This window comes from Pinus tabuliformis, chromosome 7, assembly GCF_031772625.1.
Source record: "Pinus tabuliformis cultivar Carrire ecotype Pingquan chromosome 7, CPIR1, whole genome shotgun sequence".
Lineage (NCBI taxonomy): Eukaryota > Viridiplantae > Streptophyta > Pinopsida > Pinales > Pinaceae > Pinus > Pinus tabuliformis.
In genome coordinates this window covers 307,505,075-307,577,163 of record NC_142293.1, presented here as the reverse complement: position 1 = coordinate 307,577,163, position 72,089 = coordinate 307,505,075, and the positions used below count along the sequence as shown (strand labels likewise).

Sequence of the window (72,089 nt, the reverse complement as noted above, 5' to 3'; positions counted from 1 at the left end):
GCTTCTCTTTTCTTTTATATCAATATGATTTTAGTTTCTTTACTTTTGAAAATGAGATTTTCTTTTGATTATAGTTTCTTTACCTTTCAAAACGAGATTTTCTTTTCGCAGAAATTTAAGTATCTATTAAATTTGGATCTCTTATTACATACATGTGACCCACTAAAAAAAATAATTTCACATTTGGCAATTATCATTGAATAATAATAACATGGGTTTTGTAAGAACATCACGGTGCGTCCAATTTCAAAAAACTATTATCGATTTCATAATAATGCACTTGTTGTTTGAGAGTGTATTGGTTGGTTAAGGTTTTTTGGTATGGTACTGATGTTATAAAACATTCTAATGTAATAATATTATCTTCGCTCGGAATTAGTATTAATTAATATTTTGTATAGTTAGAAGTAGTTTCAATGTTTACACGTTGCATCTATGCACATATAGTGTCGTCTTATGGATATATTTTCTTTATTTTAGACTTATGTAACACTATTTATCTTATCATTTGTATTTCCTGGTTTATGTAAGGTACTAATGATGTTAATTCAAATTCTTGCCGATGTTAATTTAAATTCTTCCATGTTCAACAAAACATTTGCAATAAAATAAAATTATTGCCTTATAAAAACTTGCGAAAAAAAAATAGTTATTAATGTAACTATTATGTTTAAGATGACGACATAAAATTTGACGAAGGAGTGAGTTTTGGACGCGGGATCGCTCGAAGAACAAAATGTTTTCGGTGTGGGTAAGCGGCTACAGCGAGAAACCTCTGAAAGCAGAGGCGGTTCTGGGCGCTTGCCCTTCCTGCGGGGGCGCAGTCAGGGCAGCCTATCTGCAGAGGGTATGGAGGTACTGCTTCGAGCCTGTCCTTTTCCAGAAACAGCAGGGTCTGTTGGCGCATGTAAGGGCCATAGCTTACGCCGATCGTCCGCCTCTGCAACCCCCTGTTCAAATGAGCCCAGATCTGATCGAACCCCCTGTCTGCCATGATCTGACAAGAACGGGTTACACCCAGAAGACGAAGATTGCCGTCAACCCTAGGCTTGGCACAAGCGGTTTGATCGACCATTCGTCAGGCTGCCACCAGGACATAGTTGACATCGAGAAAAAACTTGGCGGGGGAGCGGTCTACAGCAATAATGGAGCCCTCAGGGTGGAAAATCGCAGACTTTGTTTAAGGTATGAAGGAAAAACCCTATTCATTGAATATCAGTATGCTGATCTGTTTATTTATGGTGTAGATCTGGTTACCCACATACCATGGGGCTCTGATTGGGAGCCATATCCATCGCTCCGTGGCACCCAGAACAGATCGAGCACCGGGCTTACAGATCCAGACCTTTTTATGGTAAATCGACCCTTTTTTATCCCGATCCTGGAGAACATGCACAGATCTAGACTTGGGACCTCCGAACTAGATCTCCGCATGGCAGATCGGACCAATCTCATGTCAGATCTGGACGCCCAACCACTGATATGGGGCATGCAAAAGCCACAGATCAAAATTTCTGCATTTGATCCAGCGAATACAAGAGTTGGAACTCCGGCAAGAGGATTCCAAGTATTTATAAATCTACCTGAAGGAAAATCGAAAATTATCTGGGTAAAAGAATCTGATACTGTTAAACAAATGCAGGAAATGATCATGGAACAATTAGGATTCCCCATCAGATCACAAAATCTGATATACGAGGGCAGAGCTCTTCAAGATACAAAATATCTCTGGGAATACCAGATTGAACCCCAGTCAACAATCATACTCAATCTGAGATTGAGAGGGGGAGCACCCGTCAATGGCAGGAATAATAACAGTGCTGAAGGGAGTGGTACAGGTGCAAGGAAAAAACCAAGCAACATATCCTTCAAAGACATCCTACAAGGGAAAAACAAAGAAGGAACAGCATCAAATCAAACAGGTATGGATGCCAGGCCATATATTGTGGAACAGCTGGATCATACCCCAGAATATAACATAGACATACCAGAAATAGAGGAGTATTGTTCTTCATATGAAAGGCATGCAATAATATGCAGATTTAACAGCTTTTGGCCCAAACCAGTGGATTTATTCCGTTGGATCTTCACTAACTGGACCATGCAATGCGAAATACACCTCTGCTCCAAAGGATTTTTTATAGTAAATTTCTTATCAGCAACTGACAGGGACATAGTGTTACAGGATGGACCGTGGTTCTGGGGATCCACAGGACTTTTCATCACACCTTGGTTCCCAGAATTTGACGCAAATACAATGGTTGTTACCAAAATGCCAGTTTGGGTTCGACTACACAACCTCCCAATCCATCTCTGGACTGATCAAGTACTAGCTGGAATTGGAAATACCATTGGAAGCTACATCAAATGGGACACTCAGCGAGTGGAGGAACGAATTTACACATATGCTCGGATATGTGTGGAAGTAGACCTCAGCAAAGGTCTGCCAGACCAGATTCAGTTGAAGCATGGACAGAGGAGCTGGACACAGGGTCTAGATTTCGAAAATACTGCTTTTAGATGTCGAATATGTAGACAAACAGGACACCTACAAAGCACATGTCCAGCAGCCAAAAAAGACAATCGAAGAAAGAAGAAAACAGAAAAACAAGCGAAGGGATGGCAATTTCCTCCACCTGCTTCAGACGACGAGGAGGAAGAAGAGATGGTGTATACAAATCCCAACCAGCCTACCCAGATGAAGATGGTGATGGTGATGTAAAACAACCCTAGGATAAAATGAAACCAGAATCCTTTAGAGGTGCAATGGGAAAGCTCTAAATGTTTTCCAACATTTTAACCCCATTTCTATGAAGTTGTAGCAATTTGGTCAATTCTAACTCGCAATTAATTTTTTGATATAGGTTCAATTACTTCAACAGATAAACCATTAGGAGGAAGTGAACCATTTGAGATACATGCCTCAAAAGCCCACAATCATTGCAACAAATACTGTGAATACAAATGTTTATGTCCTCGATTACAATAACCACCAATCCAGGCCTCCCCACGAAGGGTGTTGCAATCTAGAATTGTAGCTTCAAGGGCACGAGGCTAAAGGATATGGCTTGTCTGGGATTAATATCAAGGAAGACCACCTATTGAGTGCTTTAGATGATACACAAATTTTCCTCTGGGACATCATTGCTACTGCCAAAACCCCCAAGGTGACGGAATCCAGCCAAATATTTCATGTATGCATTTGGCTTCCTTTCTTCTCTAATGCAAATATATGTTATGTGTGCATGTACTACATAAAATATTGTGTACCCAACATAGACAATGGAACTTATGTCACAAGGTCCTCCACTCTTATTTCTAGCAATTTTGATGGTTTCCATGTCATGGGTTGTCATCTATATTATGCAATGAGAAATATTACTATAGTAGCATATCACTATCCTATTTCATATAGCCAGCTATCTATCTTAGAGAGGCATATCATTATCACATGTCATATAGCCAATTATGTATCTTACTACAGGGGCATATTTCTATCCCTATGTTATGTGGCACGACATCTTATCTTAAGCAATTGCATATCCCTATATTGGATTTGGTTCCAAACATGACTACATCATGCTCTTAAAATTACATTAGTAACAAAGATATCCACGTGTATATATGTGCTTGCATATACCTACACATTAGAGGAAATTTCAGCCGAAAAGTGTCCTCCTAAGGAAAAATAATAAAATAAGGGTTAAAATAATAAAATAAGAGTTATGAATTCTAAAGGGAAAAGAAGAAAACTACTTTTTTGAATTGTATTTTTGGCTTATGTCCTTATAGGTTTACTCAAATTCAAGTGTAGACACTCATTGGATGCAGAATTAAATTCCACATCCAACAAGTACCTATTATGCATACTTTTGAGAAGACTCACATTGATAAAAAATTGAAGATACATTAAAAAGCATACTCTAATGCATACTTATATTGTATGTCCACATATGTACCTATGAGTAAATGGGCTTGCATGTGTGTATCTTCATAACTAGATGATTCTATAGGATTTATAACTTTTTCACATCATTACAGAGCATTATGCATTACCTCTGTTAAAACATTGCTTATGTTAAGAAAAAAGGAAGAAAAAAAATTCATTCAAGATTCAAGCAACACATCCCTACGCTTTGATACAACTTGATAAAAACAAAATCAAGGGTATGCTTATTTTGATCCCCTAGTGGCTTCATTTTGGAAGCATATGGGTTATGGGCCCATGATCTTCATTCTTCCCCCATAAATTGCAGCAACAAATTCATAAATCCTTTGTGCAGTGTAGGAGTTCTTAAACCACATCTCTATCTAATCCCTAAATCCCATCATTTCATCTTTAACCATCCTTGAATAGAAGGCCAAAATAGACATCAGAACTCCATGCCCAAACTCATGACCACCTTAAAGTCAAGGTCGAGGTTTTAATCATAGTTGGGCATTAGTGCTTTTTTTTCAATGTTTTGTTGACCCTGTCAAGGCCCGACCATATGTCAGGGCCGCACCTAAGGTCAAGGTCAACTAACTAAATCTAATGCAAATCACAAGAGGGTAAGAATATGGGTTGGGGCTGATCTTTCATGCAAAGAAGTTGGGTTCAGGTTGTGTGTGAGTTCAACATTTCTTCAACATTTACAAATCCGAGGACAATTCCCCCTCCTCTAGTGAGGTTCAGACTTTGTTCTTGGAGCATTTGAATGTTGCTACTAAAATTTTTCTCTAACCAATAATTTGGGTCATCCTTCCTCCTTCATCTCCATCCTTCCCGGTCTCCATGGAACCTAAAGGCCTGATTGTCGAGGTTCTTCTCTCCTCCCAACACTTTCCTAGTTGATATGTATTAACCACAATCAGCGTATATAGACTTAAACTTGAACTTGCAATCAAATCCAAACCGTAACCTCGAACCCTTAATAAACTCTTGTGGCTCTCAATAAAAGCATGATAACCATACACATTATGAATACTCAATAGGGATTACATAAAAGAGAGCACACATAGATTCAAAACTATACTTGGCATTTGTTTTAAAGTAAAAAGATTAATTTCATGGTGCAACATCTTGGCCCTTACCACCATCTTAATTTGTATTGGGCCCTTCCTTGACTTGGTTTTACATTGAATTTGGTCGCTCCCCTAACAATTTGCAAGAAGATTATAAACTAAGAAAAAAAAAACCCTAAGGGGAAAGGAATCTCATCATCTGCCAGCTCATGCCTTCTAGAGGCTTTAGATATATTTTCTGTCTTTAGATATTTTACAGAAAAAATGTTTCCTCTCGCTTGAGTTCCATGAGCTCCTTTTGGAAGCTTCATAAAATCATATTTTATTGGGGGTGGGGCCCGGGCCCTTTCATCACTCATCGAATTTCTCTTTTGTTGTATATCGTATCTTATTAGAAATGTATATGAATAATTGAAAATAATTAAAGTGGATTTTTTTTTTAATATTAACAAAGACATTTTAAATTAACATAAATATATATAAATTTCAAAGTAAATTTATTTTCATTAGAGTTTTCAAAATTATTAAGGTGATTTCTTAAAAAAATTAAAATTTTTATTTTAAAATATCATTATTTTCATAAATTTGAATTAAAATGAATTTAAACACACATACTCTCTCTCTCTCTCTCTCTCTCTCTCTAATAAGAAATTGTTATATAATTTAAAAAAAATATATTTTTATTATTTTTTTTGAAGTTACTACAAATTCATTATAATAATTATTTTTATATTTTCAATCTTTAATTACAATAGTCACTCATATGTCACAATCTTCCCTATCTTTTTATTTAATTAATTAAATTTCTTATTTTGTATTTTTTTCTAACATATTATATTAATTATTTTTATCTTTTTAAGAGCAAGAAGGTGACAATGTGGAAAAAAAGAAAAGCAATGACATTGCCACCAAGTGACTCTTGTTTCATTTGATCTAATAACTAAATATTATATTAATTTTATTCAATTATTAAATGGAAAACAATAAAACAATAAGTTGATCATTGACATCATGAAATACTTGTTGAGAATATTTTTTGGCGAAATCACATCATGATATATTTTTCAACGCGTTTCGAACCAACAAGTGTGGTTCATCATCAGGACAAGTTGAAGAATCAGATAAAGGCAATAAATTAAATAGAAAGAGTAGATCATCCAACGGCTATATTGGACTAGCAACAACTATATTTGACCATGAAACGGCTAAGCTTGAGTAGGAAACTATACTTGGACCGAGGGATAGGGATAGGGAAAGTTAGCTTGGTTAATTTTATTATTAAATTTAATAGTTTATAATAAATCAAGAAGGTTCGAAAATTCAATAAATTTGGAGGGAGAGAGAGCTCTGCGCGGTGGATGCGAACTAGGGTTAGGTGAAGAAACCCTAACGGAGCCATCGGCTCTGTACAGCAGATGCATCAAGCCGGCAAGCACAGCGTTGCAGCGTGACAGAGATGCAGGAACCTAGCGAAGACAATGGATCAGCCCCAGGGGGAGTGTCAGAGCCCTCCCCCACACAACGCCCACCTGAATCGACAGTCATCTTTGGTTCAGTGAGTCAGGAAATACTGGACAGAGGAAAACAGCAGTACAAGGAGGACAGTGAGAAGGATCACCAGACAAACAAGGACAGTCACGAGCCAGAAGGAAATGATAATCTGGATCAACGGCAAAGAGTTTTCTCTTCTACGTGCCGACCTGTCGCCAAGGAAAGGCCGAGAATCGAGTTGCCAGGAAATATAATAGATGAAAGAATAGAGTATATGACCGAACATGCCCTCATTGGGAAGTTCATTGGCTTTTGGCCGACTGAAAGAGCCTTATACGGATGGATAGCGGCGAAGTGGAAACCCAAAGGGGACGTTACCCTTCAGCTGGGGCCAAAGGGTTTCTTCACCGCAATCTTTGTTTGTCTAGAGGATAAATACAGAATCCTGGAAGGAGGGCCTTACTTTTTCAATGCAGCAGGACTCTATCTTAGGGAATGGATCCCCAGATTCAACCCAGACAAAGAAGATCTGACTCGGGCCCCTGTCTGGATCAGACTCTATTCCCTTCCAGATGAATACTGGGACGAAAGAATACTCAAGGGCATTGGAGATAGGGTGGGAGAATACATCAGAACAGCCGAAGAAACTAAAATGCGTAAGTACATATCATACGCACGAATCTGTGTTTTTATCCGCTTGAATGAAGCTCTACCAGAGTCAATCACTCTTTCCCATAGAGATGAAGAATGGACCCAGCCGCTGGATTATGAGCACGTTCCCTTTAGATGCAGAAGATGCCATGCTTTAGGACATCTCTTCAGGGATTGCCCTCTCAATGTCAATGGCTATACCCCTGCTCCTTCTGAGAATCAAACTCAGGATGGTTTCACCAAGGTTACTCACAGAAAACGCTCGCATAAGAAGCCTCAAAATGGTCCTAAACCCCAGCCCAACAAGCCCTCCAATGTTGCATCCAAGAACAGCTTTGATATACTCGCCCAAACCTCTGAAGACCAGCCCCTTACCTCGGATCCCTTCCCCTCGCGCCCATCTTCTTCATCCCACCCACCCCCCATCGATCCATCCTCCAAATCCTCTGCTCCTTCCGCTCCCTCATCCATCCTCAGCACAGACCCCGAGCAGCCTAACAAGAACATGGAAGTTGATGGAAAGGAGGACGCTTACCAAGACTCAGAATACTACAAGGATGAAAGCGAACAAGTGCAGCAAATGGACGAAGGAACGGAGAGCGTCGATCTCAACGGTCTAGACATTCTGGAGCTAGAAACAGCATGCAGAAAAAGGGCTTACGAATCCATCTCAGAGCTACAACTCGATAAGCTCGAAATGGTTATCTCCAGGGCCTATCATCAACACCAACTTGGGATACAACCAGGCAGTCACTGGGATAGCCACCTATGGCCAAAAGACTCCAAGAAGAGAGGACGGAAGACAGATCTTCAGCGAACTATCGAAGTAGGAAAAATCCTGGTTGACTCAGGTAGATATGCAAAGTTAATGAAGTACTACAGTCCCTCCACCAGTAGTTGATCAATGAAGCTCGCATCCTGGAATCTAAGAGGGCTTAACAGCCCTGGAAAACTACGAATGTTGAAGAATATGATAAAAATGGAAAAGCCTCAGATGTGCTTTCTCCAGGAAACAAAATGTAACAGTTCTACCCTAGAAGAGATACTTTCCAAGGCCTGGCCAGGTTGTCGATCTGTAGCTGTAGACGCCATGGGAGCTTCAGGGGGGCTAGCTATTGTATGGAACTCCCAAGCGGTTACTCTCAAGGATTTTCATGCCTCTCATCACTTCATTCAAGCAGTCTTCCACATCCTGGGTACCAACATTCATGGCAACCTAACCAACGTCTACTTTCCGCAAGACACAGGCAGCAAAATCAGGCTCCTTGATACTATTGAAGTCCTTAGCAACAACAGAAGTCACCCACTATGGATAATGGCAGGGGATTTCAATATGATTACCAATAGCGAGGAAAAGATTGGCGGAAGATATAGATTGGAGCCGGACGCTGCACGCTTCAAGGACTTCATCCAAGCAACTTCCCTCATCGACATGCCATTCTGCAATGGAACCTTCACTTGGAGCAATCGCAGAGCTGGTAACTCCCGTATTGCCTCCAAATTGGACCGATTTCTTATTTCTGATAACTCAGTGCACCTCGGCGGAGACCTCTCAGCGGAAATTCTTGCCCATTCGGGGTCGGATCACTGGCCCATAGCACTGCAATGGAGAAGACCCGGAGATCAGACAAAAAGACCATTCCGATTCGAAAGTTTCTGGCTATCTCATCCCGCATTCAAGGACTTCGTCAAAACGACCTGGGCCTCTTTCCTCCCACCGGAAGGAGCACGGATGTATCAATTTCAACAGAAGCTCAGGTTCCTAAAAAATCAACTAAAAATATGGAACCGGGAGACTTTTGGAAATATATTCAAGGTGCAACAAGATCTGCAACAAGAACTGGTGAATCTCCAACAAAAAGTAATTACAGAGGGACACTCGGAGACCACCCTGAACCAAGAAAGACTCATCAACAGTCAGATGGAAGCCAGAAGGAAACAGGAGGAAATTTACTAGAGACAAAAATCAAGAGTCAGGTGGCTGAAAGAAGGGGAGCGCAACACAAAGTTTTTTCACAGAACTACAGTGTAGAGAAGGATACACAACTCCATCCCCTTCATCCAAAAACAGACAGGGGAAAGAGTCGAATCGCATGCAGAAATTGAAGAAGCACTCCTGGACCATTTCCAACTTGTCCATAAGGAACCAGCAAATGATAGGCAACCGGCAATTGAAAAAATAATCAGCAATGTGCCAAAAATCATAACGGAGGATCACAATCAGCTTCTTATGAGTCCCATTCTTCCCCAGGAGGTAGACGAAGCAATGAAGCAGCTCAAAGAAGGTAAAGCCCCAGGCCCGGACGGATTTACCACCACATTCTTCCATGCTTTCTGGGACTTGATAAAATTGGAGGTGTGGCAAATTGTTGAGGAATCCAGAACCACACGCTGGCTCCTCCCCTCCCTCAACTCCACTTTTATCACTCTCATCCCCAAAGAGGAGAACTCCATCACACCCGACAAGTTCAGGCCCATTGCCCTATGCAATGTCATCTACAAAGTCATAACCAAAGTCATCGCCAACAGATTGAAGCCCCTCCTACCTATGCTTATATCACCGGAACAGTCAGGGTACGTGGAAGGACGACAAATAATGGATGGTATACTCCTCACGCATGAGATTATCCATTCCCTAAAGCACTCTAAGCAGGCAGGTATGATTCTCAAACTGGATCTCTCAAAAGCCTTTGATAAGCTTAGTTGGTCCTACATTCAACAGATGTTAAAAGCTTTTGGATTTGATTCCATGTGGATCCGCTGGATCATGAACCTTATAACCTCCTCTCACTTTTCCATCCTGATAAATGGCATCCCCTCCCGCCCTTTCAAGCCCTCGCGTGGTATAAGGCAAGGTGATCCCTTATCCCCCTTCCTCTTTGTTCTGATGGCGGAGGGTCTTGGTAGACACATAAAACATGCCCTCCACTCTCGTCAGCTTAAGGGCATCTCGATTCACCACACCCCTGCCACTTCTCATCAACAATTTGTTGATGATACTATGCTCTATGGTTATCCCTCTGCCCAGGAAGCAGCTCAATTCAAATCCCTCCTCAACGACTTCGCTGAGGCCTCTGGAACCCAGGTCAATACCTCCAAGTCGCAGATTTTTTTCTTTCACACCCCACCTCAGGTCAAATCTGCTATTACTCGCATTCTGGGCATCCCTGCAGCGACGCTGCCCTCCAAATATCTAGGCGCTCCCCTCACTGCCTCTGCCTTAAAACAGCCAGCTTGGAGCACCCTTCTCGAAAAGCTTGAGTCCCGCCTCAACCTCTGGACCTACAGATCTCTCAACCTTGCCAGCCGGGTAGTGCTTATTAAATCCGTCCTTCAATCCATGCCACTCTATCTTTTTTCAGTTCTTGCAGCACCTAAGTGGGTCATAAAAAGAATCAGAAACCTACAGCGCGATTTTCTATGGGGTAGCTCAGCCACAAATCGCAAATGGGCTCTGGTTAAGTGGTCCACTGTTTGCATGCCAAAAGGCAATGGCGGCATTGGCCTTCGGGATCCAGAGCACAGTAACGCTATCATGAATGCCAAGATCTGGTGGCAATGGATCACAAACCCGGAAAAGCCTTGGGTCAAAATCTGGACAGCCAAGTATGCCAACCACAGACCTCCAGAAGAACTCATTAGGTTCACGCCCACTGAGAAAGGGTCTTTAATTTGGAACGCTGCCAAGCAGCACTATCACTTAATCCAACAGCACAGCTTTTGGGAGATTAGGAATGGAAAACTAGCAAGATTTTGGTCTGACGCCTGGAATCAAATGCCCAGGCTAACCAGCACCCTCCCTCCAACTCTTTTACCAATCAGACAGGAGCAGCTACGGGACAAGGTCCATCTTTTCTGGACACAGGAAGGGGAGCAGGGATACAGGAAATGGAAACGAAGTAATCAAATTCTCACCAATGCCAACAGCAAGGAAGTGGAAGACCTTGGGGAAGAATTAAGGAAGCGAAGAATTCGGTATCATGAAGGCCATGACATTCTCAGATGGGGGTATCGACCCAAAGGAACCTACACCACAGCCGAAGCCTACAAGCTGGTTAGTAATCCTCCTCCTTCTACCGATTCATTATGGAGTAATCTATGGGATCTAGGAGCTTGGCCCAAAATTTCCCACTTCCTCTGGCTAGTAGGGCACAAAAAGATCCTCACCTGGGATCGACTCAGAAGAAGAGGCTTTCAAGGCCCTTCCTTGTGCCATAACTGCTTTCAACACGAAGAAACCCTCCAGCACCTTCTAGCTTCTTGCCCTCTAGCCAACCAGATATGGGAAAAAATAAGTTTCAGATGCCAAAAACGATGCAGAGCAGATGACGACATCATCAGCAATCTTAGGCTATGGCCAAAAAGCCCCTACAACTGTGAGCTCCTCAACCACTTATGGAGAATCATCCCAGGCATAGCCTTATGGAACATCTGGAAGGAGAGGAATAAGCGCATCTTCAAAAACGCAAGCTCCCGCTTTGAGGAAATTTGGCACAGAATTCAGGGAAATCTTCATGAAACCATGATGCTCAGAACTTGGCCGAAGGAAGATTACCCCTCAACTGACAATGAGCGAAACATCCTCAACAATTGGCAGCTGCAACTGCCACAGGCAGACAACAAGCAGCGATCTTCCAACAGCTCCAGCACAGCAGATAGCTGCTGGAAACCTCCCCCCAACAATTCCTTCAAACTCAACTTTGATGGGGCGTCCAAGGGAAATCCCGGAGCTGCGGGATTTGGAGGAATTCTAAGGAACCATGCTGGCACTCCCTTGCAAGTCTACTTTGGAAATATGGGGTGGGACACTAACAATTCGGCCGAGCTAGAGGGCCTATGGCAAGGTCTCCTACTAGCGGATCAGCTCAATCTCCAACCCCTGATTGTGGAAGGGGACTCCCAATTGCTCATCAACATTGCTACACACTTACAGAATGGATCCCAAGCCAGGAAAATCGCCCCAAGTTGGAGACTAGAAGCCAGGCTAAATATCATGGAGCAATTTCTCAGAAATAACAAAGCCATTTCCTTCAATCACACAAGAAGAGAAGGCAACAAGATTGCGGACCTATTAGCCAATGTTGGGGTTGAAAACAACCAGGTTATCCACTCAGGATCCATGGCTATCATTCAAAACCAGCAACAAGCACAGGAACTCAATTGCCTCATCCAAAAAGATGCAGGCCACCCGGATGCGGGTGATGGTACAGGTGTTATGGCAAGGCCACATGGCCAGCGAGAGCTGCCACGAGCCAGCCCGTGGAGGGATGAAATACATTACGAAGGAGAAATAAATGAAGGAGCTCTCGCTCCATTCCGTAACGACATTTATGGTGGTAGGCGGTGAGAGCAGAGCGCATTCATGGCGCTCAAGTTTCAAGAGAATGCCATGGGAATTAAGGTGGGAGCAAGGTTGGTGCTGCGACATTCTCAGCAAGACCAGCTCGCTGTGCAGAAGTGCTGGAACATTCTCTGCCTTCTGGCAGACTCTGGGGACTCTAAACCACCCGCATTGCAAGGGAGAGATAGCTCTGCTGGGAATTGGAACCGTGAGGTGGAAGCTCTGTTTCGAGCAGCCAGTTCCTTCGTCAATATGGCCAGAACAAGAGAACGGCAACCATGTCGAAGAGGATCTGGTCGTGGGAGATCTTCTCGCCCTCCAGCAGCAGAAGCACACCACCATTGTTGCTGCTGTTACTGTTTTCGCCGAGTTGGAGCTCCCCACCTGCAAGCATCTCAGTTCTTGGACTCCTGCAATCCGAATGAGGGACCGCCAGGACCGCCAGCGCTTCCAGCATTTGGCACCGCCGTTTTCAATTTGGGAAATCTTAATGCCCATATTTCAGTCCTCTTCGTCAGGGACGCAGAGGAGGACCATGCTGGGGCAAGCAGCAGAGAATTGCCCTCTGCGAACCAGTCGGACAAGGCTGAGGGACAAGCAACCGATGCAAAAGGAAAGGCGCCCGTCCAAACTCAGACGCAGGAGGCGTCAACGTCCAGAGTTCAGGCAGACCCCCAGGATGGCTATGGGTGGGTCCCGATCGTGGAGATGGCGCCGGAGGAGATGGAACCAGAGGAGTAGCTCCACCATCCATCTTCGATTCAGGTCCTGTTTTGTGGTCTTCTGTCTCGGTCGCTTACTATGTATGGGATAAAATGTATGCTTTTGAATGGGTCTGGTAATTTGTCTGTAGGTCTTTCTCTGTTTTTGATTCAGTCACTTAGTACTTTCTGGGAGTTTGCAAATGTCCAAGGTTGCCCCTGCGAGGGTAGTTTTTTGAGTCACAGCCCCTGCGAGGGCAATGTCAAAGTTAAATGATGAATTTTGATGAGGTTTTGAGGCAGCTTGAGCACAAATGCAAGCAAATGCCAGCTGCAAACCCACAGTGCCATCGCTGGCCATGGGAAACTAGTTTCACTGCATGTAATTTCACTTTGTACATAATATAATTTCCTAGAGTAGTCTTACTGAGAAAAAAAAAAAATCAAGAAGGTTCACTTAATTGGTTAGTTAGAGTAAATTTTTTTTTTTTTTTTTTTTTGTGAGATCCTAATATATTTATATTCAAGAGACTACCATTCTTTGACTTTTTCTATTAAGTTTGAAGCCTATTTAATTATATTATATTACTAATTAACTAAATCTTAGTTTTAACTTCATATAATTAAGGAGTATAAAATAATATATATATATTATTAATGTTAGAGTTGTATAAAGTTAAATTAATCTTATTAGTATTAAAGGAATTAACAAGAAATATTAAAAATTTAACCTAATAAGGGTCTAACTTAGAAGAGAGGGGAATACCTTAAAAAATATATTAATTTAAGGTTATTAAGGTTATTAGGGATATATTCAATTAAATTTTTAATTGTTAATGTTTAATGAGAGTAAACTAAATATTATTACAGTTAAGTATTAATTAAATTAAGATTAATTAAATTAAGATAGTTGTGGGTAGTATCATTGTACCCCATAAGTATCTCCAACTCTGCTGTGGGCTGTAGCTTCTTTCAAGCATCCTTGATCACATGGCAATAAACCGATGAGCCAAATATCCTGAAGTGACCCACATCTAGTCTCTTCCCGGAGAAAGCTTCCTTTGGTGTCTTCATCCCAATTATGCAATGCGGGCTTTTATTCTACAAGTAAACGACTGTGATGCATACCTCAGCCCACAAATGAAGTCATAGGCCTTGGCCATGTAGCATTTCCCAAGCTACTCCCACAACCATTCTATTCTTCCTCTCGGCCACCACATTCTGCTATGGGTTATGAGGTGTCTTCAACTCTTGTTTAATTCTTTCTGCAGCACAAAAGTCCTTAAACTCTTGAGAGACATACTCTCCACCATTGTCGCTTCACAAGGCCCTGATCTTCTTTCCTGATTCTTTCTCAACCAAGGCTTTGATCTCACAAAACCTTGAGAGGGTTTGATCCTTCTTCTGCATGACATAGAACGAGCATTTATGATAAAAAAACATCAATGGAAATCACATAATACTTTTGTTTATTGGTGGAGGCTATCAAGAATGGTCCACACACATTTGTATTAACTCACTCCAAGATTGCTTTAGCTCAGCTGTCTCGATCATGAAAGGAAGATTTTGCATACTTACTCATGCATGTGTCTACTTGCTCAAGTTTACCATTGGGAAGTCCGGTAGAAATCTGTTGCATTATCTTCAAGGCCCCATGATGCAAATGGCCCAACCTTCTATGCCATAACTCACCAATATCTTGGCTTTGCAGCAATTCTGCTTTGGAACTCAATGCAACCCAGTCATTTACCTGCAGCTTGTAGAGATTCTTCACTCGAATCCCAATCCTCTTGGTCTGACCAGTGGCTATGTATCTTAGGAATGCCTTTCCTTTACTGAAGACTACATCATAGCCTTCATCTTCCAACATCGCAACTGATACCAAGTTTTTCTTCAGTGCAGGAACATACTTTACATCAGTCACGGTGAGAGGAGCTCAATGATCCCTTTGAAACACAACCATACCTTCACCTGAAACATGATACTTTCCATCATCGCCCATCTCAATGCACATTTGGAGGTCTTTCTCCTCCAAGGTACTAAATAAACTCTTATCGCCAGTCATGTGGAATGAGACTTCACTGTCCAGCTACCAAAAATAACCCACCATCGATGAAACCATGCATTCGATGAGGGTAAAATCCAACTCGAACTGTGAGGCCAGTGCCTCACCATATGATCCTTTTGAGGATCCCTTCTTGGATTTCTTCAATAGACAAATGGTAGCATAATGGCCCACCTCATGAAAATTAAAGCATCTCACTTTATATTTTTCAATCTTCTTACCACCATCGGAAGAACTCAATTTGGAATGGGAAGCCTTCCCTTTCCTTTTCTGTGCCTTACTTGCTGTTGGCTTATATGGGCTTGACCCAGGTTATGAAGAATTATTTAGCCAAACAAATCCCATAGCTACCGGCCCCTTCGGCAATATCCCATGAAGCGTGGACTGAGGTCTCACCCAAGGTAGCAGGGGAGGGTCCTGGAACTGGGTTTCCACACTGTAGGGATGTCTTGGATGTGGTTTGGGGCTCACGCGTTGTTCTGTAGCTTCGCACTACGCTACTATGGATGGTATGGCATGCTTTATTGCTGATATATTTGGAATTCCTGAGTGAATGCGCTGATGGATTTTTTCAAAAAATGCGTTCCTTGATCACTCATGAGAATCTTAGGACACCCAAACCTGGTCAACACATTCTTGAACAAGTAATTTTCCACTGTCGTGGCTGTGAAATCCTTAATTTGCTGTGCTTCTACCCATTGAGTCAAATATTCAGTCGCGGTGATGATATAGCACGTGCCCATCTTCCTTCACGGTTCAATAGGCCCAACGAAGTCGATCGCCCATTTCTCAAATGGTTGTAGTGTTATTTGCGGCTGAAGTGGAATTTCATTGGCATACATCGCAGACCCGGTAGTATGCTTTTGAATCTTGATGTAGGGTGGGCCACCATAATTCGGCGCAAAGAACCATCTAGGCTGTGGCGCGGCCCGCATAATGTCCACCAGCAACCCATCCATGTGCTTCGGCAAGGATTTGTTCTTGCTCAAACTTTGGTACATATCGGTGTAATATCTCATCATGGCCAATCTTGTAGAGATGGCTAGAAATCACAGTGAAATGTACTGCTTGTGTCACCAATTCCTTCTTTTGTTGCACAGAATACCCCTACGGCGTAGTGTCGATAGTAAAAAAATAGATTATATCTTCAAAGTGGCCATTCGCAATGCGCACTGCATACAACTAGGCATCCGGGAGTCCTTCTAGGTTCATGGGTTCCTCGCCTGTCTCAATACGGGATAAGTGGTTTGGACCCGCATTCAGACATCTTGGCTTTACAACAACCTCAAAATCGTATTCCTAAAACAACAACAACCATCGACAGTTGTGCCCCCCCAACACAAGCTTACTCACTAGGTATTTTAGCATAGATTGATCAGTGTACATCTTAAGATGTCCTCTAAGAAACTAGTGACAATACTTCTGGAGTGCATACACCATCACCAATCCCTCTTGCTCAGAAGTAGTGTAATTTTTTAGGGCTTTTGACAACCTTCGACTTGCAAATGCAATCGGGTGGTCAACTCCCTCCGCACCTTCCTGATTAAGTACTGCTCCTAATGCGATACATGATGCGTCGACATGCACGTCGAACTCCACGTCCCATTTTGGAATGATCAAGATAGGGGCAGATGCCATCTTTTCCTTCAGCAATTCCAGGCTTTTGTTACATTCCTCGTTCCAGCAATGCATGGCATCCTTTTTTAACAATTGTTCCATTAGAGCCGTGATCGGGCCGTAACCTTTTATGAACTTCCAATAGTACCCTGTGTGTCCTAGCGTAGCACGGAGCTGTTTGACACTAAGTGGTGCTTGCAGACCTAATATCACAACTATCTTTGCCATATCCACCATCAGGCCTTGCCTACAAACTAAGTGATCTAGCAAGTTCCCGAAAGGAACACGGAACATACACTTCTTTAGATTGAGCGCAATCTAAAATCGACGGTAGGTATCTAGCATTAATTGTAAGCTCTCAATATGTTTCTTAACCAGGCCAAAGATCGTCCAATATTCAAGATAGACTTCCAAGAATTTATGTATGGATTCCTTGAATGCAGCTACCACAATGCGTGAAAATATTGCTAACGCGTTCTTCAGCCCAAATGGCATCACTACATACTGAAAGCAACCACATTCCATAGCAAACATTGTCTTGCTTCGATCCTCTGGCGCGATCTTGATCTGATGGTATCTAGAGAACCCATCCATAAAGGAATACACTTCCTGTCCACCCACATTTTCTAAGACTTCATCAGTAAAAGGTGTGAGAAATGGATCATTAAAACAAGAATCATTGAGTTTCCGTAGATCCATGCAAATGCGGATCTCACCCTTCTATTTATTCTCCTGTACCACCATTAGACTTACCCAATCGGACTTCTCGACTGGTTCAATGATCCCGATTGCTAGCATCTTGTCCAGCTCTTCTTGTACTTTTGCTTTGTATTTTGGATTCAATCGGTAAGGTCGCTACTTTACTGGATTTGCATCAGGCTTCAAGGTTATCTTCATCATTCCTAGTTTGCCCCGAATCCCTTTCAACTCCATAATCTTAGTAGGGAAGAGGTCTCAATACTCCCTGAGTAGCTCGATGACCTTTTCCATGGTAGCATCGTCCTAGTAATCCCCAAGCGTAGCATACTTCGGTACTTCATCTGTTCCGATATTCACTTGCTTCATTTTTAATGGCGCTGCAACATCTGGATCTTCTATTTCAAGGCCGCGCACTTCTTGACTTCCTTCAGATTCTAGTATATTGATGTCACGCAGATCATTCTCGTCCCCTTTTGCTTTTACATTGTAACATTCCAAGGCCCGGCTCAGCTATCACGACCAGTCTGGTTGCATGACTTCTTCTAGCTCAAGCAACAATGTGAAAATTGTGGTCTTTACTAGCTTTAACGCGTCATCCACTGTATCCATCCATTGATCCTCAAAAAGAAATGTCGACAGGAACCTTTCACGCAAGATATCCCATTCACCTGTGCCACATCGGAGCTCTGTTTCAGTATACCAATTACTGGGGATGACATCTAAGGTATGATAAAATAGGTGTGCCCATTCTGGTTGCGGCTCTTCACCACAGGCTTTGGTCCATTTGCTCAAATGTATGTGCAGATTTTCTCTTCCATCATATTTCTCCTTTAGTTAGAGTGTTGGCTTCCCAAATCGTATCTGCATCATGCGCTTACAGCTTTGCCAATCTGCGAAAGTGCCTTCATGGGCACCCCATCATCTCACTGGTGTCGCACGCGAGGCCCATTTGAGCACATCAAATGATTGGTACTCTGGTACTGTGCTCTCAAACTTCTTTAGGAATACATTTACTACTATGAGCCCATCATATACCGGCAGCTCACAATGCAGGGTACGGGCTCTTCTCATCCACTATCTCAATAAGTTCAAAATTTGTTCTAGTACTTACACCATCTAGGTCTACAGTGATTCGTTACAGCCTGCCTAGCGACAAGATTTTCTGCTGATTTGCCATCCGTAATTGGATCATAGACCATTGGAGTGGGGGCTTGCCGATATGCTCCCACGTCTACTTGGGCAAGATGTTTGCATTCAAACGGAGGTCCAAAATGACCTGATCCATCTCACAGTCACTAATCCACACTGTTAACCACATTTCTTGTCCGGTCTACGATGTATGGTTCCCCATTCATCGGACAATGCGAGGTTCTCCCCATCCTGCGTATTTGTTAATTACCTCCCACAATCCTTTCACTACCCTATTATCACGCAGTAACCTCGTGCAAGTTTCTATGAAAGTTGTTAACATCGAGGGACCTTTATACGGCTTAGATTGATCTCCTTCTGAGATTGCACCACTCCTTAGTAGCATATTTACTTTAGGTTCTTCATCTCATGGTTTGGCCCTTATCATCTAGACATTCTATGTCATCATAGGAGGTGCTATCCTTTTGTCGCGAATCTGTGCTAGCAACATAGCGAAATCTAGCAGTTCATGGTCAAATTGTTCACAATAGGGACATGATACTCGAGTTGGATTTGTGCAATCCTACATGTAGTGTCCTCGTCCTCCATAATTATAACAAATTAGTTGTCCTCGACCCCTTCCTAGACCCATTTTGCCCTGTCCTCAACCTCGTCCTTGGAATCCACTACGTGCAAACGTTGCAACTGGATTTTGACTTTGTCCCACAGTCTGTATTCGGTAGGCAGATGCCTGATCTAGCAACATTCGGAAATCTCTGTCCTCGTGACCCACCGATCTACAAAAGTTACAAAAGAGCTGCTGGGGGTTTGATTGCATTTCAACAATGAGTAGCAATTATCCATGTTGTGTTTTTCTCCTACTTGACAGATTGCGCACCAGAGCGGGGCAATCATGCTCACCCCTGTTTGTGCCTCTAGTCGCAATGGTGCTGGTCCCCCCATGACGACAAGGTTTACCGCGACTGGACAATGGTCTTTATCATGTCCCTGGCCCCTACACTTAGTGCACCAAACTTCTTCCTGAACTTCAGTGCCTAGTCTTGTTTTACCTTTTGTATTTCCAAACACAAGTTTTGGACCTGCACTTCGATTTGCTGAATTCCCAACCCTAGGTCCTGTACTGAGGTTTCGTGCAGCCGCATTTCTACCTCCAGCACTTCTGCTTGGGTTGAGATCTTCTGTTGTGACAAAGTCGATTTCAGATATGGTGTTAACGATGCGATAAACCAAGCACAATGTTGTGCATCCGTGAGGGTCATGTTGGCTTCGCGAATAGTGCTTTTCAACCTCTGATCTAGATCCCACAACGTCTCACCAGGAATCATTGTGATTTCTTTGAATCCTACAACTAACTACGACTCTGATTTTTGCTGGCTAAACTCATTTTTTTAACTCTATGTAGATGTCCGCTATCCCCGCCATTGGGTTGATGCCCGAATACTTGATATACCATGTTAGCACTCCATCCTACAGTGTGTTGACTAAGACGACTTCCTTGATATCATCATTTATGATTGTTGCACATTCCATGCTGAATTCAATACAAACCAAAAAATTTCTGGATCTTGACTTCCTGCTCCCTTGAATATTGGTAATTGGATGGCGCTCGCCATTACTACCATCCTGATCCTTCATCGCTCTTTCCTCTAGCGTCCCCACTTTTCACACCAGACACCCTTTAGGCAGATCCCGGTTCCCAGAAACAGAACCATTTGTTGGCTTATATGGGTTTGACCCAGGTTCGGAAGAATTATTTAGCCAAACAAATCCCATAGCTACCAGCCCTTTCAGCAATAGCCCGCGAAGCATGGATTGAGGCCTCACCCGAGGTAGCACGCGAGGGTGCTAGAACTAGGTTTCCACACCCTGGGGATGTCTTGGATGTGGTTTGGGGCTCGCGCGTTGTTCTGCAGCCTCACGCTACGTTTGATTCGCACAGATTGAAATACCCTTATCACATTTATTATAGATGGAATCACTTATTGCTGGTTTGATCTAGTTAAAATGGTCTTTAAGCAAACATTTATTACTTTTGGTTACTTCACGCATCAAGATTAATCCAATTCACATGAATTCAACTATAGCAAATGCAGAAATCATAACAATTAATTTATAAAAGAGTAAAGTCGCGACCAACACATAATTTAGAAGAAAATTATCTTTATTATCAATCTTCAACAATACATCTAATCCACCCTATGCACTCAGATACAAGGGTTTGCACACTCAGCTGCAAGGGTCCACGCACACAGTTGTGGACTTTCCAAGCCTCTGCACACACAACAGTATAGCCTCTACCTTCTACCCTACTCCCTTGACTCGGACTTACAAACGCTTTCAAGCTATTTCCTTGAAGAACCCATTACATTCCATCTTTCAGAAGAACTACCTTCCCTCATAGAGCCCCACTATATTTATACTTTCTCTTGGCCCGCGATCCCTCCACAGGCAAACTCTATTACTATCTCTTTACATTATTTTTGGGTAGACTACCCTTTGACTCAACCTACTATAGTTCACACTCCGTGCTTTTCAGCAAAGTCTTTTACCCTAATATTTCCCAAAATTCTAGGCTTCGTACCCCATACATGTTCCACGGGGCTTGTGCTACCCAACACTTGCTAAGGCTAGATTTTATTCATCATCATGCTTAGATGAAGAACCATCTTTGGTGCTTCTATTAATCTCCTCTTGCATCAAATCCAACCACAGTTGTTCCCAATCTGGCAATTTCTCTCTTCCATTCACTGAGTCCTAGTAGCTATGCTAGCTCGTAGGAAGACCGAGGAGAGAAAGACTCACCATATCATCATCAGCTGTCATGACTCCTATACTTCAAATCTCATCTCTGCAGGTGGTAAGCTTGTTTAGATATGTAGAGATCGTGTCGCCCTTTTCACACTTGATTTTACGAAGCTTGTCCTTCCTCACTAGCGTCCTCTAGTTGCTACTATTCTGATGTAAGTCTTGTTGAAAAGTGTGCAACAAGGAATGTAAATTTAGAAATTGCTAAAAATAGCAGTTTGGCCAATGAGAATTTTGGCCACCTTTGGTGATAGGTGAAAATGCTAAAAATAGAATCTTCTAAAAATAGCATTTCTGGGTCCCTTTCTATTTTTAGCAGTCCCTGGTTTATCTATAGGAAGTAAAAATTAGTTTCATCTTAACAGTAGTTTAAAATATTAATTAATTAATCTACATGAGTTAATTAGTTAAGGAAAAACAAACTTGAAGTCTATGTGAGGACATGCAACAGTTTATCTATTAATTGATGAATTTATCCGTCAGTTAAAGAGATAAGGATGAGTTGTAATTATGGGTTGTAATTAGTTGGCCCAATTAACTTAGTCAAGTTCAGTTAGATTAATTTAACAAGTTAAATTAATGAGATATAGTTTGTTGATGCTTGCATGCATGTGACAACTATTATTTTCAGATAACTGCGTATTCACTCATGGATAACTGATGCATGTCAATTCAGACAGAGACCCAGTTGAGATCAGAGAAGACACAGTGTACTATCAGTTGGATGAATATTTTTCCTATAAAGGAAGCTCATCCATGATGAGGATTTATCTCCTTCAAGTTTGTGAAGTTTGATCAGAGGTTAGTGAGCGTGTGAGGAGGCCAATTCACACAGGTGGCAGCACTCGACCCCTAGGAAACTACACAAGGAAATAGGAGGCTTGGAGGGCAGAGGAGAAGGTTTGTGAAAAGCCTTTGACTGTCTATGAGCAGTAGAGGGATTTTACTGAGAGCTGGATAGCTTCTGAGCTAAGGCTTTGTGTAATCTAGACTATATTTCCACTTGTATGATAATACAGAGATGCTGTTTTAGGCAGGTGCTTTCCCTGGGTAAATTAACTGATCTACTTCTAAAAACAATTCAGCGGAAGCTTAATCAACCATGAGCAACATCAGGCATGAACACATATAACTAATATGGAGAAATCGAGCACACATAACACAGAAGATATAGCCAGGGGAAAGCACCAGCCTAAAACCCCATCTCTGTATTATCATACAAGTGGAAATATGTCTGAATTACACAAAGCCTTAGCTCGGAAGCTATCCAGCTCTTAGTACAATCCATCTGCTACTCATAGACAGTAAAAGGCTTCTCACAAACCTTCTTCTCTGCCCTCTAGGCCTCCTATTTCTATGCATAGTTTTTCATGGGTTGTCCAGCTGCAACCTGTGTGATTCTCACCTCACACACAACACCGACCTTTGAAATAACTGTACAAACCTGAAGGAGATAAATCCTCATCATGGATGAGCTTCCTTTATAGGAAAAATATTCATCCAACTGATAGTACACTGTCCCTTCTCTGATCTCAATTAGGTCTCTCACAGAACTAACATGCATCAGTTATCCATGAGTGAATACAGAGTTATCTGAAAATAACAGTTGTCACATGCATGCAAGCATCAAAAAACTGTATCTCATTAATTTAACAACTTGTTAAATTAATCTAACTGAACTTCACTAAGCTAAACTTAGTCAGCTGATCCTCTCAATATAGAACTCATCCTTAATTCCTCAACCAGTGGAGCAAATCAAGGACACATTCCCTAATTAGTGGAGAAATAATTGCATGTTCTCACAAAGGCTTCAAGTTTGCTTTTCCTTAACTAATTAACTCATGGAGAATTAATTAATTAATATTCCAAACCGCTGGTAAGACCAAATTCGAATTTACTTCCTATAGATAGACCGGGGACCGCTATAAATAGGAAGGGACCTAGAAATGCTATTTTTAGAAGATGCAATTTTTAGCAGTTTCACCTCTAACCCAAGGTGGCCAAAATGCTCATTGGCTAAACTGCTAATTTTAGAAGTGCTATTTTTAGAAATTTTTAAATTTACATTTCTTGTTGCACACTTTTCAACACTGCCTCTCAACAAGAAAGGCTTCCTCTCGAACCCGATCTTGTAACTCTAGAATGTTCTGCATGCAACACATTTACCAAGTGTAGTTGCTCCAACAACACTCGGAATAAAGAGTCTCCCAACTGACCACCGTTGGGCTAGAAACATACTCTGATGCTAAAGCTCTACCTACTGCTGACAAGTGATCCCTCTCTGACCTCTACGATACTGTAGCATCTCCATGCATCTCGCACCATTGCACCCTTCTCTGTGCTACCCTACATTGTGCAACACACTTGTGCCTCTCGCATTGTTGTAGCCTGCATGCTTTGCGTTGTCTTGGGATTCCCTGCACTATAGCTCTCTCTGCCGCTCCATCTGCATCTGTCTCCACCCAATTAGTAAGTTCCTGCTACTCCACATCAGGGCTCCCATAGCAAGGTCTCATCCAAGAGGTTAGGTACCTCAAGGATCCGGCCCCGCCTCCTTGGGACAATCACTCCACATCACCCCACCTCATACCTAAAGGTATGGCTACATGTGATCCCTCTGCCCACTTGGCTCGAAGTTTCCCCCTACTGGAGGTCTCTGCATGAGTAGATGTCTCTACATGATCTCCTCTCAGCTTCCCTTGTTGTGGCTGCTCCACAACCTCCTGAAGCTGTTGCACCAATCGTGGCTCCTCCACAATCATCTGAGACTTCTTTTGGTGCTGCATGTTGAGAGGTAATTTACTCTCCTTCTCAACCACCAAGTATCTAACCTTTGCCTTGCTCCTCAAGGCTTTGCATGCATCTTGTACCTCAAGTGCATACAGGTTGTTGGCTAGCACACCAATCTATTTCCACTTTCCCGTAGTCACGAAATTTTCTAGAAAAAGAGCTGATTTTAAATCAGCGATGTCTCCCTCATCCAAACTCTAATTCAACTGATTTTTTTTTTGGGGGGGGTTTCTTTCCGTAAGGAACCCAAATCTGCTATTTGTTTCTAAAAATTTTGTACAAAAATTTTTAGATCTGCTCTACAAATTCTCGGCCCAAAACTCAAAACTTTGAAATCTCCTCTCAGTATACTGTTCTCTCCTTTGATCACCTTTGCTCTGATACCATGTAGAATTTTTCTACATATCATCTAGCTTCGACACCATGTAGAAATTTCCACCTGTAGATCACCTGATAATGCAATGTACTAAAGAAAAATACTTGATCTACTTCTATAATCAATTCAGCGAAAGCTTAATCAATTTGAGCAACAATAATAAGAACACATATAACTGATATGGAGAAATCAAATAACATAACACAGAAGAGATAACCAGGGGAAAGAACCAGCCTAAAACCCCATCTATGTATTATCATACAAGTGGAAATATAACTAGTATTACAAAAAGAATCAGCTCAAAAGCTATCTTGCTCTCTCTGCAATACCTCTACTACTCATAGATAGTCAAAGGCCTTTATCTAACCTTTCGTCTACCCTCCAAGCCTCCTATTTATTTGCGCAATTTTGATTGGGGTCCAGTGCAGCCACATGTGTGAATTGGCCTCTTCACACACTCACTAACCTCTGATCCAACTACGCAGTCCTGGTGGAGATAAATCCTCATCATGGATGAGCTTCCTTTATAGGAAAAAAACATCCAACATGCATGAGTTATTCATGAGAGAATCTTTAGTTATCTGAAGTGCAGCAGTTATATGCAAGCATGCATTAACTAACTGAACTTACTTAATTTAAACAAATTGTTTAAATCAAATATAACTGGACTTGACTCAGTTAACTAAGCCAACTAATTAAAACTCAAATTAGAACTCATCCTTATCTCTTTAACTAATGGATAAATTCCTTAATTAATAGATAAACTGTTGCATGTCCTCACATAGACTTCATGTTTGATTTTTCACAACTAATTAACTCATTGAGAATTAATTAATTTATTTTCAAACAATTGTTAAGTTCAAATTCGAATTTTACTTCCTATTTTTAGTCCATGGACTGACTAAAATTGGAATCCATCCTGACTACTAAAAATAGAATGCTATTTTTGGCACTTCAATTTTTCATTCCCTATTGCTCAATCTAGCACTAGTACCCAAACTACTATTTTTAGCATTTCTTATTGCCATTTTAAACACTCCCTCTCAACAAGAAAGGCTTCAACTCGAACCCAATCATGTACCTTTGGAATGTTCTGCATGCAACACTTCTACCAAGCGTGGTTGCTTCAACAACTCTCAGAACAAAGAAAACTCCCACTGACCTCTCTGTTGGGCTAGAAACATACTCTCATGTTGAAGCTCTACCTGCTGCTGACAAGTGCTCCCTCTCTGACCTCTGAGCTGCTGCAACATCTCCATACATCTCGCACCATTGCACACCTCTCTGTGCCAACTTGCATTGGGGCAACACTCTTGTGCCTCTCGCATTGTTGCAGCCTGCTAGCTCTGCGTTGTCTTGGGACTCTTGCACTGTAGCTCTCTCTGTCGCTCCATCCGCATCAGTCTCTACCCAATTAGCCAGTCCTGCTACTCCTCATCAGGGCTCCTGTAGCAAAGTCTCATCAGGGATCCTACATATAGAGAAGGGGTTTTAGGCAAGTGCTTTCCCTGGGTAAATTCTAAATTGTTTGTAGTGTGCAACAAGAAATTTAAATTTAGAAATTGCTAAAAATAGAACTTCTAAAAATAGTAGTTTGGCCAATGAGAATTTTGGCCACCTTGGGGTGAGAGGTGAAACTGCTAAAAACAAAATATTCTAAAAATAACATTTCTGTGTCCCTTCCTATTTTTAGCAGTCCCAGGTCTAACTATAGGAAGTAAAAACGAATTTGGTCTTAACAAAGTTTAAAATATTAATTAATTAATCCCCATCAGTTAATTAGTTAAGGAAAAACAAACTTGAAGTCTATGTGAGGACATGCAACAATTTATCTATTAATTGGTGAATTTATCCATCAATTAAAGAGATAAGGATGAGTTGTAATTACTTGGCTCAATTAACTGAGTCAGGTCTGGTTAGATTAATTTAACTAGTTGTTAAATTAATGAGATTTAGTTTGTTAATGCTTGCATGCATGTAACAATTGGTATTTTCAAATAACTGAATATTATAGCTTAAATAACTCATGCATGTCAGTTCAGACAGAGACCCAATTGAGACCAAAGAATGGACAGTGTACTATCAGTTGGATGAATATTTTTCCTATAAAGGAAGCTCATCCATGATGAGGATTTATCTCCTTCAAGTTTGTGTAGTTAGATCAAAGGATAGTGAGTGTTGAAGAGGCCAATTCACACATGTGACATCACTGGACCCCAAGGAAACTGCACAAGGAAATAGGAGGCTTGGAGGACAAAGGAGAAGGTTTGTGAGAAGCCTTTGACTGTCTATGAGTAGCAAAGGGATTGTACTGAGAACTAGATAGCTTCCGAGCTAAGACTTTATGTAATCCAGACTATATTTCCACTTGTATGATAATATAGAGATGGGGTTTTAGGCAGGTGCTTTCCCCGGGTAAATTCTTCTGTGTTATGTGTGATTGATTCCTTATTATCAGTTATATGTTTTCTTATTGATGTTGCTCATGGTTGATTAAGCTTTTGCTAAATTGTTTGTAGAAGTAGATCAACTGTTTTTCTTTAATATGTTGCATTACCAGGTTGATCTATAAGTGGGAAATTTCTACATGGTATCAGATCTAGCTGATTTGAAGAAAAAGTTCTACATGGTATCAAAAATAGTTGATTTGTATGGAAAATTCTACAAAATACTACATGGTATCGGAGCACGGGTGATCAAGGAGAGAATAGTATACTGAGAGGAGATTTCAAAGTTTTGAGTTTTGGGCCGAGAGTTTGCAGAACATATCTGAAAATTTCTATGGAAAATTTTCAGAAACAAATAGCAGATTTTGATTCCTTGCGAAAAAATACCCAAAAATAAAAATCAGTTGAATCGAAGTTCGGATGAGGGAGATATCACTGATTTAAAATCAACTCTTTTTCTAGAAAATTTTGTGACAGCGGGAAAGTGGAAATAGATTGGTGTCCTAGCTAAGAACCTGTATGCACTTGAGGTACAAGATGTATGCAAAGCCTTGAGGAGCAAGGCAAAGGTTAGATAGTTGGTGGTTGAGAGGGAGAGTAAATTACCTCTCAACATGCAATGCCAGAAGAAGTCTTAGACAATTATGGAGGAGCCACGATTGGTGCAGCAGTTTCAGGAGGTTGTGGAGTAGCCACAACAAGGGAACCTGTGTGGAGATCGAGTACAGACATCTACTCATGCAGAGAGCTCCAGTAGGGGGAAACTTCGAGTAAGGTGGGTAGAGGGATCACATGCAGCCATGCCTCCAGGTAGAAGGTGGGGCGATATAGAGTGATCGTCCCAAGGAGGAGGGGCGAGATCCTTGAGGTACCCAACCTCTTTAATTCGTCTTTGCTACGAGATCCCCGATATGGAGTAGTAGGAACTGAATGATTGGGTAGAGATAAATATGGATGGAGCAACAGAGAGAGCTACAGTACAAGGAATCACAACACAGCGCATAGCATGTAGGCTACAACAATGCAAGAGGCACAATTGTGTTGCACAGTGCTAGGTGGCACAAAGAGGTTTGTAATGGTGTGAGATGCATGGAGATATTACAGTAGCACAGATGTTAGGGAGGGAGCACTTGTCAGTAGTAGGTAGAGCTTCAGCATCAGAGTATGTTTCTAGCCCAACAGAGTGGTCAGTTGGGAGTTTTTTTTTTGTCCCAAGAGTTGTTGGAGCAAGCGGACCTGGTGGATGTGTTGCATGTAGAACATTCGAGAGTTACAAGATTGGGTTCGAGAGGAAGCCTTTCTTGTTGAGAGGGAGTGTTGAAAAGTGTGCAACAAGAAATGTAAATTTAGAAATTGCTAAAAATAGCAATTTGGCCAATGAGCATTTTGGCCACCTTGGGTGAGAGGTGAAACTGCTAAAAATAGAATCTTCTAAAAATAGCATTTCTGGGTCCCTTCCTATTTTTAGCAATCCCTGGTCTAACTATAGGAAGTAAAAACGAATTTGGTCTTAACAGCAGTTTAAAATATTAATTAATTAATCTCCATGAGTTAATTAGTTAAGGAAAAACAAACTTGAAGTCTATGTGAGGACATGCAACAGTTTGTCTATTAATTGATGAATTTATCCATTAGTTAAAGAGATAAGGATGAGTTATGAGCTGTAGTTATTTGGCTCAATTAACTGAGTCAAGTCCAGTTAGATTAGTTTAACAAGTTCTTAAATTAATGAGATTTAGTTTGTTAATGCTTGCATGCATGTAACAACTGGTATTTTCAGATAACTGAATATTATAGCTTAAATAACTCATGCATGTTAGTTCAGACGTTGAGATCAGAGAAGGGACAATGTACTATCAGTTGGATGAATTTTTTTCCTATAAAGGAAGCTCATCCATGATGAGGATTTATCTCCTTCATGTTTGTGCAATTAGATCAGAGGTTAGTGAGTGTGTGAAGAGGCCAATTCACACATGTGACATCACTAGACCCCAAGGAAACTGCACAAGAAAATAGGAGGCTTGGAGGGCAGAGGAGAAGGTTTGTGAGAAGCCTTTGATTGTCTATGAGCAACAGAGGGATTGTACTAAGAGCTAAATAGCTTCCAAGCTAAGGCTTTGTGTAATCCGGACTATATTTCCACTTGTATGGTAATACAGAGATGGGGTTTTAGGCATGGGCTTTCCCTTGGTAAATTCTTCTGTGTTATGTGTGATTGATTCCTTCATATTAGTTATATGTGTTCTTATTGATGTTGCTCATGGTTGATTAAGCTTCTGCTAAATTGTTTGTAGAAGTAGATCAAGTGTTTTTCTTTTGTACATTGCATTACCAGGTTGATCTATCTATAGCAATGTTATTTTCAGCATTTCTTGTTGCTATTTTCAACACTTACATCATTAGAAATGTCATTCTTTGTTTTCTAAATATGTTTGCTTCAATGTAGTTTGAACATACTGTGTAGAATGCGTTGCAAGTTTGTATGAATCCTAGGCTGACATTTAAATTAAGGAATTTGAAATTATTGTTGCAATTATTTAGTGATTTGAAAACTATGAAGCTTAATAAATTCGATGGTTTTCATAATTCTTGAACTTGAAATCAATAGTGTAGATAAAACTTATAAATTAAAAAAGTTCACCAATGAGAAAATCCTTCAGTTCATTTATGGAGAATTGTTGACGTCATCAAACAAGAATTTTAATGTTTAATATAAATTCAACAAAGTTGGAGAAACTTTGAATTTTTTAAAGAAGAATTTAAAATTTCAATGAAAATTTTATGAAGTTGGAGAAATTTGAGGTCACTAAAGAAGAAATTTGGAGTTCAACAAAAAAATAGTGAAGTGGGAAAAATTAGAAGATTTTTTGAAATCATCGGTGGATCATTTTAGGGAAATTCGAAGTGAATTTTGGGGATTGGTGGAGACTATTTGGTGAATCACATATGGATATTTCTGTGAAAACCATTGATGGATTCTATCAAGTTAATCATCGATGAAAAATTTTAGGGCCATTTGATACTATTAGGTGAACCATTGATGGAAACTTGTAGGAAAACCATTAATTGAGACTCTTGCGAAAACATTGAAAAAAAAGTGTTGAGCCCTAATGGAAAACAAATTATAAACTGTCAATGGAGAAGAATTAACTGACCCCTAATGGGAAGAAATTGGTTAACCCATGATGAAATGAAATTGATTAACCCCCCATGGAAAGAAATTGATTAACCTCGATTGAAATAAATTGGTTGACCCCCAATGGGACATTAATACTACTTTAATAGCCATGAGTTGTGCCACGTTAGATTAGATCTAAATTAGGTGACTTTTTTGGATTAATTACGTTCTAGACAACTTTGTCTTTCTAAAGTTTTCCCTGTTTTCCTCCATTTAGGAAATAATTTTTTTCTTGAAGTTTCTATCTTTTATAAAATAGTGAGGTTTATAACTCTAGAATTATACAAATTTGACTAGTGCATTATATGGCCAAATAGGAAGAAGTTTTTTTTGTAAGACAACATTTCCATTATCTATCAAAACTATACATTCATTACATACCTTGTAGTGATATTCTACTCCATAAGGATCTACGCTTCACTGTTGCAAAAGCCATCCCTACTGGGCTTAATTCAAACATAGTTGTTTATATATCACCAAACTAAAACATAGAACTAGAAATAACTAAGATAACCAACACCTCCATGAGGCATGAAAAAATGACAAATTGAGCACATGAATAGAGACAAAGCCAATACATTATACTAGACCAATTTGTTGGACACCTAATCCACAAAGGGTTATGGTGTGGAAGGTGAAGCATCAGGAGGAGTCCAAGAGACCTTGCAAGATGAATTCGATGGTCACACATTGTATTTATATGTAACATCTATATGAATAATAAAGTAATTCAAACTTATCTTTCATACCTGGTTGCACATTCCACCAATGGTATTAGAGCAGGTCTTGCTCAGAGACCTGACATATATGCCTCACTAAATTTTCTAGATCTACCACTCTAAGCACTCTTGAAACCCTTGGTTGTTTCTATTATTTCTCGAAAACCCTGACATGGTATTGACCCATGCTATAACACTCTGCTAATCTAAGATTAACTCTACCATTATTCGTGAAACACAATAGTCCTTCTTGAACAACATTGATAGTTGGTCAATATCTCAGGGCTTATTTACCATCGATGCCTTTTATTTTTGAATAATCTAATATGGAGATATTGCTCCCATGTGTGCAATAATGCACATGCAAGAAAACAATATTACGGTTCTATTTACAAATTAATGTATGGGGGTTGTATATGCCCACCACTGGATAATGTACTTAATTCCAATGATGGGCATATACATCCCCCGCGCATTAGTGGGTCAATAACAAAGTTAATATTGGTTGTTTCTTATGCTTATTTCTTTTGAGTATTCTTCCTCTAGTTTTAGAAGCATGGTACTTCTTGGGCATTCAACTTAAAAACAATGGTAACCTGCAAATGGTGTTTTTTTTGGAAATTTACCAGTGACATTGCATTGTAAATGGGTGCATTTTGATTAGAAACCACAACCAATTTTGATTTCTATGCATGGAGGATCATGGTTTTGTTTATCTGCATCCATGTGAAAAATTTATAAACATATTCATCCTCTCACTTTGTATGGGATAAGAGGGGATTGACAGTGAGGCTTCTAGTTTTGAATCTCTATGCCTGAGCAACAATGACATCATATTTTCACCTTGTATATGATGAGGAATTGATGACCAACTACCAATTTTAAAGAGCCTAAGATGTATATGATAAGGAGGAATTGATTATCAATTACCAATTTTGAAGAGCCTAAGCCAAAGCCTAATCAACAATGAAAACCACAACCTCGAACTTGAACCAAAATCAAAGTTATCATGGTGATTCAGTTTGCAGTCATATTCAAACCAATATTAGGGAGCACTTCCTCTAGAAAAAGACTTCATATTCTAGCTAGACTTCGAACTATTCTATGAACTACACTAAGCATTCCATAGTTTGTGGTCAACCTTAAACCACCATAGGTTGAGACCTCAATGGTCTCCGTTTTCCAAGAAGTAGGGAGAACTCTCTAATAGAAGACTTAAGATTCTAGCTAGATTTGGAATTGTTCCAGGAACTACATCAAGTGTTCCAGGTTGAAACCCCAATGGTCTCCCTTTTCAAAGCAATAGGGAGCGTTTCCTCCAGCAAAATACTTCAACTTCTAACTAGGTTTGGAATTAAGTGTTCAAGTGTTAGTGGTTAACCTTAAACCACCACCAATTGAGACCTCAATTTCTTCCACCTTTTGGGTTTGTTATCTTCCTTTACAACCACCATTTCAAAGAGCACATTGAAATAATTGTTCCCATGCATTTTTTGGCATTTTTATATTTCATCTCTTTTCTTGGACTCATATATACCCCTTTAGTTTAAGAGGGGGATGTTGGACACCTAATCTGCTAACGGTTATGGTGTGGAAGGTGAACCTTCATATGGAGCCTAAGAGACCTTTGAAAACCAATCCAATATTTACAATGTATTTATATGTAACATATTTATGAATAATAAAGTAATTCATGCTTAGCTTTCATATATGCTTGCACATTCCAACACATCCCTACGATCAATTTCAATGCAATGGTTGCCACAATAATTGCTAACAAGGTGGCAATCACACCAAACTCCAAAAGGTGACAAAAGGTATACTCCTACCTCACCTCTCAACATTTTCATGCTCCAAATCTTCCTTCCTGTATGTCTCCTTATCTAAAATGACCAGAAGACCTCTCCATTCGTTTAAACTCTTGCGTGAATTTTTTTTTAATTTGACATATTTTCTAGTGCTAAACGTTTACTCCTAATATTTAATACACAAGTTATATATGAACAAAAAAGAATAAAAATGTTGAATTCATAAAATTATAACATATGCTCAAGAACTAGATTGAAGAAAGTCATTGGAAAATTGATATAAAGAAATAGATGGAAAAGCTTTTAGGTTCTCTAAGGAATATCGTAATTGTCTCATAAAGCTACATGAAAAATGACGTAAGTACGAAATAGGGAATAGGCTAGCCAAAAAAGAATCAAACAATATGTGCATGGTGGAAATATAATGCTGTAGAAAACAAAAATATCCTATAATAACGGGTGAGTCATGAAAAAAATTGCTACCCATAAACTGTCATGAAAAAAAATGCTAGCCATAAACTAACAACCATGATGGAAAGATTTAAGGCACGAAAAACCATTTTAACTTTTATAATGTGCTAATTTTCATAATGCACATTGAAAGCAATGTATAGGTACAGGAATTTAGAAAAATGATAATGAATAGTTAGACGTAATGGGAAAGATGCCATAATGAGATTATTCCTTTTTAAGGGTATTGATTCTAATTTCATGTATATTTATGGGAAAAAATTGTAAATTATGGGAAAAAAAATGGCATTTATAAAGATCACAAAATAACAAAGGACATGATTTGTGTTGAGGTTCAAAATGATCGACGTCGAAATTTGCTGCGTGCAGATCGATCGTTACTGCGTGTAAATGAGGAGCCATTCCTATTCCTAGTTCTATTTCTGGGTGGATATGCATACCTCAACTTTAGGGAAGGCGATTCTCTATCATTCCTGTCAAACCTGTACCCTTCTAATACTTCCATAGCAGCTGCAGCAAATTTAGGGTTTTTAAAATCCACAAAACACAGAACAACATTAACGTTGGGTTCTCCTTCAGCTTGATTTGCACGTTCCTTGGACTTATTGACAATCCTCATTTCTTTGAAACCCTGAAAATGGCGAAATATGTGAGCCGCTTCTCTGCGACTGCAGTCACTTGGAAGTCCCTCAACAAAGAGTGTGTTAGGTGCATCTGCTGCTACGTCAACATTATCTGAACCACGAATTGGCAACTCACTACGATAATCATCATAATTATAAGGTGCAAGAGGAACATATTGTTCTCTACTTTCTCTAAATGATCGAACCCCAAGTCGGGGGTCTTCCCAGCGACGAGTATCAAACAACACACGATCATGATGATCGGGCCTCCCAAGTAGGTCGTGGTCATCATATTCATATTCACTGCGAGGTCGTTTGGCCAGCGCAGATCTCTGCAAGTAACTCGCCCTCTCAGGTTCAGTAGGTGGGATTCTTGCGCTTAAGTATGTGCTCTCCATTCCACTCTTTTGTGAATCTCCGAAACGCTCTGAAAGAACCGTTGCAACGCAATGCAATAATACAAGCAGCACGAAATAGGGTCAAAGAGAGACTCAGCGAAGTAAACGCCCGAATTAATTTCTGGGTTTTGGTGGCCGAAGCTTAAGAATGATCTCAGTTGTATGCTTGTAGTGATCACATTTGTAGGGGAGGGTCAGTTGTATGCTTGTAGTGATCACATTTGTAGGGGAGGGTCGATCGATTACTTATAGCACCGAAGGGAATGCATGCAGGTCGGCCCATTTCAAATTTTAGCCCCTGCACTCCAAGTGGACTTCAGCGTTGGTGTCGGCTTTCGCAGCTGTGGTGCTAAAAGCACCAAATTCCTTCCTTTTTTAACACAAGGCCACGATAAAATTATTGCTCTTTTAACACAAGGCCACGATAAAATTATTGGTAATTTCTTCGTTTCTTTTTTTTTAAGAGAAAAAAAAATACTATACTAAATGAGTTAAAATTTTATGGATATGTTGTTTTAATAAGTTATGGTATTAACTCATAATATTATAACAAAGTTTATTTACACATTAAAAATCTTTATGGTAATTAGTAAGTGAATTTTTATGATTAAGAATCTTACATTATATTTTTTTGAAATATATATTTGTTTTTATAATATTATAATAATAATAATAATAATAATAATAATAATAATAATTTTTATGATATTTTTAATTTTAACATAGATTATATCTATATACATTTATTAACTATTTAATTTATATGAAGGAAGAGTTTAATTCATGATAGAGAGAGGGCACAAGAAAAATAACTAAAAGGCATGGTACTTGATTGTTATATGTTTTTTGGATAATTTATGTTTTAACGTGTGTTTAACATGCGTTTATGGTGCTAGTTAGTAAGATAAAAGTATTTATTTTTCCTAGAGAGAGATTTGGTGTTAGAATTTAGATTTCTTATTTTTATATGGACAAGTATATATGCATCTTTTAGAGTACATCCAGGGAGAGTCATTGGAATGGAAAGTGTCTGTTTTGTGTGGGATTTTCTTGTGCTATGTCCTCTCTAAAGAGCCATGTGTACAATTGTGCTCATGAAAATTACATGGGTGACATGGGAATCCATTATAGGTTTTGGCTATATCTGTTGTTTGGTTCATAGACATGGGTGGTTGTATTATTATTCCTTTTGGTTGCATTTTCAATTACATTTGCGGGTAGAAGGATTTGGGGTGGATAGAGGGATTTGGGGTTCTTGTTCATTGGTTGCTTTTCATGTTGGTGGTTTTTCATTGGTAGCTCTATGAGTTGTTTCCCATACTTTTGTTGTAATGGTATTCTATGTTTCCATCTTCCTAGCAATGGACTTGAACTTTCACTCTATAATTATGCTTGCATGGATTATATTTTAGGTCCACATTTGAGTTTTTTATTCAAAAGGGATTGCGAAAAAGGAACGGTAAGGAAATTAGGTATGATTTATTGAATGGGTTATTACCTCCTATTTTGAAAGGAAAATTTAAGTGTTTAACAACTTGATTGCAATCTTTAAAGGGAATGAGAAATCAAAACCATTAGAGGGAATGAACTCAAAACAATGCAGATAAATGGAGTTGAATCATATTTGTAGAGACAAAGGAAATTGAATTCATGAAGACAAAGGTTAAGTGTGATTCTGAATTCATTGTGCTTGCAAAGATGAAGGTCATCACACTCATAGACACAAACAATGATCACACTTGTGGAGATGAAAATGATCTCACTAATAGAGATGAAATTAATTGCACTTTACAGAGAAAGAAAAACAAACACCATTTTGGGTAAATGAAATATTTGGCAATGTAAAGAGAAAAGTAGTTTTTCATTTGAAGGGTCTCAAAAGGAATTTAGAAAGAAATAGCTTAACTTATAAATTCCTCTTCATTATAAATAAAATGGGGCATTTCCCCTTGGTTGTAGTTTCTTGTTCAGTGAGTGAGGATAGCCTATTCAAACCTAGAGTTTTCTTCAAGAAGTTTCAATATGTTTTAAGATATGTTTTGAATGATTTCTTCCAGATAGTTTTAGTGAAGAAACAAAAATCCCAAAGGGAATTGAAGCTAGCTCAAACTATGATAACCATTCTTATTTTGATGAAATATTAGAAGAATTTGTTTAGCAATAGGACTAAAACAATAAAAAAAGTACATTCAAAACTATTCAAATGTTGGAGATCTTCCAAAGTGAGTTTTATATCCTAGGTAAACCTATGTATCAATTATTTTGGTTAGTTGGGCATTTTAAATTCATCTTATTAGATTTTCACCATTAAATAGTAAAGAACACAACTACTAATTTTGATTAAGAAAGAATAAATTTTACTTAAAGATTTATTGTGACAAGTTGTTTAGTTGTTTAGACTAGGATATCTATACAAATTATGAATCATATTAGTATCAAACCAATTTCTCTATGGCTAGAAGGGATCATTTTGAGTTAGATGATTACAACACTAAATAAGTTGGATGAAGATGAAGAGTTCTTAGAACTAATGAATAAAAATAATAAAGAATATGGAGAATGAGTCTAGGCTATTAAATCTAAAAACTTAGATGTCTAGAATTGAGTTATACAAATGAAAATCTTGAACATGAAAAGAAGCCCAAAATAAAAAGATCAATATTAGAATGAGGAGAAGGCATAAAAAATTAAGTACCTTTAAGTGTATTAAAAAATAAACATCAACCAATATGTGGGTGAGATTGACGTGCTCAAATTAAAAATTAGTTGTTAGAATAGTTAGAAGTCTATGATGTCTATTTTACTGTGTATGAATTGAGTTGAGCATATAAAGTTTCTTTTTCTCCTTTATTGCACTTTGACATGCTAGGAAAATGAGTTTGTCATTGGAAGGCTCAAATTTGAACCACTAGGTTAAGATATGTCCAAAAACCTTATGACATAAAGAAAATGTAAGAACAAAAAGTAAAAGATTGCACTCCATAATTATGCAACAAAACAATTCATTTATGAAAAAAATTCAAATTATTCTAAATAAAAATTCAACTCAAAAAGACAAAATTTGATTATCTTTTCCTTTATTTTTTTTTAAATGTCTCCACAATCAAATGTAATTTCATTTTCGTTCGTTAAAAAGATAAAATTTGATTATGTTTTCTTTTATTTTTTCTAAATACATATCCACAATCAAATGTAATATCATTTTCGTTGGTCGAAAATAGTTGAGTAAAGTGAAAACCCATCCATATCCATTTCATTTTGTAATATTGAGTTACAACAAAACTCCAATTCTATTTCATTGTTTTGCCAAATGTTGAAGAAGTAAAGAAAAGAGGTATGCAAATAAACCAGAAATTTCATCTCAATAACTTCAGTTCTTTATGTTAAATTTTCTTTCAATTAATTTTAAAATTTTATTAAATATTTAAAATGCATTTAAAAAAGATGGTTTAAAATGTAACATAAATCTTAAGACATAGTTTTATATGTAACTAAAATCTTACAAATTTTAATACAAGTATTTAAAATGAATTTTCAAATAATGGTTTAAAATGTAACATAGATCTTAAAGACATAGTTTTAAAGGTAACTAAAATCTTAAGAACCTTAATTTGTTTTTGCTTCTCTTTTCTTTTATATCAATATGATTTTAGTTTCTTTACCTTTCAAAATGAGATTTTCTTTTGATTATAGTTTCTTCACCTTTCAAAACGAGATTTTCTTTTCGCAGAAATTTAAGTATCTATTAAATTTTGATCTCTTATTACATACATGTGACCCACTAAAAAAATTAATTTCACATTTGGCAATTATCATTGAATAATAATAACATGGGTTTTGTAAGAACATCACGGTGCGTCCAATTTCGAAAAACTATTATCGATTTCATAATAATGCACTTGTTGTTTGACAGTGTATTGGTTGGTTAAGGTTTTTTGGTATGGTACTGATGTTATAAAACGTTCTAATGTAATAATAATATCTTCGCTCGGAATTAGTATTAATTAATATTTGGTATAGTTAGATGTAGTTTCAATGTTTATACGTTGCATCTATGCACATATAGTGTCGTCATATATTTTCTTTATTTTAGACTTATGTAACACTATTTATCTTATCATTTGTATTTCCTGGTTTATGTAAGGTACTAATGATGTTAATTCAAATTCTGGCTCATTTTAATTTAAATTCTTCCATGTTCAACAAAACATTGGCAATAAAATAAAAATATTGCCTTATAAAAACTTGAAAAAAAAATAGTTATTAATGTAACTATTATGTTTAAGATAGTTTTTCCAATAATATAAATTATTTGTCCATTCGAATTTGGCATTTAAAGGATAATACTCATTTATTAATGTGGTATTGTTAACTTTATCATTTCCCGTATTTCTTTCATAGCTTTATTCTAATTTTGCTCATATTTTAACTTTTTTTTCAAAAGAAAATAACGTTGGCTTTAATATTAATGAGATAAAGATCAGTAAATTTATCAAGGATATGGTTCATCTTTTGCATATGAAATATTCAGAAATTGTATTCCATTATAGTCTACCTATCAACATGTAAGTATTATCCCAAACATACTCTTGAAATTCTTTCAGTCTTGTACAATTGCATGCAAAAAACCATTAACAAAAAATAGTTTCGAATATGTCCTCACTAGCATATATATATGATCATCATATATAAATAAAAAAATAGAAAACAAGTGTATAAGATGTTATGGAAAGCAAATCATTTCTATGTATTTGAATTTCATGACTCCATATTGCCCAACAAGACCTTGTTTAGAAAATCCGTCAGCCTCCATATTAGCTTTCTTATATATATGATTTATTGTGAAGTTTGTGAGGGAGCCTAGTAAGTGTTAAATCCTATTGATCCATCCAGCTAAATTAGGCTAGTCAAAATCAGTGTGTCCTTGTATTCCTTCTATCAAAGATCTAGAGTCTCCATATATGTTGAGGCTATGTATCTGCTTCTCTTTCATGAACCAAAGTAATCCCCATAAAGCAATAATTTATACTTTAGTATTTGCTCCAGGTCATCCATTCCAAGAAAAATTGTACTCTGAGTTTCCATTTAATTTAAGAACTGCTCCACACCCGCAAATGCCCAAGTACATTGCACTATAAAAACATCCAACATGAAGACTTACTGTCGGTAGAACCATACACTTGGATGCACTTTTAGGAATGACTGTCATAGGAGAGAGGGTTTCAACCCATGATAAAGACCAGTAGCAATTCCAAGAAGTGTCTAATGGTTGACCATAAAAAAATAGTGATTACGAGCATACAATATCTCCTAAGCTATGTAAGCGACCATCTCCTTGTATTTTTCAGTACCATCAGACCATAAGTTTATACTATGTTCTAAATTAGATGCCCAGTTAATTCATATGTGTAGTAAATGTGAAATGTGCCTCCAAACCAGACGAGTAGTTCGACAAGTGAAAAATATATGGTCTATTTTTTGCATGGAGTTCTTACAGAATATATAATAACCGAGACCTAAGAATCCTCTCTTAAAGAGGTTTTCCCAAGTAAGAATTTTATTCTTCCATACAAGCCAGGAAAATAGGATTAATTTTAAATGGATATTCCACTTCCAGATCTTGTAGAACCATGATCTATGCTACAAATCTAGTCTCTGCCTTATGTAGTAAATGTATGATTTAGCCACAATAGGATCTTGTTTATGTAATCTCCCATTCCATGAGATGTTGTCTCCTCGTTCACTTAGATGTAGGCATGTCTGACTAAGGCTAGTAATATAGTCTTTCCATTCAAGTGTGATTTGTCCCTCCAATCCCATATCAGTTGCCTCTTTCCATATAGGGTAATGCTCATGCCATCTCTTTATTTCTTGGTATAGAAAGATATATCCTTTTCTATGAATGTTGTCCAAAACATCCCCTTGTATATTCCTTTCACTGCTCATACCTTTGATGTAATTAGTCCCAATAAGAATTTTCCTGCTATTGCCAAAGTCCCACGCCATCCTCATGCACCACCAGTGTAGTATTTTAATGAATCTACTCGATATTAAAGACCCCTTAGTTTTTATGGGATTATTATTTCTATACAAATTCTCAATGTCTGAATATCTCAAGTATTTTACGCAGATGATGTCACGTCAAACACCTTGTCCATTCATGACCCTCTAGAAAGATTTAAACAACAATGGATATTCGAAAGTATTGTGTTCCAGAAACCCCTAGCCAATGAATTCCTTTGAATTTCCAGATCGACCCACCTGTAAAGATGATATTTAGAAGATGTCCCTACCCCGATCAAGAGAAAGTTGGTTATTATAGATAATAGATTCGAGGCAATGGCATTAGGGACCATGAATAGGTGTGCCCAAAATATAGTTATCTTCTCCAAAATAGCCTGGACAAGAATGTAACTTCCCCCTAAAGTGAGATCTCTGTGTGTCCAATTGTTTAATTTCCTCTTATATTTATCAACCATCCATAGCCAATCCTTGATTCTGTAGTAATTGGGCTTGAGATTATAACACAAGTAGGTGAGTCCATCCTCCATAAGGGTTGTCTGTACTCCGAATATACCTGAAATATAGTTAATTTCCAATTTGTCACCAGAAGAGAAATATAGTATTGACTTGTTTCCATTTGATTGTATCCTGGAGGGTGAACGATATCTCAGAAATATATAGTGCAGTGCATACCACTGAGATCTTGATATAATACAAAAGGTTAGCATATCATCTATAAGAAACAAGTGTGTAATGTTGACTTGTCTAGATATATGTAAACCTTGAAATAAACCACGAGACTGTACCTCCTTAATTTTTAAACTAAGACAATCCATGACAAGAATAAATATCAAAGGGGAAAGAGAGGACCCCTGTCGCAGTCCTTGTCCAGCGCAAAAAAAGGTTGACAAAAGACCATTGATCAGTACAACAAAACATATTGAAGTAATACAAGTCATGATCCACTCCACATTATGAGATCAAAGACTAATCTTATAGAGAATGAGATTAATATATGACCAATCCACACAATTGTATGCCTCGTGTGAGTCAATTTTCATCACCACCACCTCCTTCTTACATGAATGGATAGAATGAATACATTCTTGAGTTGTTTCTATAGGATCTTGAATCTAGGGATTACTTAAAAATAAAAAAATTTCTCTGGAGATGTGTAAAGATAATACCTTATTGATGCATCTAGCAATCAGTTTAGAAATAAGGTTGTATAATATGTTGCATAGTGAGATTGCTCTGTAATCGTAGAAATTTTTTGGGAGGAGGAATTCAGAATTAGAGCTAAGAAAGTTGAATTAATGGCGCCAGTAGTCATACCTTGAGTCTTAGTCTCTTCCACCATATCCGAAATATTTTTCCCATCAACTTGAAGAAATATATGAAAAACTCCATAGTCCATCCATCTGGTCCCGGGATTTTGTCTTTGGCAAAGGACCTAAGAACGAGAGATATTTCCTCCAGGGTAACTGGTCTATATAGGTCATCATTTTCATTATCTTCAAACATTCTTGGATACTGGTCCAATGCCCAAATCTGATCTCTGAAATTGACATTCACCCTGGCCTTATAAAACTATTCGGAAAATTTGACAACCTCATCTTGTATCTCAGGAATAGTGTGTTTTGTTTTCCCATCCAAGGATTCAATCTTCCAAATAGAATTAATATGTTTCCTGTGATTAGCATACCTGTGAAAGAACTTAGTGTTCCAGTCTCCCACACGTAACCATATCTCTCTACTCTTGAGCCTCCAAGTTACTTCCTAAATATTAAGGATCTCATTCTTCATATTTTCTAGCAACTTTAGGTGATCCAGATCCTCCCCAGTCAAATTTTTTAGTTCTATTTCCATTCCAAAACTATAAATGTCATAAGTGATCCTCTATAGTTCAAGTATCAGTTGTTAGTTCTTATTATCTCTAATGTCCGAGTTCTTTTTTTTATAATATTGAGCTTTTTCATAAGGGACCACATCACATAATATCTCTCAGGCCAATCATCTCAAACCAAGAGGATTTTATGAGATCATTATAGTCTAAATCTTCTAGCCATACTTTGTTAAATTTGAAGGCGATCCCCTTTTGAACATTCTCCATCTTCCACATTAGAATAATGGGTGTGTGATCATAAATGCATGTCCTGTATACCCTAGACTTAAAATTTTTGAGACTCTCTACCAAATCTTCTTGTACTAGAAATCTATCCAATCATTTCCCCACATATTCTTCTCCCACCCACTGATTATTCCATGTAGGGGAGAGTGGGCAAGGGAAAATATCCACCAAATGATTACCTACAAAGAGATTATATGGATGATTTGCAAGTGAATTTGACCTACAATGTGTCCCTCAAGACTCCTGTGCCATGAGAGTTTCATTCAAATCGCCCGCCAAGATAAGCCCACTAATATTTAGAAGATTGCATTGTTGAACCCGGTCCCAAAAAGTCATTCCATTTCGACATGGAGCATATATATTAAGTAGATGTATATGGATAGGAATACCTTTGATATGTCTAGATAATAAAATGCTTGTAAAAAGACTGAAAGCATGAAAATCTTCTTGGCTAGGATCCCACATTGTTATATAAGACCACTCAAAGTGCCCATGGAACTAACCCCAACTATGTTCCATGAAGGGAAAAATGTTCTAAAATAAGAAATGGCCTGATGTGAATCGATAAGAGTTTCCTGAATGAGAACAATAAAAGGTCGAGAGTCTCGAATCACATGTTTAAGGCCCAATTGTTTGGAGTGGTTCCCCAAACCCTGAATATTCATAGATAGGATATTCATCATGGATTTCATTGAGCAGTCTTCAAAGCTCTAAGTGCTCGTGAGTTAGTAGAGGAAATGAATGAGACATCAAGTAATCCAGTGAAGTCTTTGAATAGAGCAGATTGAGAAGTGAGGCAATCACGAAAGTCCCTACTACCCTTTTTCTGGGTCTTACAAATCGCGATATTAATCGCAGATCCCAGGTTGATTTATGGAGATGTTATAGGGGCATCTAACATATGAATGGTCATAGATTTCAGGTCTATATCAATATTGAGGAGAAGGAAATCAATGTCACTCTCGATCGAATTATATGGAGAAGATATCAAGTTCGGGTCATCGGGGCATAAAGGGAGGAGGGAGAGGGAAGATTCTAATCAAGGCATAGATGATGAGATCAGAGGAGCAAGAGGGAGAGCAGGGTTGATAATATGGGGACTCCTCGATGTGGAGGAATTTGGAGGGGTTCATCCACAGAAAGAGGAATCACATTATAAGAGGGGGCATCACGATGTGAGGTTATAGGGCGAGATGAAATGCTTGCTAAAGATGTATGAGTGAGGGAGTCTCCAAAATCTAGTGCATCATCCACTCCCACAGGAAGAGGAGATGGAGAAGTGATGTTCAGTGAAGAGGGTGAAACTAAAATCCGAGAAGAATCAAACTATGAAGAGAAGGTACCTTTGTTTGTATTGTTGATACCGGAATCATGGCGATGTCAACACATATTAGAGCGAGAAAAGCATCCCACAGAAGTGTTATGATAAGATCTTCTCCTACAAGGGCATCTATTCATCAAATAACTGACCTAATAGAAAAAAGGCATCTGAAGGGGATGCCCCAATAGTCTTGTCGTTGTCGAATCTATAGCGGACCCTAAGCCAAATCCAAATCTTCTAGAAGACCTCTAGAGAATCGAACCTTTACGAAAATCCAGGCCACCCTTTTATCATGAGCACCCATAAACTTTGGATCTAAATATATGAACTGACCAATGGAATTCCCAATCTCTTTCAAAGCATGTTTCGTCCAAAATTCCAACGAAAGAGTAAACAATTTAACCCACACAATGTCGTTTTTAGGCGTATTGAGCAAGGGGTTGAAACCGATGTACCACTTATGTAGTTGCAAGAAAATTCTTCCCCTCACCCAGGGGATATTCAAAATTTTCTCAGTATCATCGATGTGTAAGAAATGTATACTAAACCAAGCATTCAATAAGATAATGACCTTTGGGGTGTAACCGAGCAACGAATCCCAACATTTCTTAACCCAACTTTGCATATCATGCTCTGAAGGCTCAAAGAATATCCATTTCCCCACAAGGGCGCATTTTTGTAGACTGGTGACCCTGTCCCATAGTACGTCATATCAAAAAATAAGCAATTTTGTCTTAGGGTTTGGTGGAATTACTTTACTTTCCTCCCTTCAAACCCTCCTATGACTAGAACCAACACAATAAGGACCCGATATGTTGTCAGGATTATGTGTCACTTGATTAAAATTATTGCCTACCTACTGTCCATGAAAATACCCCACATCTGACGCATTCTTTGAGTGGTGACGTGTATTCCTTGCTAGATTTGCCTCTATCGTGGCTTGTATGAAAGCCTCATGAGCCTCCACATTAGAGTGAAGAAAATCCAAACATCAATCCATGTGGAAAAAAAAAAAAAAATTATTTTTAGTAAATCCACACCCCACCAAATTACTAACTCCACCAAAGGATAATTAAATGTATAATGAGCACCCCAACGAGAATTTTCCAAGGGAGATACAACAAGAGCAAGAAAATATCTTGGGATCATGCGAGGTCAACGAGCCACAATCAAGAAACCCATGCCAGAGAAAAATTTAATTTGAAGAAAAACCTAGAAAGAAAGATGGCACAGGGACGTTAAAAAGTTGCTCTAGGATCTCACCCCCAGAGGATCCATATCAGTGATCTAAAAATAAATCAGAATAATATATCTGACACATAAATTTATGGAGTAGTCTACCTAGATGGAGGAATGTCCCGGTTTCCGTCGCCATTCGAAAAATCGTTTGGCTCCAACCGCTGGCAATCCCTCCACCCTCCGCCACCCTCCCCTAGCTCCACCACCCTCCTTCTCCGCCACCCTCCCCTGGCAATCCTAACATTCCCCGACAGAAAATCCGATTAGAGCTGGAAATCCAGACATCCCCTGACAGATCGGATCAGAGCTGGAATTGAAGCCGCAGAGAGTTATCGCCATTTCCAATTCGAAATGAGGAATTGTGATCCAGCGGGCTACTCACTCACCTTCCTCCTCGACTCAGCACCTCCCACTCTGAAATTCAATTCCTTCGCTCTGCAGTGTGCCACCCAGGGACAATTCAATGACACCTCTGACTCTGTGAACAACTGATTGAGACATGCACCATTTTTGTCCTGTATCTGTCTCCGACAATCATAAATCCCTGAGTTAGCAAAGATGTCGCAGAGGCATTCAAAGAACAACCATGACTTGGCGTTCTTTACATACGATGAGAAGAGAAAGCTTGGGTATGGTACTCAAAAGGAAAGGCTCGGCAAGGACTCCATTAAGCCCTTTAATGTTTGCTCTCTGTGCTTGAAGCCATTGATAGACCTCATCTGCTATCCGAAGGGCCACCTCTTCTGCAAAGAATGCATTCTAGAATGCCTGTTAGTGCAAAAGAAAGACATAAAGAGGTAAGATTCATTATCCTGAATAAACCTAGTTTTTAGTTTTGAATTTTTTGGAGTTTTGGGTCTTGTTTTCCCTTGATTTGGGAAAATAGGTTCCTCTTACCAGTGTCTTATAGGATGCTATAAGGGTTTTCTCTTTGGGTGTTACTGGTCCTCTGTCAGGAATTGTTCCTGTATTAGGGGTTTTCATGGAATCTTCCAATTGGGTTTGTGAGCATTTTCTATCCCATTTTTTATGTTTTGTTTCAGGTAATGGATTCATGTTATTAGGTTTCTTGGGGAACTAAGCAAGATCGAGAAATATTGGAGAGAACATATAATTTTTAGATGGCTGCCCATAAAAACATGCACTGTAAATTAAATATAAGTAATGTCTCTTCTTTTCCACAACTACTGGCAAGTGAATATATAGGTTGGTTAGGGAAACTATAGGACAGCAATACAGAACAAGTAAAAACTAAAGTCAAATGATGAGGCGTGATAAGCCTTCCTTTTTGTAACTAAATACCCTTTTGACTTGATAGGCATTAACCTCCTTACAAGGTCCGCATTACAATCAGGTTGTTTTTAAGCTGTGAAGTTGTGACCGATGGCATCTGTTTTATCAGAGTCACCTAGGACTTCCATCTAACATTTATCCACCAATGTTGCAACATCAACACAACCCACAACCTGAAACTATTTGGTGAACTGTATTGAGGGTCAAGGCTACCATATTTTAACCGTCCCATCATCACTGCAAGTGCTTCAACTTGCTTCCAGATTGCAGCCTGTTGGACTGGTTACTAGACCTTCTTTGCCTGTGTAGATGATCTCCCTCCACCTGCCAGAATAAAGCTCTTATGTCTGTCCAGGGTCTATGTTATTTTCTTTGAAGGAATTATATGGTTACATTTTGTATGAATGGCACTGCCTTTTGATTTGTTGGGAATTTCAGGTCTACATCAGATGGCCAACAGGATTATAATATTATTCCAGTTATTTCTTGATGGCTCTTGTTAATCTGGAGTCAATGGAATTAGACATTTGTATGGCTTAGTTATCATAGTACCAAGGTTGATTACAATTGACATTACTCTGCTTTGATGGCTCTTATTAATCTGGATTCAATGGAATTGGACATTTGTATAGCTCAGTTATCATAGTACTGAGGTTGATCACAATTGACATTAATCTGCTTTGAGCTTTGGATGCGACTGTGCATATTTTGACTATGGGGTCATATTATTCGTTGCATATAGTTTAAGCTAGAAGTTTGGATACTACATGGTAGAAACGAGTGTTGCTGGGATTGTATTCCTATTCATTATTAGTAGAATGACTAGTTTAGGTTGCCGGCACTTCAATGTTGAGAGTACAAAATATCTTATATATTTAGGTTTTTAATTTAAATTTTTTATGAGTGGGTATTGTAAGTTGCTAGTGTTCTCGGCTTATGATTTGATAGGAAACTTGCAAGCTATGAAGCACATCAAAAACAGGAGAAGGAGGAGGAAGAAGAGAAGTTGTTGTTAAAGAGGCAACAAGAACTTGATGCATTTGATCAGCAAAGAATGGTGTTGTACCTCAATATAATGACAAAAATCACATTCGAGACAAAAATAGCTTTCATGGGGCCAATAGTGTTAAAGTGACTTCATTTGAAGCGGAGGCTCTTCGGACAATGAAAGCATTTTGGCAGCCATCAATAACTCCTGAGGCTCAAGGAAAAGTTGAGGAACCTTCACTTGATACAATCTGCCCAGAGGGTAAAGAGAAACTGAAGTTGAAGTCTCTTTTTCCATTTATTTTTACCAAGGATCCACATGATAAAAAATTTGAGGTTTTGGGGGCCAATTCTATTTGCCCTATTTGTTAAGATACACTAACAAACATGCATACACTAATGGCAATCAGCACTTGTGGCCATATTTATTGCAAAAAGTGTGGAGAGAAATTTGTTAAATTAGATGGGGTTTGTTCTGTCTGCAATAGAAGCTGCAAAGAAAAGAATTTGATCACCCTGGAAAAAGGAGATACTCGATTTTCTGGTCACGGGGACCACTTGGAGGCAACCAATTTTAAACATGTTGGAAGTGGTCCTCGAATGGGACTTATGAGGCCAACAGTTAAAACATGAACGTAAAACTCATGTTGAACTACTATGTACAAATATGATTAAGTAGTCTTGGAATTTTAGTTTGTTGGATTTCATAAATTTGACCAAATAAAGCTTGATTTGCTTTTGTGTTCTAATTTTGAGGCTCTTATGCATCTGGAGTTTTAGGATGACGGTGCATCTCTTTTCAGGCATGTGATCGAAAAATCATGCAAGCATTTACTTTTTGCTCCATATTATCCTAAGATTTCTTTAAGAGGGTTTGGAGGATTTAATTATGTTTTGTTCTGATATATATATATATATATATATATATATATATATATATATATATATTAGTCAGCCTTGTTCAGTTAGCATGGTTCTAGGAATATGATTAAATATTCAGACAAGTGTGTGTAATTTCATTCAGAATCAAAAGTGTAGTTTTAATTTCCTTTAAAGGTAAAGTGTGGATTCTTAAAACAAGCATGTTATTCATTTCAAGAAGAATGTAATCCCTCTTTTAATAATAGGCAATAGAACCAATATCATAACTATTAGACAAACATGTGTATTTTGGTATTTCAAATTAACTTAGAAATTGTAGGAGTGACGACGACTCCTAGCACATATAGTGCACATACATTTCATTAGTTTATTAGTTCTGGTTGATAAGTCGTGTAAGTAATTTAACAATCAATTAAATTACCAAAGATTTTGGCGTCATTGTCAGGGAAGTGTATATAAAAGTCTTTTCTTTTCATTAATTTTTTTTTTCTCTTCTTTAAAAAAAACTTCAACCACCTGCCATCCCCACTATATCACATGGTGCAGTAAGAGCCACACATCCACATCATGAATTCTTATTTTCGCAGGTAGAAGAAGAGGTAAAAAAGAGGTTGAAGAAATGGATGGAGATGATGACAATGAGGAAGATCCTTTTGGATTTATCATTCAAGAAACTAATGTCAATGCTCGTATGAAGAACATCCCTCCATCTGTACTTCCTAATGTCAAATGTATAAGATCATAAGACCCTAAAATATTTCTTTTTGAATTTGAATAATTTGTAAATCCTATGGCTACTCACTACACATTCAAAAATTGAATTTGTTTCTAGTAAAATTGAAGGATATAGCTCTTAGATGGTTCATGAATTTAGGAACAAATTCTATAAGGGCATGGGATGATATGAAAAGAGTATTTTTTGAAAAATATAAAGATTATTGTATACACCATGACTTTGGAAATGAAGTCTTTAAGATGAACCAAAAAGAAGATGAAAGCCTAGAAGATTTAGCGGAGAGATTTACTTATAATGTCAAAGGATCTAAATTGCATAATTTAGGTTCATACACATTAAAAACTCTCCTACTAAATGCTATAAAGGATGAATGGATTGATTTTCTATACCTCGTTGGAAAAGGAGATGTCTCTCAATTTTTATTTCAAGAGATTTGTGAATTTTGCAAGAACATATCAAGAGGAAAAGAAAATAATGGAAGATCCCCTTGGGATCTAGTTATGGAGAGAGTAAGTAAGTCAACATCAGAATTGGTAAGTCAAACTAAACTTAACAATTTTCTAGACATTTTTTGTAATTTAAATGAACGAATTGATATTCTAAGAATACAAAGCAAGAAAAAAGTTGAGATTGTTGCTTCATGTATATTTTTCTCTAAATGTAGAAAGAAATGTGCTTTTCATGAATGTCCACTTGATAACATTAAAATTTGTGAAATATGTACAGGATCACGTACTACTAAAGATTGTCAATCATTACCAAGGTTAAACGCAGTTTACGCAGGAGAAAATCAAACACCGGAACAATCATATTATGTAGCTCCAAGATGACTATGGCAAACTCATCAACCTAGTATGATGCAAGATCTTATTTCACAATTTCAAGGTTATGCACAACAATCACAAAGTAATTGGCAAACACACTTGCCTTGGAAACTTGGCCATCTCAATCTGTTAAAATGATTTTGTTCCACATCTACAACCCCTACTTCACCATTTCAAGTTCTTCAAAAGGTAAACTAGAGGTAAAAACTTGCATAAGGGTTTTTAGTTTATTAAAGATTTAGGAAAATATGATGAATAACCACTTCAATTACCATTCATGCAATCCATATTCTCCGTCATTGACCTAGCCCTCATCAACCTTTTTCGTCATTGAATTAACCATTGAACCATATTTTCATTCATTGATCTATCCCTCATACCAAATTCATGCCCTATCCATAAACCTTATCATCAAGAAATAGTGTGCAATATATTCAAAAGTCATCATACAAATATCATGAGTATAAAAACTTGGCATGACATTGATCCATAGAAGTCATCATGAATGTCTTACACTACCTGAGCTTGAAATCTGATATTAATCTACTATCTTTTAGAAATTTGAATATGATGTACTTAAGAACTATGTTCAAGTCAGAATTTGAAGGGTTTGGAGCAAAATCTAATTAATGATATGTGCTTGTGAAAGAATGAAGGCAATGGTTGGTGGCCATCACTTCTGTGACATATCTTATGCAATATATCTCAATGCATATCATTATGACACTCTGATCTTACATTTCCAAATTATATGTTGAAGACAACAAAGGTAAATGAAAGTTTCTTTGTTTTCATTCCTCAACTAGGCAAAAGATGGAATTAGTTAAGGCATGTACAATTATTTCAACTCACAAATATTTTAATAGCAAAAAGGGATCCTCAAAATGCTTTGGAGTCTACACAACAATATTTCAGTGAAATGAAGTATCCTAGAGAGAGATAAAAACAAAAGTGAGTTCAATCCTAAAGATCAAAGATAATCATTTTGTGGTCTACATATTTGTATCGATTGCTGCACATTTTTTTTTCTTCTATGAGTATGATATCACAAGGATGCTACCTTGCAAGAATATAAGCAGCAAACAAAAACAAGAGTTGAGCACAAGGTAAAAAAAAATTGGCAGCAGGTTATTTTCGTATCATAAAGCAAATGCAACAAGAATTTAGCAACAACACAAAATGCTTTCTTTTCTTTACATATTCAGCACATATTCATCGAGGCTCATGCAAAAGACATTGATACCCTATTTCAACATGCATATAGAAGGATTTGAGGCACACCTCCAAAAGTATGGTAATAAACATGATTCGCATTGAAAAGAATTGAGTTAAGCCTTGGATGTGGTAAGTTGTTACTCATTTTTACTAATGCAAATTAGTTTTAGTTTGCTCCATCACCATGATTTCTCTTGAGTGGAAATTTGCCAAAATTTTATGGTTCCTCTTATTCATATTTTTCACTTTCCTCTACTTCACTTACTTTGGGATGATGTTAGTTCTTATTACTCTAGGTTACCACATTGCTTCAATCATTTCATCAACCTTTTATTCCTCTTGGAATCTCTTCTATGGGTTCATTGTGTTCTTCGGTGGAAAATTCTTGTACTCCTCTTGGAATCTCTTCTATGGGTTCATTGTGTTCTTTGGTGGAAAATTCTTGTATGGTGGAAATGGTATTATTGGTTCAACTCCATTTGTTGGACACTTTATGGTCTAATTGCAGCACAATTGGGTCATGTGGATTCTAAGATGAATACAATAGAAGGAAAATACAAAAATACTATATTTTGGGAGAAGCTACTTCTTGGGAGTTGTATTTTACATGGTGTGCATTCATATTTTATTTTCTTTGATGTTTCCTTTTCCATTGAAACATTCAACTTTCACATTTAGGCATCAAAGAAGGGGGTGCTACTACATACGAAGTCCTGATATATAAAATTTACGTTGTTAAGAATGGATTTCATTCAACTTGAGTGTTGGAAATTAGCTTTATTCCATGGACTACTACATACAAAGTCCTGATATATAAAATTTACGCTTTTAAGAATGGATTTCATTGAACTTGATAACATGTCTACAACTCTAGAAATTGGTCTTTTCAATTGGTTAAATATGTTATAAAGATTAATGTGTATCACGCCAATATTACGAGGGATTTTTCCATCTGTAGCCTCGAAGACTTCCAGTTTTCTCTATAACGAAGATATAGCTTAATAGAACATTTCTGTTTTCCTTCATAATGATCAATAATGAATATACAACAAAAATCAAATCCACATAAAGTAACATAGTGTCCATTCTTGGTAAGATTTTTGTTGAATTGACTTGAGCAATAGAAAAGCATGCGAGAGATATGATTGAGATTGGGCCTGAGTTCAATAACTGAGCATTACAAAATTTTGCACAGAAATTATTTTATCAAATTCATCGCTGGTCAACCCATGGATATCAGTAGCCCCCAAGCAGAAAAGCCAAGATACTGAAAAAGAGAAAACTACATATTAAGCCCAATCAAAGATCAATGGCATCAGAAATTGGATATTTTGTATCGCAATTAAATTATACATATAGCACTAGGACTGATCTCTTGAAAACTGATGTTTTAGCATATTTCGTTCCCTAGTCAAGAATATTTGATTCCATTAACTGCACCCAAGATATTATTACAGCATACATACTATCCAACAGATGCAAACACAGAGACAACCATATTCTCATACAAATGCCACATATATACTAATACCATGCTTATCATATTCCTAGAACCATGCTAACTGAACAAGGCTAACTAATATATATATCAAAACAAAATAGAATTAAATCCTCCAAACCCTCTTAAAGAAAGCTTAGGATAATATGGAGCAAAAAGTAAATGCCTGCATGATTTTTCGATCACATGCCTCAAAAGAGATGCACCATCATCCTAAAACTCTAGATGCATAAGAGCCTCAAAATTAGAACACAAAAGCAAATCAAGCTTTATTTGGTCAAATTTATGAAATCCAACAAACTAAAATTCCAGGACTACTTAGTCATATTTATACATAGTAGTTCAACATGAGTTTGATGTTCATGTTTTAACTGTTGGCCTCATAAGTCCCATGCCAAAACCACTTCCGACATGTTTGAAATCAGTTGCCTCCAAGTGGTCCCTGTGACCATAAAATCCAGCACCTCCTTTTTCCAAGGTGATCAAATGCTTTTCTTTGCAGCTTCTATTGCAAACAGAACAAACCCCATCTAATTTAACAGATTTCTCTACACACTTTTTGCAATAAATATGGCCACAAGTGTTGATTGCCATTGTTAGTGTATCTTTGCAACTAGGGAAAATAGAACTGGCCCCCAAAACCTTAGATTTTTTATCATGTGGATCCTTGGTAAAAATAACTGGAAATAGAAACTTCAACTTCAGTTTCTCTTTACCCTCTGCGTAGATTGTATCAAGTGAAGGTGCCTCAACTTTTGCTTGACCCTCGGGAGTTGCTGATGGCAGCCAAAATGCTTTCATTGTCCAAAGAGCCTCCGCTTCAAATGAAGTCACTTTAACACTATTGGCCCCATCAAAACTATTTTTGTCTCGAATGTGATTTTTGTCATTATATTGAGGTACAACACCATTGTTTTGCTGATCAAATGCATCAAGTTCCTGTTGCCTCTTTAACAATAGCTTCTCTTCTTCCTCCTCCTTCTCCTGTTTTTGATGTGCTTCATAGCTTGCAAGTTCCTGTCAAATCATACACCGATAACACTAGCAGCTTACAATACCCACTCATAAAAAATTTAAATTAAAAACCTAAATATATCAGATATTTCGTACTCTCAACATTGAAGTGTCGGTAACCTAAACTAGTCATTCTACTAATAATTAATAGGGATACAATCCCAGCAACACTCGTTTCTACCATGTAGTATCCAAACTTCTAGCTTAAACTATATGCAACGAATAATATGACCCCATATTCAAAATATGCACAGTGGCATCCAAAGCTCAAAGCAAATTAATGTCAATTGTGATCAACCTCGGTACTATGATAACTGAGACATACAAATGTCCAATTCCATTGAATCCAGATTAACAAAAGCCATCAAAGCAGAGTAATGTCAATTGTAATCAACCTTGGTACTATGATAACTAAGCCATACAAATGTCCAATTCCATTGAATCCATATTAACAAGAGCCATCAAGAAATAAATGGAATAATATTATAATCCTGTTGGCCATTTGATGCAGATATGAAATTCCCAACAAATCAAAAGGCAATGTCATTCATACAAAATGTAACCATATGATTCCTTCAAAGAAAATAGCATAGACCCTAGACAGACATAAGAGCTTTATTCTGGTAGGTGGAGGGAGATCATCTACCCAGGCAAAGAAGGTCTAGTAACCAGTCCAACAGGCTGCAGTCTGGAAGCAAGTTGAAGTACTTGCAGTGATGATGACACGGTTAAAATCTGGTAGCCTTGATCCTCAATACAGTTGAACAAATAGTTTCAGGCTGTGGGTTGTGTTGATGCTGCAACATTGGTGGATAAATGTCAGATGGAAGTCCCAGGTGACTCTGATAAAATGGATGCCATCGGTCACGGCTTCATAGCTTAAAAACAGCTTAATTGTAATGTGGATCTCGTAAGGAGGTTAATGCCTATCAAGTCAAAAGGGTCTTTAGTTACAAAAAGGAAGGTTTATTGCGCCTCATCATTTGAATTTATTTTTTACTTGTTCTGTATTGGTGTCCTATAGTCTCCCTAACCAACCTATATATTCACTTGCCAGTAGTTGTGGAAAAGAAGAGACATTATTTATATTTAATTTACAATGCATGTTTTTATGGGAAGCGCATCTAAAAATTATATGTTCTCTCCGATCTTTCTTGATCTTGCATAGTTCCCAAAGAAACCTATTAACAGGAATCCATTACCCAAAACAAAACATAAAAAAATGGGACAGAAAATGCTCACAAACCCAATTGGAGGATTCCATGAAGAACCCTAATATAGGAACAATTCCCGACATAGGACCAGTAACACCCAAAGAGAAAACCCTTATAGCATCCTATAGGACACTGGTAGTAGGTACCCATTTGTCCCAATAAAGGGAAAACAATAGCCAATACTCCAAAAAATTCAAAACTAAAAACTGGGTTTATTCAGGATAACGAATCTTACCTCTTGATGTCTTTCTTTTGCACTAACAGGCATTCTAGAATGCATTCTTTGTAGAAGAGGTGGCCCTTCTGATAGCAGAGGGGGTCTATCAATGGCTTCAGGCACAAAGAGCAAGCATCAAAGGGCTTAATGGAGTCCTTGCTGAGCCTTTCCTCTTGAGTACCATACCCAAGCTTTCTCTTCTCGTCATATGTAAAGAACACTAAGTCATTGTTGCTCTTTGAATGCCTCTGCGGCATCTTCGCTAACTCGGAGATTTATGATTGCCAGCTACAGATACAAGACAGAAATGGTGCATGTCTCAATTAGTCATTAACAGAGTCGGAGGTGTCACCGAATTGTCCCTGGGTGGCGAGCTGCAGAGCGGAGGAATTGAATTGCAGAGCGAGATGCGTCGAGTCGAGGAGGAAGGTGAGTGAGCAGCCTGCGGGATCGCAATTCCTCATTTTGAATTGGAAATGGCGATAACTCTCCACGGCTACAATTCCAGCTCGGATCTGATCTGTCAGGGGATGTCAGGATTTCCAGCTCCGATTGGAATTTCTGTCAGGGAATGTCAGGATTGCCAGGGGAGGGTGGTGGAGCTAGGGGAGGGTGGCAGAGGGCGGAGGGATTGCCGGCGGCTGGAGCCGAACGATTTTCTAGGCGATGATGGAAACCGGGCCATTCCTCCACCTAGGTAGACTACTCCTAAATTTACTTTCATCGTCACTCGAGAAGGGGTAAAAAATAGGAATAATGTCCAAAAATAGAAATGTCTAGAAGAAGCGAGGTTGTCCCCAAAATTCTCCTTGAAAGTGGGAAAATCCTAAATTGTCACTGGATGCCTGAAAATGGAGCCACCACCTTAGAATTCCATTATCGATCAAAGAACATCTCGTATAGTAACATAGAGGATCCGTGATCAAATCATGCAAGTGCCCTAAAAAAACCTAGATAAACAAACAGAACAACTCAATCGAGCATGATCATCTTATGGGCATCACCACAACCCAGCTCCCGTATGAACAAATTTCTTATAGCGACACCCAAGTAACAATTCTAACATCAAAGTATGAAGTACCGCATAGAGATTCATATGCACTTTTCATCCCTCCACCCAACATATATAAAAGCATATTTTAAATTATTCATAGACACAACATCTCTGATTGTGATGTGTACTTCTAAGAATGCAAAATCCTGTTAAATTTTTCTACCACTACATAAAATTCATGAAAAATATACATAGAACGGTCCACAAATATGAAACCAACATAGAATGTAATTCCTCCTCCAACAACAAGGCCACCCTATGCTTCTGCCCCCATAACATCAAATGGTTTGTAAAATGTGTCTCCAAGAGGTCTCACAACAACCCTCTCACCCAAAACAACAATGGTGCCTGGGACTACAGATATCTGGGGTTATAGGAGTGTAGTTCAGAAGTGATTACATATCCCTTAGGAAGGGAAGAAGTCGAACAACAAGAGAAAAAATACATTATCGAAAATACTGTCCATGGAGATTTCATACAAGAGCAATGGACAATAGCGTGATGGTAAGAATGGTGGCTAAAATAAATAAGACAATAATTCGTAAAAGTGCAAAGTATGTTTCGTCCTCACAGGAAGTGTGAGGTGCCATGTGCCAAAACTAGTTCCACCTGGTTGCCTCACTACCAAACTCTCAGCAAAAACTAGCATTCACATCCTGCATTTGACATTAGCCATCTCCATGGGAACCGCATTTTTTCATCATTTTATTCTAAACACATAACTAAAAGGAGTTCTCTTTAGTGTGACTTTTTGGACTTTCTATTGTTGGAATCGACGGAAAAATTTGAGGTGAAATCTTGATTTGTGATATTTAAATTGGTTTTTTGGCTCTATATATGGATTGAGCACCCTGAAAAACCCCTAGAGTACTTTGATTGTGCAGGAATTACACATCAAACTTGTGATTTCAATAAATTACTACCGGATTTTAGAAAAATTAGACTGGAAAAACCCACCAAAAAACTTCTAAAAAATCACACTAAAAACAAAAACACACTGCATAAAATAATTCTTATAATATGTATATAACTAAACACATATAAATTTAAATTCTATATATACACGAATGAGTACATTAAACTATATTAAATAAAAACACGTACACTTACAAATATTATAGCTGAAAATTATTGTGTAGGGCATTATATGAGAAAAGACCATAGTATAGTGAGAGCTTTCTCAACGGTGTATTAATTGTAGGGTCAGTTGACATCACCAATTTAGCCAACGATATAACCAAGATAATTTTCCACAGCGCGTTGTTCGCTTTATGTGTTATCCTTGCATTGTATTATTAACTCAGGTTTATTAATTCCATATTTCTATCAGATTGCAGTAGAGTGATATTGGGCATCCGTGTTATGCGATTAGTTTTGGCCGCATATAAATTTTTGTGTAATTTTTTCCCGGGTTTTTTGTGTAATTTTTTCTCAGGTTGTAATGTCTAACTATAGGTTTAGCGCTTTTTAATGGATGATGCATTGGCTCTAATAGCACGAAGGCTATATAACCCAACACAGGATGTCACCTTGCCGTCATTCGTCATTCATTCTTGTTTTGAATTTGAAGGAAAAACTAGTACAATGATGTGCATGGCAAAGGACAATGAGAATGGATGACATAGCAGTGGAAGTTGCAGTTAGTACTTGCATGGTGAGACGTCGTGATAATCATGTTGTTCATTTCCTTTGCAGAGAAATATCTACGTGGGAAGGAGAAACTCCATGTTCTCTCACGGGATCTTAACACAAGCACAATAGTGTGCATTAAAGAAAGGGTGGTTTGTATTCTATACATGCTAAATCCGAGCACAAAGGATGAAATGGCTATAGGTATATATGCAATATGTAGTGAGCAGAGATTTCATTCTGTCGTGATATTTTTGTGTAAATACCACATGGTTTGAAGGTGGTTGATTTTGTCGGTTGATAGCTCTCTAGGTCTTGAGCTTGCCTCCCTACCTTCCACCCTGTTTATGAATATCAATGACGAAAGAATATCATGGGGAGTCGAGGGACGAGATGGGGAAAGAATGGTGAATGAGGAATACAAAATATGAAAAAGGAACACCCCAATCCTATACAATTTGGTCATCACACATGCTCTGAGTGGCCTTCTTTAAATGTTCAATGGTTGTCTCCCAGCTGGAAGCAGTGACAAGACATTATCAAGGATGTTGACATTGATCATCCTAGCACCCAAATGGTTATTCTCGGTACCCATACTTTAGATTATGAACCTAACTATCTAATTTTGACTGAAGTCTAGCTGCATGATGGTACTAAGGATGAAGATGGTGATGGTGATGTCAAACAACCCTAGGATAAAATGAAACCAGAATCCTTTGGAGGTGCAATGGGAAAGATCTAAATGTTTTCCAACATTTTAACCCCATTTCTATGAAGTTGTAGCAATTTGGTCAATTCTGATTTGCAATTAATTTTTTGATATAGGTTCAATTACTTCAACAGATAAACCATTAGAAGGAAGTGAACCATTTGAGATACGTGCCTCAAAAACCCACAATCATTGCAACAAATACTATGAATACGAATGTTTATGTCCTCGATTACAATAACCACCCATCCAGGCCTCCCCACGAAGGGTGTTGCAATCTAGAATTGTAGCTTTAAGGGCACAAGGCTAAAGGATATGGCTTGTCTGGGATTAATATCAAGGAAGACCACCTATTGAGTGCTTTAGATGATACCCAAATTTTCCTCTGGGACATCATTGCTACCGCCAAAACCCCCAAGGTGATGGAATCCAGCCAAACATTTCATGTACGCATTTGGCTTCCTTTGTTCTCTAATGCAAATATATGTTATGTGTGCATGTACTACATAAAATATTGTGTATCCAACATAGACAATGGAACTTATGTCACAAGGTCCTCCACTCTTATTTCTAGCAATTTTGATGGTTTCCATGTCATGGGTCGTCATCTATATTATGCAATGAGAAATATCACTATAGTAGCATATCGCTATCCTATTTCATATAGCCAACTATCTATCTTAGAGAGGCATATAATTATCGCATGGCATATAGCGAATTATCTATCTTACTACAAGGACATATTTCTATCCCTATGTTATGTGGCACGACATCTTATCTTAAGCAATTGCATATCCCTATATTGGATTTGGTTCCAAACATGATTGCATCATGCTCTTAAAATTACATTAGTAAAAAAGATATCCACGTGTATATATGTGCTTGCATATGCCTACACATTAGAGGAAATTTCAGCCAAAAAGTGTCCTCCTAAGGAAAAATAATAAAATAAGGGTTAAAATAATAAAATAAAGGTTATGAATTTTAGAGGGAAAAGAAGAAAACTACTTTTTTGAATTGTATTTTTGGCTTAGGTCCTTATCGGTTTACTCAAATTTCAAGTGTAGACACTCATTGGATGCAGAATTAAATTCCATATCCAACAAGTACCTATTATGCATACTTTTGAGAGGACTCACATTGATAAAAAATTGAAGATACATTAAAAAAGCATACTCTAATGCATAGTTATATTGTATGTGCACATATGTACCTATGAGTATATGGGCTTGCATGTGTGTATCTTCATAACTAGATGATTCTAAAGGATTTATAACTTTTTCACATTATTACATAGCATTATGCATTACCTCTATTAAAACATTTCTTACGTTAAGAAAAAGGAGGAAAAAAACTTCACTCAAGATTCAAGCAACACATCCCTACGCTTTGATACAACTTGATAAAAGTAAAATCAAGGGTATGCTTATTTTGATCCCCTAGTGGCTTCATTTTGGAAGCATATGGGTTATGGGCCCATGATCTTCATTGTCCCCCCATAAATTGCAGCAACAAATTCATAAATCCTTTGTGCACTGTAGGAGTTCTTAAACCACATCTCTATCTAATCCCTAAATCCCATCATTTCATCTTTAACCATCCTTGAATAGAAGGCCAAAATAGACATCAGAACTTCATGCCCAAACTCATGACCACCTTAATGTCAAGGTCGAGGTTTTAATCATAGTTGGACGTTAGTGCTTTTTTTTCAACATTTTGTTGACCCTGTCAAGGCCCGACCTTATGTCAGGGCCGCACCTGAGGTCAAGGCCAACTAACTAAATCTAATCCAAATCACAAGAGGCTAGGAATATGGGTTGGGGCTAATATTTCATGCAAAGAAGTTGGGTTTAGGTTGTGTGTGAGTTCAACCTTTCTTCAACATTTACAAAGCCGAGGAAAATTCCCTCTCCTCTAGTGAGGTTCTGGCTTTGTTCTTGAAGTATTTGAATGTTGCTACTAAGATTTTTCTCTAACCAATAATTTGGGTCATCTTTCCTCCTTCATCTCCATCCTTTCCGGTCTCCATGGAACCCAAAGGCCTGATTGTCGAGGTTCTTCTCTCCTCCCAACACTTTCCTAGTTGATATGTATTACCCACAATCGGCGTATATAGACTTGAACTTGCAATCAAATCCAAACCGTAACCTCAAACCCTTAATAAACTCTTGTGGCTCTCAATAAAAGCATGATAACCATACACATTATGAACATTCAATAGGGATTACATAAAAGAGAGCACACATAGATTCAAAACTATACTTGGCATTTGTTTTAAAGTAAAAAGATTAATTTCATGGTGCAACATCTTGGCCCTTCCTTGACTTGGTTTTACATTGAATTTGGTCGCTCCCCTAACAATTTGCAGGAAGATTATAAACCAAGAAAAAAAAACCCTAAGGCGAAAGGAATCTCATCATCTGCCAGCTCATGCCTTCTAGAGGCTTTAGAAATATCTTAGGTCTTTAGATATTTTATAGAAAAAATGTTTCTTCTCGCTTGAGTTCCATGAGCTCCTTCTGGAATCTTCATAAAATCATATTTTATTTGGGGTGGGGTCCATGCCCTTTCATCATTCATCGAATTTCTCTTTTTGTCGTATACTGTATCTTATTAGAAATGTATATGAATAATTGAAAATAATTAAAGTGGATTTTTTTAATATTAACAAAGACATTTTAAATTAACATAAATATATATAAATTTCAAAGTAAATTTATTTTCATCAGAGTTTTCAAAATGATTAAGGTGATTTCTTAAAAAAATAAAATTTTTTATTTTAAAATATCATTATTTTCATAAATTTGAATTAAGATGAATTTAAACACACACACTCTCTCTCTCTAATAAGAAATTGTTACATAATTAAAAAAACAAAAAAAATTATTATTTTTTTGAAGTTACTACAAATTCATTATAATAATTATTTTTATATTTTCAATCTTTAATTACAATAGTCACTCATATGTCACAATCTTCCTTATCTTTTTATTTAATTAATTAAATTTCTTATTTTGTATTTTTTTCTAACATATTATATTAATTATTTTTATCTTTTTAAGAGCAAGAAGGTGACAATGTCGAAAAAAAAGAAAAGCAATGACATTGCCTCCAAGGGACTCTTGTTTCATTTGATCTAATAACTAAATATTATATTAATTTTATTCAATTATTAAATGGAAAACAATAAAACAATAAGTTGATCATTGACATCATGAAATACTTGTTGAGAATATTTTACGGCGAAATCACATCATGATATATTTGTCATCGCGTTTCAAACCAACAAGTGTGGTTCATCATCGGGACAAGTTGAAGAATCAGACAAAGGCAATAAATTAAATAGAGAGAGCAGATCATCCAACGGCTATATTGGACTAGGAACAACTATATTTGACCATGAAACGGCTAAGTTTGACTAGGAAACTATACTTGGACCGAGGGCTAGGGATAGGGATAGGGAAAGTTAGTTTGGTTAATTTTATTATTACATTTAATAGTTTATAATAAATCAAGAAGGTTCACTTAATTGGTTAGTTAGAGTAAATTTATTTATTTATTTATTTTATTTTTTTGAGATCCTAATATATTTATATTCAAGAGACTACCATTCTTTGACTTTTTCTATTAAGTTTGAAGCCTATTTAATTATATTATATTACTAATTAACTAAATCTTAGTTTTAACTTCATATAATTAAGGAGTATAAAATAATATATATATATTATTAATGTTAGAGTTGTATAAAGTTAAATTAATGTTATTAGTATTAAAGGGATTAATAAGAAAGATTAAAAATTTAACCTAATAAGGGTCTAACTTAGAGGAGAGGGGAATACCTTAAAAAATATATTAATTTAAGGTTATTAAGGTTATTAGGGATATATTCAATTAAATTTTTAATTGTTAATATTTAATGAGAGTAAACCAAATATTATTATAGTTAAGTATTAATTAAATTAAGATTGTTTATTAAGGGCTCACTCTACTAAACAATTAAAAAATTATTATTATTTTAAGGTTATTAAGGGACTAAGAGAAATTCTAAATGGTTAAATGAATATTCATTAATAAAGTTTATCATCCTTTAAAAATCATTTAATAAAATAGCATGTTAATAATGTTGATTAACTAAGGCTTAAAGAGATTATTACTATCCTTATAGATGGTTATCTTATCATAATAAACGAACAATAAAAATGGTTGAATAGAACTAAAATCCAAGAGCAGACACATGATGAGGAATAATCCAAGGTCAAAAGACAAGAGAAGATCACAGAATAAGGGGCGTGGGCAGGGCAGGAGCGGGGGAGGGCAGGGATGGCTAGGATGAAAGGGCAGGGATCCAACATCTGCTAATCTTCCATCCATCATCTCTATTGAGTTTCCTAGGCCTTTTTTCAATTTCTATGGCCTACCTAAACTTTCGGTGATGAAAGGGGGCAATCTTGGCAATAACACGGGCCTCTTCAATGCATATGTGATGTTTCATTTCTTCTGCATGTTCTGTCAAGGTAGAAGACTGGGTCCTCCCATGTTTAATGTCGACAGAGTGTTCATGAATCCTTTGATTAATAGAGAATCTAGTCTCACCAACATAGGGTGTCCCACAGGAACAGGGAATAACATAAACACGTTTCATCTCCTTGGGGTCGATGGGGCTTTTAATAGATCTAAGAGAGCTACAAATGGTGTTAAGGGGTCTAAACAAAGAGGACACTTTATGTTTCCTAAGGATTCTTGCAATTTTATCAATAGTCCCTTGGATGAATGGGAGATGAACCCCTGGGACCTTATCCTTAGGGTCTTACTTGAGCTTGGGACACTGGCTAGCTTTACGGAAAGCTACCAGACCATGGTATCTACTGTAACCATTATCAACAAAACCATTAAGGAGGTGGGATTTCTCCTTCTCAAGGTTCTTCCCATCTGAAATTCTCAGTGCACAAGTCACTAGCGTGTTGAGAACACCCAACTTTTGAGTAGGGAAATGATGGGAAACATTAAGGAGGTGGGCTTTCTTCTTCTCAAGGTTCTTCTCTTCTAAAATTCTCAGTGCACGAGTCGCTAAAATGTTGAGAACACCCAAATTTTGTTGATAATGGTTACAGTAGACACCAAGGTCTGGTAGCTTTCCTTAAAGCCAGCAAGTGTCCCAAGGTCAAGAAATACCCTAAGGGTAGGGTCCCACGGGTTCATCTCCCATTAATCCAAGGGACTACTGATAAAATTGCGAGAATCCTTAGGAAACATAAAGTGTCCTCTCCATTTAAACCCCTTAACACCATTCGTAACTCTCTTAGATCTGTTAAAGACCCTATCGACCCCAAGGAGATGAAGGTGTTTATGTTATTCCCTGTTCCTATGTGACCCCCTACATTGGTGAGACTGGATGCTCTATTAATCAAAGGATTCATGAACACTCAGCCGACATTAAACATGGGAGGACCTGATCTTTTGCCCTAGCAGAGCATGTGAAAAAAAATAAACATCACGTATGCATTGAAGAGGTTTGTGTTATTGCCAAGATTGCCCCCTTTCATCACCGAAAGTTTAGGGAGGCCATAGAAATTGAGAAAATGCATAGGAATCTCAATAGAGATGATGGATGGAAGATTAGCAAATGTTGGATCGCTCCCCTTTCATCCTAGCCACCCCTGCCCTCCCTCGCTCCTGCCCTGCCCATGCCCCTTATTCTTTGATCTTCTCTTGTCTTTTGACCTTAGATTATCCCTCATCTTGTCTCTGCTCTTGGTTTTCAGTTCCATTTAACCCTTTTTATTGTTCTCTTATTATGATAAGATAACCATCTATAAGGATATTAAGAATCTCTTTAAGTCGTAGTTAATCAACATTATTAACATGTTATTTTATTAAAGGATTTTTAAAGGATGATAAACTTTATTAATGAATATTCATTTAACCATTTAGAATTTCTCTTAGTCCCTTAATAACCTTAAAGTAATAATAATTGTTGAATTTTTTAGTAGAGTAAGCCCTTAATAAACAATCTTAATTTAAATAATATTTAACTCTAATAATATTTAGTTTACTCTCATTAAAGATTAAAAATTAAAAATTTAATTGAATATAACCCTAATAACCTTAATAACCTTAAAATAATATATTTTTTAAGATATTCCCCTTTCCTCTAAGTTAGACCCTTATTAGGTTAACTTTTTAATCTTTCTTATTAGTTCCTTTAATATTAATAAGATATATATATATAATTTTATACTCCTTAATTATATGAAGTTAAAAGTAAGATTTAGTTAATCAGTAATATAATATAATTAAATAGGCTTCAAACTTAATAGAAAAAGTCAAATAATGGTAGTCTCTTGAATATAAATATATTAGGATCTCATAATAAAAAATAAGAATAAAAAATTTACTCTAATTATACAATTAAGTGAACGTTCTTGATTTATTATAAACTATTAAATTTACTAATAAAATTAACTAAACTAACTTTCACTACCCCTATCCCTCGGTCCAAGTATAGTTTCCTGGTCAAACTTAGTCATTCGTGGTCCAATATAGTCATTAGATGATCTTCTATCTCTATTTAATTTGATGTCTTAGTCTGGTTCTTCAACTTGTCTTGACGATGAACCACACTTGTTGGTTCGAAACGCGTCGACAAATATATCATGATGTGATTTCGCCCAAAAATCTTCTCAACATTGATATGGATCACAAAAGCCTCAACTCAATAATCACGAAATACTTTCTAACTTCACATGTGCCCAAAGCATCAACTAAAATATCAAACTATGTCCATTAGACCATCAAGTGGAGGATTAAGTGACCAAGAACCATTTTAGGGGGATTTCTTTGACAAGTGAGATTCATAATTTGTGAACCATGGAATATGCAGTGTAGAATGATTTGACGTCTAGCATAGAATATTGAGATTTCTCTATTGTAATATTCGCCAAAACTAAAACCCCATTATGCAATTTAGATATTTCAAGGAAAACAAGCTAACAACCAAGGTTTCAACATGTAAAAACTCTCCCAAATCAATATGCGAGTCTACAACATAACAACTTTCTAATACTGTGAATACTTCCAAAATGAGTTATATATATATATATATATATATATATATATATATATATATATATATATATATATATATATATATATATATATCTATATATATATATATATATATATATATATATATATATATATATATATATTTATATAGTGGAATATATATATATATAGTGGAATATATATATATATATATATATTTATATAGTGGAATCGGCAATAGGGGCAGCCTCGCGACTCGCGTTACACGGGGTCGATTCTGACCGCTACCTATATAACCACTGGGAGCATGCGCCCGCCCCTCTCCACAGCTCCGTTTTAGTCCGGGGGATTTGAACTCGTGACCTTCAGTGCGGAGTCACCTTTCTAATGACTTCCCGCGATGTGATTACCAACTCGCCTACCCCCGTGGGGCTAAAATGAGTTTGATATTAATATCACATAATCCAATAAATAAAACTCACTTATTGCATTATTGAGCATTGTAAATAAACAAATACTAATTTCTCATATTTAACACAAAAAGAAACAACATTGTCTGTTCAACACTTGGATGGAAAAAATGAGCCTAATTAAACACTTTAGAATTTTCAAATACAAATAGGTTCAGGAAGTTATGAAAGCATTACCGTAAAACCATTTATTTATTTTCAATTCAAAGACTTTAATCAAGATATAAGCTCAATTGTTCCAAATAGTTTAGAAATTTAATACCAAATGATGATCAAAATGTACTCATTTTTATCCAGATCATAAAATAGAATTTTTTTATTAGTTTTATTCCAATTATGAAGACTTTAAATTCCCCTCTAAATAAAAATGTGAAGACAAATACCACAAAAAAAATATACAAAGACCATAAATAGAAATATATAAACACCACAAATAGTTATTCACTATTGAGAGAGCTTACAGATTTAAACATTCATGCATTATTACGTAGAAGCATATACATAAGAACTATAACTTAACAATAATAATTAATGAATATAGACCACATTACTTATGATGGATTTGTTGAGAAACTAAAGAAGTGACTTCACTTTACTCCCAATCATAAACTTGTTGAACTATGAACTCTCTTGTAATTGATCACCCCTCGAGCTAGATCGAAGGTTTGAGGAAGTTGAAAGTGATTTATGAGTAGAATCATATTAGCATACTTAGGAATGTATATTTTAATCTTTGTCTTCTAGGCTAATGGTAGCAATGTACACATGGGATAGCTAGTGCTAGAACAAGAAAGATTGAAGCGAGTATTTAGTGAAGAAGTGGTGTGAATGCTATCCCAGCTCAAGTGTTGGATGCTTAAATAGAGTGGGGCAAGGGCACCCTCTCTTAGCAGGAGGTGATATGTGTTGGAATCATGGCTAGTGTGTTGGTATTGATGTCAACCTAGATGTGAACTTGGATCATGATCTTGTCACATTTTGTCATCATGATATTGTCGCACCATGACATTCTTGTCACATTATGTCTTCATGATCTTATCACACTATGACACTATTAATAAATGCACAAAATTTATTTGCCTACCTAATTCATGGATGGATGATGATTTTTAATCATTACAAAGGATCCTTGATGATTGAATAAGAGTTGCAAAAGTTTACATAGGGTTTGGAACTATTATAGGAGGATCGACAAGGTTTGAAGATGTTTGAAAGTAAAGAAAACTAAGGTAACATAGGTGATTGGTTGAGGAAGTTTTACTAATGAGTACAAATATTTCTGAGTTGTCATAAATAATTGTCAAGGCTTGAATGATCCTATAGGTGTTGAAGAAGACATGATAGAATATTGAAGCAGTTTGACTGAGGATTGACTGGGTTTTGAGATAGAAAATAGGGTAACACAGGTTTGTTGAGCATTAGGAACATCATTAAACAAGTCTCTAGTGAAATAGGTGTGTTATAATTCACTTCTCAAAAGGATAAGGTGTTTCATTTCCTATAAGCATAGAAAAAAATCTTTGGAAAAATAATGGAATTGCCCAAGGTATTCTTGTGTGGAAGGCCAAGTAATGTCTGTTTGATCCCATCAAAGATTACCATCAACAAATCCCATGGATTTGGTTATGGTATTGGAAATACAAAGTGGCTATAAAAATGAAGAAAATTGGATCAGTTGTGTATGCATTTTTTATGAGTTATTTTTTATTTGTTCTAGAACAAGTGTGCACCAGGGCACAAGGAGTCTCAAATCTAACTACACAATGAGATATTTGAAGGAGACTTGATTAGAATTATTTATTTCTTGGTTTTTCCCTCACTATGTGAGGTTACTTGTTTGAAAGGGTCAAATACAGTAAAGTATTGAGAAATATGTAGATCTAAATGTTCTAATACATGTTGATCTCTTGTCTGGTTTATATTTTTTTTTTGTTTTTCTACAGTGAAGAATAAAGCCAATCAACATTTTCTCACTAACATGTGATATTACTTCAAATCTATTTTTCTATGCAAAATTACCAGTGCACATATCTAATTTGGGTTGCTAGAAGTTCTATGGCAGAGAGCGCACAAATCTAACAATTTATCTTGCAGAGACTAATGATCATTGATCACTGTAGAGCTATAGTTCAGAGACAATCTTAGTGGGTTATAACATCAAGTCCATGCTTAACAAAGTGGTCTTTAACTAATCTTGTTTTCCTTATATGCCTGAGTCTAATTGGATTAGATGGATTGATGTGATGGATATGTATGTTACCAGTTATGAAGGTTTTTGTTATATGTATGTTGTTGTGAAGAGTATGGTTTAGTGTTCATGTATATGAGGTCACTTTATTGATTGTAGAAAAGAGTATTATGACGAGCACACTATTTATTCTTAGATACACTAAGAATTAATTGTAGATATCAATCTTTGGTGTATGTGGCATCAAGTTGTGACTTGTATTGTGACTAGGGTTTTGTAGAGATCTTCATATACTATTAAATTTTCATGCTCGTAGTATGCAAAGATATAAGACTAAGTGAAATATTGTTGGTTTATTTACATGATATGAGAATTGAAGGAATAGATATCTAATAGAATATGCAAGAAATAAGTTATTTGTTGAAATAAAGGCTTATGCAAGAGTTAAATTAGTACATAGAACAAAGTCTTATCTATGTCAATGCATTAGAGTGATAAAGAATCAGTAAAATAGCACAGAAATTGATGTAACTAATAGTGGTGGTTACATGGACAAAATTACTACCTTATATTATTGACATGTTGATGGTGTTTGTCTAGTTGGATGCCTATGATTACTCCTTTCTTGCCAATTCATATTATGAAAATAATTATTACATGGTCATTTCTTTGAGGGATTGATGTGGTTGCTACTAGATCTGAGTTGTGATTGTGTTGGATTAATGAGCTAGAATGTGGACCATTAATAATAGACATAATAGTTGGTATTTCCATTCTATAATGAGGTTTCTATTATTGATGGACAAAGAGATGTTTCACATGCTTTTTTCAAATAAATACATATATGATCGAGTTATGCTTTAGTAATTTGTTTGGCTATTAAAGGAATAATTGATAAATTAAGTCATGTATAAACATTAGGGTTTGGCATTGTTAAGAATTGTTTTATTGATAATTTTCCAGGATGTCTTGATCAATTTTACATTTGATGAGCTAGATATTGATGATATATTTTTTTGATTAAATATTTATTGCAAAGAGCTTAGGTTTGATGGTCCATTGACAATATTTTTTATAGAGAGTTTATCGGTATCTTACTAATAAAATGAGCATATTGTTTTATGTGGGTCCAGTTTGAAATTTGGATGAATTGTGGCTTATGGGTTTTGAGTTATGGTTCATTCAGTTATATCTAGAATGAAATATTTTGAAACATTTTCCACAAAGAGAATGAGGGTTGGAGACTTTAGTGAGGGAGTGGTAGCTTCCTTTTGGTGGTGGCCGATAAATTTGATGAGAGAGTAGTATCTTCCTTCTAGTGGTAGCTGGAGAAATAAGAGGAGGTGGTAGCCTCCAATAGGTAGGATCTTGTGCATTGGTAAGAGTCTGCACTAGTGTAAGATGTAAAAATGTATTTCTTTATAATAAGAAGGTGCCAGAGACAACAACAACTATGGCTTTTCCTAGTCAGTTTTTCAACCTAAAAAATTAATGTACCCATGTATTGATGTGTTGATGATGTGTTGCATTATTGTGGTTTACATGCTCTTATGTTTAATGCTACTCATGTTTTACTAAATATGCTTAGATCTACTACACAGTGTGTTACTAATGAAATGATGGTTGAAATAACTTTGAAAATGAAAGCATAAATTAAGTAAAATTTGATTTTGCATGAAACATTGATTTACCCCTGCCCCCTCTCAGTATCTTTAACTATTTGTATCAAAGTAGTATCTCTGCAGTTAAACTTAACCGCTTGAGATTAGATCATGAACCAAGGGAAAGAAGCAAAATAAGAAGAAAACATAAATGAAGAATTCAACTCAGGAAAACTATGACAATGATAGTGATGTATCATATGTAGTAGTAGTATAAGCAATAAATGATGAAGGACAATCATTAGTGGAACAAGTCAAGCCAGGAACTATCAATAATAAAGGTATGCTCGTACTCAATAATGCAAATTATTAGGATTGGAAAGAAAATATGATGTCTAGGATAATATCCCTTGGATTTGATCTTTGGAATTCATTTTTTAATGGTTATACTAAAACTCCACCATCAGGTCAATAATTGCAAGAAGAATAGCCAAGCATTAAATGAAATATTTTGTAGCTTATCTAATTTAGAATTAGAGAAAATTATGCGCTATAAAACTGCAAAAGAGGTATGGGATAATCTCCAGTTTATCCAAGAAGGAGAAGGAAATATAGTAAAGGAATACGGTTTTTCATTAGGTAAACCGACAAGTAATATTACGTTGGAAACATTCAATGAATCTCGAAAAGAAACTTGTAGCCTATTAGAAGATGAGTATGGCTATGAAACAAACTTGATCATATCAAATGGAGTTATTGATTCAAAAGAAGAGATATTAGAGGAAGTATTTAAACTTGAAGAAAACTTACTTCTTCTTCAAAAAGGATTGATAATCTCAAGGTTAAGTTGCAGGTTTATGAAAATAAGTATCATGCTGAATCAACTAACACTACAACAATAAGTAAACAACTTAACAAAAAGAGACAATATTGTGAAGGACTTTGAAGTTGAGACTATCTCTTTGAAAATTGATCTAGAAAAGTCAAATAAATGAAATGAGGAGCTACGTCAAGTATTTGAAGAACATGAAAATGAGCTTAAAGAAGAAATTATGAAGTTAAGAACACAATTGGAAGATACAAGGAGATAAAAGGAGGATGAGGTAAGATCACTAGTAGAAAAGGACAAACATATGAGATTTCAAGATAGTATCAAGATATTGGACATCCTTATTAATATTCAAAGGTCTCCCTCCATCAAATTAGGCTTTACTTTTCATGAAATTGTGAAGGGAGAATCTAGCTCACAAGATTGTGTAAGCTTGTTTGAGGAAAACAAAGAAAATTATGAAAATCCTAATAAAGAATTAAGAAGGGAGCTAAACCAACAACCAAGAAAAGTGAATTTAGAAAGGAAATCATTTGTTCCCAATGAATATGAAAAAAATATAAATAAGATTCCATTCTCTCCCTTGATCAATGATATCAAATTTTTTATCTGTCAGAACTTTGGACACATTGCAGTCGACTATAGAAGCAAATTATTTAGGCCTCAAGCAAATAGTATCTCCATTGGAAGATCATTAGTTCATTTACATGAAAATTATTTGATCATAAAGTTATTGATTGCAGATCATATAGAAATGAAAGAAACACAAAGAATAATTACTATTATTCTCTTACACCCTTCTTTGGTCACATGAGGTGCTATTCATGTAATAAATTCAGACATGTAGCAAAAGAATGCGGGGTCAACTCAACAAATTCATTACACATTTAAAACAAAATTAGAACCTATCCAAGGCAAGAAATTATAAAATAATATAGTTATCGAAATACCTAAAGAAGATGCATACATACACATTCATCATATCAAGAAAAAGGAAGAGCAAAAAGTAAAGTGTGGTCTTGATTGTGCACATTAGGAGAAGCAGATCAATGGTACATAGAAAACATATGCTCTCATCACATGTCTAGAAATAAGAGCATATTTATGTCTCTCATGAAATTAAAGGGAGATGAAGTAATTCTTGGAAATAACGCACCTACAAAGGTTCTACGAAAAGGTAGTGTTTATCTTCATGTTAAAAATAAAGGAGCACCTAACGTATTGTTTGTTCAAGGGCTAAAGAAAAACATTCTAAGTGTAGGAAAAATTACTAATAAAGGGCATGTAGTTATATTTACCTCAAAAGGATGAAAAATTATAGAAGAAGATACTTGAAAGGTAATAGCGAAAGAAATAATAAAAGTAGACAAAGTATATGTACTAAAGGAAAATTTGGGCAGACATAATAGGACAATATCCTCCACTTCAAATTGAGAGTAGGGGAAGATTGTCCCCACTATAGTCCATTGTACCTGATGCATATTTCTAAAAGGGTTATAGAAATGGATGAATGGTTCATGATTTCAAGGGGAGAAATTTATGAAAAGAAGGCTTACATGTTTGTTGGTTCAACTTTAATGATGGCTCCTTGTGTTGCTAGATTATTCGTTTGATGTAGTATTATGATTAGGAGTGGTGATGATGGATTGTCACAAGTT

General features: G+C 37.1%; 2 protein-coding genes and 1 pseudogene across 2 annotated transcripts; 2 read left to right on the top strand and 1 right to left on the bottom strand.

Moving 5' to 3' along the window:
• The first annotated feature begins 8,236 nt into the window (after positions 1-8,236).
• Positions 8,237-9,103, top strand: LOC149247098 (uncharacterized). The gene has a single exon (XM_089443415.1). The coding sequence runs from the start codon at positions 8,237-8,239 to the stop codon at positions 9,101-9,103; it is 867 nt and encodes a 288-aa protein (XP_089299541.1).
• Positions 9,104-45,585: 36,482 nt separating this feature from the next.
• Positions 45,586-47,940, top strand: LOC149247097 (E3 ubiquitin-protein ligase CSU1-like; annotated as a pseudogene).
• A 4,882-nt stretch (positions 47,941-52,822) lies between these two features.
• LOC149247096 (E3 ubiquitin-protein ligase CSU1-like) lies at positions 52,823-55,164 on the bottom strand. Its single transcript, XM_089455823.1, has 3 exons — positions 54,926-55,164; position 54,801; positions 52,823-53,479 (listed from the first exon to the last, which is right to left on the bottom strand). Exons 1-3 carry the CDS (start codon positions 55,162-55,164, stop codon positions 52,823-52,825), a joined length of 897 nt encoding a protein of 298 aa, XP_089311949.1.
• Positions 55,165-72,089: the final 16,925 nt, after the last annotated feature.

Excerpts from the sequence above, each read along its gene's own strand:
- LOC149247098 (XM_089443415.1), top strand. The coding sequence starts at position 8,237 with ATGGGAGCTTCAGGGGGGCTAGCTATTGTATGGAACTCCCAAGCGGTT.
- LOC149247096 (XM_089455823.1), bottom strand. The coding sequence starts at position 55,164 with ATGCCGCAGAGGCATTCAAAGAGCAACAATGACTTAGTGTTCTTTACA.